Source organism: Euprymna scolopes, chromosome 5 (genome assembly GCF_053919585.1).
Source record: "Euprymna scolopes isolate OS-2025 chromosome 5, ASM5391958v1, whole genome shotgun sequence".
Taxonomy (NCBI): Eukaryota; Metazoa; Mollusca; class Cephalopoda; order Sepiida; family Sepiolidae; genus Euprymna; species Euprymna scolopes.
In genome coordinates, this window is record NC_136486.1 from 31744145 (window position 1) to 31816233 (window position 72089).

Sequence of the window (72089 nt, forward strand, 5' to 3'; positions counted from 1 at the left end):
AGCTTACTTATTTTGTCTAAATTGATTACAGTAATTAATTGATTCTGTCTACAGTCACTGTGCATGCAAGGCCACCGTTAAGCTAATAAAATCATCAACAATTGATTAACATCTAGGACAGAGCAAATAATACATTGAATCATTTACATCTTAATACAATGACCTTTCTTCTCAATAACAATCAACAATCAACCATCGAACTTATTCGATACATTGGTTTCAGTTTCTTCCCATTGCTCTGCCACAATTTCCCGTTCGCCATTGACTGTATAGTTTCAATCAGATCGCGAAACAATGGAACACCTACTTGAAAGCACCGTATGGAAATGAAAGGTTGCAAGAGTGAATGTTATTAAGACCAAAGTGGTGATCAGTGATTGTAATGTTTGAAAAGCTCCAAATAAATAAATAAATAAATAAAAGAGGAAACTCCCCTGCTCAGTTTGTAGAAAGGGAGTCAGGTGCAATTCAGTCTTTTGTATTATACTTGGAAGCATTGGGTGCACAAACAGAATTGCTGGTAAGTGTAGAGATGCTAACAAGTTTGTGTGAAACAAGTGTCAGACAATGGAGATGGATGTGAATTCAGATGTGAGCAAAGTATTCATATTCATTCATTATCCATGACTGGATAGAGGTTTTAAGTAATTTGTAATTCTATTTTTCGATTGCCCACACTGAGGATTGAACCGTGAACCTTGAACCTTCAGAAGAATATCACTTTACAATTGAATTTTTCTAATAATGATATGACGATTCCAATATTTTGCCTGATTCTGATACAATTACCGATTGCATATTAAATTTCCGATTCTGATACAATTACTGATTCCGATTTCGGTTCTTTATAAATGTCTAAATGTTTAACTGTAGGGTGGTTATTTTCCCCAATTATCGTAAAATGCATATTAAACGTATATATATTTTCTCAAATATAAAAACACACTATAGATTTTAGTTTACTGGTAGCTCTAGTCCAACACGTTACAACTGCTAAACTTCTGTCAGACCACTAATATGGATTTAAGCAAGCCCGTTCTACTGCAGATAAACTGTAATCTCTGAACGTTTATACCAACCACTGGATAAGACAGAGGAAGGGAGGCAGTAGCCCTTAATATATCAAAGGCTTTTGACAGGGTATGGCACGATGGTCTTCTGATGAAAATAAAATCCTATCGTATTACTCGACGAATGCTTAGCATAAGTAGATCCTTCTTATATGAGAGAAGAATCCAGGTTGTCCTCGATGGGCGTATGCCCAAAAAATTTGATATAAATGCGGGTGTGCCCCAGGGATCGATTCTTGGACCTTTGTTATTTCTGATATTCATAAATGACTTACCTGATAAAATCACGCTTTATAGCAGGCATGTGGGGAAAACTAATGAGCACATATCTAAGGTAATGGCAGAAGACCTTCAGTCTGTAGTGGAATGGGGTCAAAAATGGATGGTAACATTCAACGCTGCCAGGACAAATCTTGTTTCTTTTAATAATTACATGAAACCTTACCAACCACCAATAGCTATGGCTAGAGATACTTTTCCTGAGAGCATTTCGTTCAAGCTCCTTGGCTTAACGTTCACAGGAAACATGAGTTGGAATAGATACATCGAGATTATTGCTAAGGCTGCTGCAAAGGAAGTGGGCTCTCTCTATCGTGCTAGAAAGTTACTTATGCCTGAAAGTATCCTGTACCTCTACAAAGCCACCATTCGCCCATCTATGGAGTACTGCTGTCACATTTGGGCTGGTGCATTTGCTACTAGTCTCTCGCTCCTGGACAAGATCCAAAAGAGTCGTCAACCTAATAGGTTGCGAACTGTCATCTAAACTTTAACCCCTGTCCCACCGACGATTTGTTGCATCCCTCTGCCTGTTTTACAAGTATTTTAATGGTGGATGCTCTGACGAACACCCTTGTACCCTTGACGAAATTACCCCCGACAAACCTGACAAGCAGCGAAGTCCCACCTCTACACAGTTGAGATCCCTAGATGTAAGAAAGCCTTTTACTCTAATAGCTTCTTCCCCAGAACTGCAGGACTTTGGAATTCTCTTCCGGTTTCCCACTTCCCCAACTGTACTGATATGCAGAAGTTCAAGTGTAATGTGAACAGACATCTTGCTGCTAAACTCCCTACATAGTACTCCTGCAACATAGGTCCCTGATAGCACCCTCCTATGTGCCTTTTTGGGGGTGAAAATGTAATAAAAAAAAAATTTAATCCATAAATATTTAGTATTTTATTATTACTGCTAACAGTGGAAGATTTTCTCTTAAACAAAATCAAATAAAAATATAAAGGAATCGTTTTTGACATCAGTAAATAAGCAAAATTTTTTCCGATTCCCCCAAAATTCCAGTTATTCCGATTCCAATTAATCGACCCAACACTACTTTCCAAGTATTGTTAAAATTGTCTGCAAGGACCCTATGGATCCTTGCAGACAATTCTAGTATGAATTTTTGTTACGAATTTTAGACAATTTTAGTAGAATTTTAGACAATTCTAGTAGAATTTTAGACAATTCTAGTACGAATTTTGGAAGCCTTTAACCTATTTTATTTCTACATGACAATACTACTATTATTACTAAATATTATTGCATATATCATCCAGTCATGGCTGACAGAATAAGAACATGCTACCCCTGTGAAGTAAATAAAAGGTTGCGTTCGAATTTCGTACAGATTTCAGAGTTCAACAGAAACATTCCTGAGCTAAGGTATTGAAGTTGTTTATGATACAGGATGAAGCAGGTGCTAATGTGATTACAGGAGTTAGGAGTGAATGAACCAAATTCAGTTAACCTCTGCTATTACTAACCAGCAGAGCGTTACCAATATCAAAGAAAGAAAAGACAATATCTATGTAGTGTGATGACGTATGGAAATGAAACCTGGCCAGTGGGTGTTGAAGATATGCGCTGCATGGAGAGAAATTAGATGTGAGTAATCTTAATGGATGTGTTATGTGAGTCTTAGAGACAGGTTTAGCCATGATGAGTTCAGAAAAAGATTAAATCTTGATCATATAGATAGATGAAAGTTGGCTCCCTCTACCATGCTAGAAAATTATTCACACCTGAGAGTATCCACTATTCGCCCATGCATGAAATATTGTTGTAACAGTATGATAGTATGGGACCTATTAGATTTGACACTCTGTTTTTGACTTTGTCTTCTAGGGAGACAGACGTGGTAGATGTCGGGTGAGGATTCAATGCTGGATTTCCCTATAAGCTTAGGGCTACACTCTCAGGAGCATTTATAAATTTTTACTTAATTTTAATTTATTAATTCTATTAATTTATTATTATTATTATTATTAATTTATTAATATTTTTACTGATTGCATAAAGTATTCTATAATTTAAGAAATGATATGAGAATATTCTTTCTTACTTTCCAAGTGACTATAATATGGTCGTCTTCAAATCTAACGTAAACAAATTCTTGATGAGCCATCCCCTTAAGTAATCCAATTTCCACTGCTAACGATTGCTACGACATGTTTCCTTTAACCACTGTACACTCATTAACCCTTATCCTCGGGTGGCCTCCAGGCTTTGATAAGTGGTGATTCCTTTGAAAAAAAACTTATGCATGTGAAATGAATATCTAAAAGACAGGTTTAGATCTGATGACCTCAGAGAAAGATTACATTTTAGACAGTACAGAGAGATATGTGTAGAACAAGAAATTTCGTTGATATGGGCATGTTAAAATGGATGAGAATTCTTGCGTCAATTGTAGGGTCAATTTCTAAAAGCCGTCAAACACATGCCAGCGTGTGAAATGGATTAATATGATGATGAAAGAATTGATGGGAATTCTTTGGCTAATAAATGAAGAACAGTTGAGGTAGCAGGGTCAGTTTGTAGAAGAAGACCAAAGAAAACATGAGAGGAAGTGATAAGGATGGATTTGAGAGAAAGAAGCATAAAGACCTGGCCAGAGATAGGTTAGTTTAGGAATCAATTTATAAAAGCCATCCAATACATGCCAAAATTAGAAAATGTATGTTTAGCCACATATCATAATAATAAAAGAATGGATAAGAGTGCTGGGAGAACAGTTGAGGTAGCAAGGTCAGATGTAAGGAGACAGCCAAGGAAAAGGATGGGATGATGTACTTAAGAGAAAGAGAAATAAATCTTTCTTGATGTAGGTCAGTTTGAAAGTTAATTTATAAAATATATTCACCATGATGATGATGATGATGATGACGAGGACGAGGAGGAAAAACGAAAATCGTTTCCTATCTAAACAAATGGTCACATTTGAAAAAGATAAAAGAAAAAAAAAAAAACTCCATTCAACGTGACTGCCATTATTACGATTGTTCATTCCACTGGACTTTGATGAAAAATGGTTTGCACACATTAGACATTAAACAAAGAAATCGGATGAAATTGACTCCATAAAAGCAGACAGACTTATATAAACGCATAATCTAAAGCACTAGATAATGACTGTGTGTGGGGGGGGGGGGGGGGGTGCGCGCATGCGCGTGTGTGTATTTGTAAGCATTTGAATGTGTTGTTTGTACATCAAAGTATGTTTGGCTATATTTTATATCAGTATAGAATAATAATAAAAAAAGGGAACGCGTTCATACTTTTGTTGTCGTCTACCTGTGAAGTCATTCAAATGATGTTTTAGCATGGAACCAGGCTCCACTAAGCAGAACTTTTTTTCAAAACTCTTCAATAAACCAATAAACTTCTAACAAACAAACAACAAACACTTTAAACAATGCACAGGTTTTAACGTAAACACATAATGTATCATATAGTTATAGAAGATAACGTGGTATTGGAGAGTAGAAACTGATCCTTGCGTTTACTTTCGGCAGCCCCATAACTTTCGCTTTGTCCTTTAGTTCTCGCATTCCATGAGCGGTGCTTCTGACAAAGGGAAAAGAAATGCTGGTTTCTGGGGCAAAATTAAAAATTCTTATTGGAAACATCACTATACACGGTTTTAACCGATTTCCTCTAATCACTATTAGAGGTTACCTGAATTTGGTTCATTCACTCCTGACTCTTGTAATCACATTAGCACCTGCTCCATCCTGTATCATAAACAACTCCAATACCTTTGCTCAGGAATGTTTCTGTTGAACTCTGAAATCTGCACAAAATTCGAACGGAACCTTTTATTTACTTCACAGGGGTAGCATGTTCTCATTCTGTCAGCCATGACTGGATGATATATGCAATGATATAAACCATCACTATACGTGGGTTTAACCGATTTCCTCTAAAGGAAGAAGTTCGTTGGGAGCACGAAATTCACAAGCGATCCCCAGTTACATGTATATCCTCGTTAGGCAAGATGACGACATTAGGTTTTTGCAACTCTTGTTGCAGGGAAGTATCAACGTCTTCCTACATACAACGATTGGAATTCTCAAATTGGTCACTCATCTGGTACTAGCCAGGCTCAATGTTGCTTAACTTTGGTGATCTAACGAGAACCGCGGTGTCAATGTGATTATGCCGTACATACAGTTATTATTGGTTAGTGTTTGACTTCAGTATATTTCTCTTTACATAAAGTGGCTTCATACCTTGTCTGGAGTGACTTTGATAATGAAAGTGTATGTAAATATAAAACTAAGAAAAATAAAATAAAAATATTTGAGAAATAACTTAGTAAAATACTAATTTGAGATATTATAGATTTTAGATACCGCGTGGCTGTTTCCTAACCGACTACAACATGGTCTTTTTTGAAAATAAAACAGTTTTTAGGCTAATTGGTTCAGTAGGATTAGAATTATGGCAAATATAAATATACATAATCTGTACTTAAGGGAAATAGAAAGTACACTCATAACACTCGCTTAACTTATTTTGTTCTTTAATCCTCGCATTCCATGAGTAATGTTTTTGACAAATTATGAAAAAGTATCATTTTTCTGGGTTAGGATCTTTTCATATAACATTTATCGTTGGTCACTTTTTGACTTTGAAGTATTTTTTCTTTTTTTTTGCTAATTACTAGTGCTATGCCAAGAGAATATTCTTTTCATTATTTTGACTCTCCGGTATATATCAGTTAATATCTTATATGTTTTTAGATAGAGTGGTGTGGCTCTCGATTGATTACCTGTGTCGGATATACACTCGAGAGTGAAAACAATGAAAAGAATATGCTGTGGTCACAGCCCTATTAATTAAATCATGTGGCTTTACGCCTTGGTTGGAGTGATTTTCTACAAGCATTTATTTATGAAAATTAGACTTTTATAGTTATGGATGGCCCAAATTAATTGTAGGTTTTCTCCATCTCTTCTGAAAACGAACCCACTCTAATTATCTCTATGAATGTTGTATATCAAGAGCTCAATTGCTAAACAGATTCTAATACTTTCTGCACGGCCCACCCTATAAGGCCTTGTATGGATGGTATGGAAAGACCAAGAGATAAATGACCATGATTAACATGCGCCTGCTGCAAGGACACAGTGGCTGTCAGTGGGAATAAATCTAGTACTGTTTGATTTTGAGGTGATGTTCGTGATTAGCAAAGTAAGTGCCTTTAGCAGTCTAGAAGAACTGAATAAAGAATTGATATTTTTGCTTGTGGGAACAGAATTTTTTTGAATGCCATGTAATTTAAGTGTATCGTTGTCAACATTGTTTTGGATGAACATTTAGTCGAAGTCAAAGAAGTGCTGCTGCTGTTGCTGCTGCTGAAGAGAAAAAAAGAAGAAAATAATCCGGACCAGAAAAAAGGTGAATATACTTGGAGCTAGAAGTGTGTTTTTTCTACTCTAAATGCATGGAATAGTGTTGGCACATCTGGGTTGTTGCATCTACCACTAGTCTCTCCCTCTTGGACAGGATCCAAAAACGAGTTTCAAATCTAATAGATCCCGTATTATAAGCCAAGCTCCAACCTCTGTCGCATCACCATAATTCACATCTCTATGCCTGTTTTACAAGTACTTTAATGGTTAGTACTCTGATGAACTCATAGCACTTGTACCTCCTCGACCTATATACTCCCGACTAACCAGACTAGCAGCAAAATTCAACCCTTTAACTGTTGAGATCCCTAGATGCCGGAAAGCCTTCTACTCTAATAATTTTTTCCCCAGACAGCTGGAAATTCTGTCCTTGGTTTCTGCTTCCTTGACTGTACTGATATGCATAAGTTTAAATGCAATATGAACTAACATCTTCTTGCTCAACTCCCCACAATCTCTTTTTAGACACGATCCTAAATAGTAGTACCTTACCTTCCAAATAGCAATATGCCTTGTTTAGTGTAAAATAAAAAAAGATTATTAGTTTGATATTACAGTTGTTATTTTTGTAAATTTAGAAACATTTTTGTATAAGAACAAAAAAAAAGTAAATAAAAATTACTTGATTGAAATAAACAAGAAACAGCTGAAGCAGGTCGGATGTCACATGGGCTAAAAGATTGTAGAAATAACACTCAAGATAAGAACAGTAGTTCGAATAATCCAAATAATGCAAATTTGTGGTAACATCACATTTAAATTGAAACTTAAATGTCATCTTCAGCCTAAGTTCCCGGTTAATCCTGAGCATTATCTCCTTCATCATTACATCAGTAACACGGAAACACGTACTCCTTTTTTTGTAATACATGCAATCCTTTTTTTGTAATACTATTCCTTGTCATACTGTCCCAACCACTGAACATATAACAGAAAATTTCAATGCATGGCTCGATTAGAAAAGTTTAAGGAATACTTTAAGTTAGTTCTAAATTTTTGAGATGAAGATTGATTATGCATATCATTTGGATTCTTCGGACTACTGTTATCATCTTGCGTGTTATTTTCACAACGTTTCGATTGAGGTAGCCACCAACCCAAAAATACAATTGCAAAGTACTTAGAACTTCTACCATGCCATGGCTGACGGAACAAGTGTATGCTACTCCCGTGGATTAAATAAAGGGTTCTGTTTCAAATTCAAAGATTTCTGAATTCCAGAGTTTGACAGAAACATTCCCAAGTTCGACAAGATACACCTGAAGAAGGTCAGAGGTTACATCAACCGAAACATTGTGTAAATAACACTCAAGATGAGAAAAGTAGTCTGAAAAATCCAAATAATATGAATATGTTAGATTCTTAGCAATGAGATCTGCTTAGACAAGGTCGTATGCATGTCCTAGCCTGGTCCAATAATCAATCAAGTGCTAGCGAGTCTAAGCTAGAGTTTGCTCATAAGAGTTGCTTTGTTCTGGTTATAAGCTCTATAAAGAATACACATGCTGAAGCTTGCTCAGGCAGTTTACCAAACGAGACCACCATCTTATTCATTGTGCTGAAATAAATGCTCATGTTTTTTTTGGTCACAAAGTCCAAATTATTTCTAGGCAATATAACGTGCACGCTTTTTTATTTAGTTCTCTCCCATTGCAAGAATTTAGACACCAGGGTCAGAAAGTGGTATTGAGAAGTCAGCACCCCCAAGGAGGGACACTCTGACCTGCAAAAGTGTCTGGGCAGCCCCTTCGGCATTCCTCGATGAGGGCGCCTCAGGCCATTAGCAATAAACTAACCCCTTCTAAAAGAGAGAAGGCAAAGCTTGGGATCATAGACCTCCTAGAACTGCACAGAACTTTTACACCCATCGCAAAACCAACAGGAACTGAATAATTACAGGAACGGTCTGATCTCTGTTGATTTTGTGGGGCCCAGGATAAAAATCGCTAGCCGACAGCTGGATGTTCTTTTTTTTTATCACTCGCCATCCAAAACATATCAGAATGTAAGATGGGTACAAATCCAGAATTCAATCTAAGTAACAAAACAAAGTACAGAAAAAAAAATTTATGATTTACGTACACGTTATGAAAAGAAAATGTTATGTCTCCTCGCCCTCCCCAAAAATCCCTTAAATTGATCGAGTATATTTTTATATATTTTTTACGATTTTTCGAGTATATTTTTATATATTTTTTACGATTTCTAATGATTTTAATAGAAAATTGTAGCCATTACAAGGCTGAGTTTAATTTTGGTATTTCGAATTAAATTGGTGCTCTTTATTTATTAGACATTGCGGATCAAGACACAACGTTTCGCTTCCTCATGAAATTTGATTTTCTGATTAAAAAAATATGTAATAAATTTACGTGACTTTTGGAATATGACACATTTGTTCTGTGATGGGTACGTAGATCATTTTGATTTTATTTTTTGGACATTTTCCCCCACCCCAAAGCCAATGAAATAGTACAAACGACTTTTTATATATATTAATTTATTTATTGCAGACTAGTATTCTCATCTTTATTAGTTGTTGTTTCACGACGTTTTGGCTTCGTCAGGTGGTAACCGCGACGGATAGGAACTTTTACCCCCTGACGAAGGCCAGATAAATAGTTGGCCGAAACGTTGTGAATCAACAACTAAAAATTATGAAGATAATAGTCCGCAATAAATAAATTAATATAAATAATACTCGTCTCAATAATAATTCCGACTTTTTATGTAGTTCTACGTTTACCAATTTATTGTTTGCATAAAAAAATTGTATATATATAAAACTGGTTTGATTTGGGAATCTTAGGTAAGACGACCCCCGTTGTACTTCAGGTATTGTGGTGAATGAAAACTTTAGCTAGGATAGACTAGCAAAGATAAAGTGACGAGAATGACCATAGATACCACCTCCCCAATTTTTTAGTGACCTTGTGCCTACTATTTTTATTTATCAGTATTTTGTTCTTTTGTAACTCTTCAAAGTAAATAAAAAATGGTGCTTCTACATTATTGGGCGAGATTTTGTAATCGATTAATGGAGTTTTCAGGAAAAAAAAAACAATGGTTTCAACTGATTTTTTGTGTGAATTCTAATAAGTTACAATGGTAACTTCCAAATTATGCAGTCGAAATTACCTGAATATTTCTGAATTATTAAAAGAACAAACTTTAATCGTGTTTGCGGGTGAAAAATTGCGCCATCTTTGTTTAATTTGAAAGGAAAATTACCTCCCCGTTCATCTCTCCTGTGTTTTACGATCGTTTTCATCAAATTCTATTTTTTAATTTTCTTTAACAAAAATTTTTCTACATTATCGATTTTCATAATTTTTGGATATAATCATCTTAAAAATACATAGAATACGTAGATACTATTGTTTTCATGTGAAATTTAGTTTTACGATTTCCGAAAATTTCGCCCCAATTTTGTAGAATCGCCTAAACATATATAACTCAAACACTAGGATGAATTTTACAACGAGAGAGAGAGAGAGAGAGAGAGAGAGAGAGAGAGAGAGAGAGAGAGAGAGAGAGAGAGAGAGGGGGGAGAGTGCCTTTGTTAAAAGAACAACATACTGTCCACTAGTAGTAATAGTTAGTCCACCCTCCCAGGCTTTACCTTGTCTTCTTGATAAAGGATTAGTTTCTGGTTGACAACTTCAGAAATGCTTTTGAGTTTAAAGTGCACTGCATTTGTGAGCTGGCCTACTTAATTTCAAACGCTCTTATTCTACTGTTGATTTTATAAGTCCAATCACTCCCATGTACCAATTTTTTAATTTTGACCCCTAAGCAGCCCTTTTTATCCGGATGAAAACTGATTAAAGAGTGTTCAACATGTCTAAATACCCTTTATACCAACTTTCAAGTCTGCAGACAAAATATACCAACATGCCAAAAGATAGGCTCAAATTGAATCAGATTTTATAATTGGGATAAAAAAGGAATATCTGCCTTACTCACGACTAAAATGCTAGTTTTATTTTGGTGTCTTTAACTGTTCTCCCACCCCTATTTTTGCTGATGATGAGACTTTGTTTTTAAAGGACCAAACTTTTGTCAAATTATTGTCAATATTTATTGTCAATTTAAATAAAATGAACATTATTTCTGAAAAAATCGTACAATTTAGTTGATTTTGTTTGTTTTTCTTTTGAAACTGATTTTTAATTCAAAATTAGGAACCGTTTTACTCAATATTAATATAGCTCTAGGATACCTATACCTATTGAGCTTATTATATATCTACAGTACAATGGGCACAGTTTTCTTTTATTACATTAAAATAACCTCTGCTATTTAGACTCCAGGTCTGATTCCCTCTAAATATATATATATGTGTGTGTGTGTGTGTGTGTGTGTGTGTGTGTGTGTGTGTGTGTGTTATGAATAAGTTGCTGGAATCCATATTAAATAGAGAAATAGTCAACCACCTCAGCAGAAACAACCTTCTTAGTGACACCTAATATGGTTTCCGCTCTGCAAGATCTACCGCAGATGTGCTGACTGTTATATCTCACAGGATTAGTGAATCTCTTGACAAAGGCTTCCTTTCTAGGGCAATTGCTCTTGACATATCAAAGGCCTTCAACAAGCTATGGCATAAGGGTCTACTTCACAAGATTTCCAGCTACGGTATAACTGGAAATGTTTTCTCAATCATTAAATCATTTCTCTCCGATAGGCTCATAAGAGTAGTGGTCGATGGACAAAAATCAGAGGCCTGCAGTATTAATGCTGGAGTCCCTCAGGGGTCAATCCTCGGCCCAACTCTCTTCCTGATCTACATCAATGACCTCCCTAAACACATACTTAAATCATTCGTTGACATCTATGCTGATGACACGACCATCTACGGCAACACATCAAAGGCTGTAAATGACAAAGTTCTCTCTGATTCTCTCTCCTCTGATCTTGAGCGCGTGGTTCAGTGGGGGAAGACGTGGCTGGTTACCTTTAATGCATCTAAAACCAAACTCCTATCCTTACATCATCAACGCTCTGATCCCCATATGGCATCAATTGGGATGGATGGCTCTCGTCTAGGAGAGGCCCCGTGTTTTGACAAGCTTCTGGGGTTGTCCCTTACTCCTGATCTGAAATGGAACACGTACATCAAGTCTGTTGCCAAGGTCGCTGGAAAGATGGTGGGATCCTTCTACCGCTCCAGAAGATATCTCACTACTGATGCAATTCTCTATCTATATAAAAGCCAAGTACGTCCAAGGATGGAATACTGCTGCCATATCTGGGTAGTAGCTGCTAAAAACAGCCTATCCTGCCTTGACAGAGTACAAAATAGACTTCGTGGCTTAGTGGGGGATGCCCTTTTCTCTACCCTGCAACCTCTCTCCCACAGAAGAGATGTTGCGAGCCTATCCTTGTTTTATCGTTATTTCCATGGCAGGTGCTCGTCTGAACTCCAATCTCTGGTCCCCCCTTGCCAATCTTTCACGAAAAACACCCGTCTAGCTGAATCTACTGTGAAAAATTTCCCCCACTCTTTATCTGTGCCTAAATCAAAACGTGGATTCCATGAACAAAGCTTCTTTCTTAGAACTGCACGCCTGTGGAACTCTGTTCCGTCTGCCTGCTTCCCACCTGACTACAACTTGGATGTCTTCAAGTCCAACGCCAGCAAATTCCTAATGAACCGCCCCCTTAATTAAACAGTTCATCAAATCTCCACACTAACGTAATGTACTTGCAATAACCCTTATCCCTGAGTGGCTTCCGGGCCTTGATAAGTGGTGACCACTGTGTCAAAAAAAAAAAAAATATATATATATATATATATATATATATATATATACCAACGATGTGCAGACCATTTCGATTATTATTGATCTCATCAGGAAAGAACAAATTTGAAAAACTTCTTGTAATTTTGAGGAGGAAAAAACTAAATATTTTAACATGCTGAATAAAAGATAAACAATATCTTGGAATTTGAAATATAGACTTGTGTCGTTTATATATATATATATATATATATATATATATATATATATATACAAGTAAGAGAGAGAGAGAGAGAGAGAGAGAGAGAGAGAGATAATGCACCAGGATAAAATCCCAACATTATTAAATTCAAGATTAACAACGATTAGCATACGATCGTTTCCGAGTCGTTTGGGAATTGTTTTTATATACCTATTCTCATATGAATTCCAATACGTCACTTCTTCAGCACATCATTTGTCAGATATATGTGTGTGTGTGTGTGTGTGTGTTTGCGTGTCAGTGTGTGTTTGCGTGCGTGCTTGTGCGTGTGTGTGTGTTTGCATGTGTGTTTGCGCGCGCGCGGGTGTGTACCTTTAGGTGCTTTATAGACTACTTGAATTGTCTTTGTCTTCTTTTGAGACTTTTCATATCAATAACATATCTTATATTAATACTAGCAGGGCAGGGAGCGGGGGCGCCCGGCTTTGCCTGGTCGTAAAATACGCTTAAATATGATATTTTAATTTGTCCAGATTTCGTATGTGCTATTATTATAGAGTTGTGATTTCAAAAGCAAAAAAAAAAAAAAAAAGTATTTGGGTGCCCTCAGCTAGAATCGAAACCAAAAGCAAAACTGTAGCATTCAAAGCTAGTGATGGTACCACTGTACCAACGCAACACGCATATGAACTGATTAAAAATTAAAAATAAACTAAGATACAAAATGTATAACGATTTTTTCTGTTTTTACCCATTTTTGACCCCTTAAAAATTATTTTAACGGTTAAAAACCCATAAAATAATGGCGCGTAAAAAAATCCAATTATTTGGTGTCCCCTGCGCCGCTTTTCGACTTTTAGTTTCTGAAGAGATAGAGTTTGAAAATATGGAAACGGACAAACAGACAGGCAGACAGACATATAGCTTTCTATATATTAGATTTATATTTTGTATTATTTTATCTTTTTTACCTTTTTAAAAATAGGTACCTTTACTTTTACGACCCTTGTAGAAACTACTCCCTTAGTAATGAGTACTCTGCCTATTTTTGTCAATCACAATGTTTCTATTTGTCTACGAACAGGCAAACTCCCAATGCATTATGACCTTTAATAGTATATACATTGTTAAAGTGTGTTTGTTTAAGATTTAATGGACTGATTATTATTGTGCCATTTAAGGCTTCCATACATACATAAATAAAACGAATACATTTCTAATATACGAACATTTTCTGATCCAATCCAATGGTAAAACAAAGAGGTGTTCACAAAAATCTCTGCCTTCTTTTCATTTTATTGATTTTTGGAAGATTTTTCGAATCAGGTTAGTGATTATGGCTCTCAATGAAAGGAAGGTGTGTTTCTACCTTGAAGGCCGTTAGCAAACGAGCAGGCATTTGATTGGTGAGTTTTAAAAAGGATGCCTTTTTTGTTTGTTTGTTTGTTTGTTTGTTTTTCTGTTTTTGTTTTTGCTGTTTTGTTCTGAAATCCAGAGCGAAGTAGACATTTAGAGCCGGGTTGATTAAGTGCAAATATTAATGGGAAAAAGATAGATAAGAAAGAAAAAAAAAATCAAACAAACATGATTATCGAACCGTGTGTACTTATTGAACTAAAGACACTGATGTCTCTGCTTTGGCAAAAATAGAAAGTTGATTTTTATCCCGGGGATTCGCAGACATTTTTGTCAAAGTAACAATCTGGCATTGATTTACTGCTTCTGTATTCTATATTAATCTTTATTAGCGGGAGGAAATTCCACATCGGCATATTTCGTATGAAATATATTGCTGCTAGGCATTTTGTGGACGCTCAGCGTGAATGGAGACCCCGCGATATTATTTTAACGTTTTTATTAAAACTGTAAAAGTATTTATCCAAGTAATCTGGATAATGTAGTGTCAGAATACATCTGGTTTTACAGTTAATCCCCAATATCCTTATAGGAGTGTGTGACATATTGCCATTGGATCATAGCCAGGAGACCAAAAACGTATATTTTAGTTTCAACTATGGTTCAAAAGCGACATCATTTTTATTTTATTTTATTTTATTAATTAATTAATTTTTTTTGCATTGCGTCTTCGGTGATCGGAAGATCCTGTTTATTAAAAAGGAGGATAGAACGTGATAACTAGGATTGTGACAATAGAATATTCTTTTCATTTTTTTTATTCTCGGGTATATAATCGACACAGTTAGACACACTTAATCAACTGAGAACCACATCCGTCTTATATAAAAACATATAAGATATTAACGGATATATACTCAAGAGTCAAAACCATGAAAAGGATATGCTGTTGTCATAGCCCCAGTGATAACTGACTACGGATATCAAATCACATATCTTTATACTAATGTAATGCTCGTAGTATCCTAGTACTCCAATCTCTGGTCCCCTCCCTCGCCAATCTTTTACAAAAAACACCCGTCTAGCTGAATCCACTATCAAAAACTTTCCCCACTCTTTATCTATGCCTAAGTCAAAACGTAGATTCCATGAACAAAGCTTCTTTCTTAGAAGTGCACGCCTGTGGAACTCTGTTCCGTCTGCCTGCTTCCCCCCTGACTACAACTTGGATGTCTTCAAGTCCAACGTAAACAAATTTCTAATGAACCGCCCCCTTAAGTAGACACTGTAAAATATCCACACTAACGTACTGTACTTACAATAACCCTTATCCATGAGTGGCTTCCGGGCCTTGATAAGTGGTGACCACCTTGTAAAAAAAAAAAAATATCATATTTATCCTACTTTCTAATAGATAGGAACTTCTGATCGAATAATTTATAATCTGGAAACTGTGACACGTACGTACGTTAAAGGAACTACGGTATTATGATGTGAATGAGTGCTATAGGGAAGTGTGTGTGTGTGTGTGTGTGTGTGTGTGTGTGTGTGTGTGTGTGTGTGTGTGTGTGTGTGTGTGTGTGTGCAAGCATATATAGGAGCAACTGAAACCATAAAAAAGAATTACAAAACACTATCTGGTAAATATACCCGGTGAACCAAGTGGAAGAAAGATTCAAGCAGCTGCACTTAAAGGGATGCTCAGAAATCGCCATTAAAAATGCGTGATAAAAACTTGAATAATTCGACCTCCTATCTTTCGAAGCTTATAACTACTTGAAAAATGTAATTCAAACCCTAATTTTTTTTCAATTAAAGGAGCAAAGACTAAATTTAAAAAAAATAACGGGTTTAATAACAAATTATGCAATATTTTTTTAAAATCGGTTTTCTTTAAAAAAGATTTAAAGAAAATCAACGAATTTTAACTTACTTCGAATATAAAAATATATATAATTTCTAAAAAATCACTTACCTATAAAAAATACTATTCAATGGGTACTTCCATTCTTCATTGTTAAGAATTTATTTATATTTTATATTCCATGTCCTTTTTAAATAAAATACTTTTTTAAGCGAGTATTAAAAAATACAGCTACATGAGATGCTTCACAACTGGAATAAAGGTAGACAAACGCCGCCTTTTCTTCAAGTTGAGAACTTTGGTTGCCTTAAGCGCCAGAATTAATCTCCCTTTCTATTGCTGGCTGTAAACAAAAGTTAGTAAATATGGGCCACCGTATATGAAAAATGATCCCATTTCACTTATCATTTTTTGCCGTTAAAAAAACACACTACCGATTTTTGACTTTTTTTTATTCTCTTAAAGAAATACATGAGTTTTTGAATTAATATATTTGTCTTCTTTATCGAGTGAATTTTTTTTTTAATATCTAAAAATAAAAACATTGAATGAAATAGAAAAAATTCTCATAATTGTACGAAATTTTCTGAACAATATAACAAGATTATAAGGTTTCATTAAAAAAGAAATTCAACGTGGTTTTTAAAAAGGTATTAAACTTTGGGCTTTACATGTAAATTTGCAAATAAGTGTTCTTTTTTATTGTTTTAATTTAGCTTATTTTATTTATTGATCTTTTTTCTTCAATTTGTGATATATAAATTTGAGGTGAGAAAATTAATTATTTTCATTTTAATAAACATTTCAAAATGGGAGTTGGTGAATTAAATTTGTGTAGAATATTATATCGGTTTATTGGAAAGAGCAAATACTGTTAAGAACTTACTCAATATATATTACCGTGACATAGGTTGACATATATTCGGTGGGTTTTTAACAGTATGTTGTATAATTTTTAGTTTTAACTCATTTTCCCAAACTTAACGTGTTCAGCACAGAGTCAGCCGCCATTTGTATTTTACAAATATATTGGTAAACACTGTGTGTTTTCCGAGCTGAATAAACATTTTACATTAAATAAAAACACAAAAAAAAAATATATCCAGTTAGGTATAAAAGTAACTTATCTTGCCTTTGATAACATTTATTTGTTATATATTTGTTTTTTGACAAGTTTTTCGAATCTATGTGTATAGTAATACAAAGCCTAATTTCAATCGGATCAAAATACAAAATATCTTCATTAGATCGATGGTGTTGTAGATAAGCATTCGGCTTTAGTTTCAATATTTTATGTCATCATGGTTTTGAATCTCGTTTTAGGCATTTTTAAAAATTTTTAAATTTTTTATTTTCTATACCGTTCCAGTTATTATCTAGCCGATAACTATCGTCATAAACGTGAATATTTTTTTTTAATAAAAAGAAAACGCTTATTATTTGGAGTTTTTGAATTACTGTTCTGATTTTGAGAACTCTGCGGACCTGTAGCGCAATGATTAGACTTCTTGGAAAAATGAATTGTAAAAGTGATATCCCCTGAAGGTTGAAGGTTCAATTCTCAATATGGGCAACCGACCGAAAGAAAAAGAAAATTGTGAATTACTTAGGACATCTATCCAGTGATGACTGATTGAACAAGAGCATGCTACCATCGTGAAGTAAATAAAAGGTTTCTTTTGAAATTCATTCAAATTCCAGAGTTCGACAGAAGCATTCCCAAGTTCGACAAGATACACCTGAAGAAGGTCGAAGGTTACATGAACCGAAACGTTGAGAAAATCGCACTCAAGATGAAGACAGTCGTCCGATTAATCCAAATAGTATATATATATATATATATATATATATATATATATATATATATATATATATATATATATATATATACTCGTGAGCAAAAAAAAAATGGGCCAAACAAATTTTATACATTTTATTGCACTACAAGCTATATTGAACAAAGAACAATTGAACAAGGAAACTTAAACGAGGCTAATAACAAGACATTTACTTCAATAAATGCTTAGGATGGAATCGCATTCCCTTTTGATTTCTTTAAAAGATCAATCCTTTTAGACATGCTCTCAACCAAAGTGGAACACTGAAGAGGAGATGCTATTCCATTCGCTTTGCACAGCTTCCTACAGTTTGACATTCTTCTCAAAAGTTCTTCTGGTTAATACACGAGATATTATGGACCAAATATTCTCGATTGGGTTTAAATCAGGGCTTTGACATGACCAGAACATCATATCAATGGAATTATCAGAAAACCATTTTTGTGACTTTAGCAGTGTGTGCAGAGACATTATCATGTTGAAAAATAATCTTCTTGGATATTCCCAGCTTCTGGATACTTGATAACAGTCCTGTTTCTAATATTCGAATGTATTCCTTTGCATTGATTGACTTCTCACATCTAATAAGTTCCCCAACTACTGCTGCAGTAAAAGTTCCCCATACCATTATCCCTCCATTCATGTGGTTAACTGTTGTTTTTATGCAACTAGGCAAAAATCTGTCTCCAGTTCTTCGATTGCACCGTTCAGGAGCATCGGAAGCATCAATAACAAGACAAAATCTTTATTAATCTAACCAGAAAACATTCCTGAACTAATGTCTACCTTTCTTGCCATAATACGAGAAAAATCTCTTTCTATTATTTATGTTCTTCTTAGATAAAAATGGCTTCTTTGCACACCTTTTAGAGGAAAATCCCATTTCTTTCATTCGTCTAGACATTGCATATCTAGAAAGAGAATTTCCAGTCCCTGTTTTGAAATCTTTGCTACGGTCAACATATGTTTTCTTTCGATCCTTCGAAACAGTAAATTTAAGCCTGCGGTCGTCCTTCAAAGTGGATGCTCTAGGGCTACCAGATCCAGATTTTCCCTTTACGAAGCATTCTACTTCGAACCTTTGATCAATTCGCTTCACTACAAAAAGAGATGTTTTCCCGTTTTCTTTTCTTAAAATATCAAAAATCTGCTTGTAAGTCATTTTGGACTGCCTTAATCCTGCAATTCGGTTTTTTATATCCTCGCCAAAATGCGGTTTTATCATTTTTAGGATTAATTTTTACACTTATTATTATATGTTATAATAATAATGAACTGCAAAATAGAAATTTTAAGTTAAAATTAACAAAAATTCATGGCAAAATATTGAAAAATCGATTTCTTCCTTCTTTTACTCTTGGCACATTTTCTTTGCTCATGAGTGTGTGTATATATATATATATATATATATATATATATATATATATATATATATATATATATCTATAATATAAAGCTGAATGCCTTTGTGTGTGTGTGTGTGTGTGTGTGTGTGTGTGGTCACGAATAGGTTCCTATATGGTTGACTATTTAAAAAAAAAAAACTGATAGCATATAATGATAGAAGTTGTATCGGGACACAGTAATGGGTATGTTTGAGCTGGCAGAACGGTAGTGTATTAAAATTGCGGGGTCTTGCGTTCGCGCCTGGACCACAAAGTATGGAAATAAAAAATTAAAAAATTAAAAAAAAACGTTTACAAGAGTTTTTGATATGTACATAAGAATACTTTGGTAAGTATGTTTTAACTTAAGTAGTGATGGTATAATAAAATTGTGGGTTCTGCGTTCGCGCCTGGCCTCCATAGAATGGATTGGGCACAAACTTTAATAAAGACTTTTTATATCTATCTGCGAGTATACTTTGATAATTATGTTTCAGTTTGAAGAAATATGGTATAATAATATTATGGGGTGTTCGTTCGCGCCTGACCTCCATGAATGGAAATATGTCACAAAGTTTAACAAGGTTTTTTAATATAGATCCACAGAATATTGTGATAAGTGTTTCAGTGTGAACAGGTATGGTATAATAAATTATGGGGTTTATCTATTTTATTTTTACTTTCATCATATTTTGCTTTGGTTTTGATACCCCCAAATTCGAAGCTACCTCTCTACAACCCTTCCTTTTGATAACCTATCATACTTTCATAAATGAGTCCATTTTCTGTAGGCTGTTGCTGTTTTTGAACAAAGTCAACGACGGGTACTTTTGCTAGTATATATATATATATATATATATATATATATATATAAATATGTATATATAATTATATATATATATAAATATATATATATTTATACATATATATTTATATATATATATTTATATATATATTTATATATATTTGTATATATATATATATATATATATATATATATATATATATATATATATATATAGAGAGAGAGAGAGAGAGAGAGAGAGAGAGAGATGGTTTTATTTGTTTTTTTGTTAGCGATACTCGTTGAACGAATTCAATTATTTATACGAAAATGCATTTTTACCTAAATGCGAGTTGGGAATAATTTTCCCTTTGACCGATTTGGTACCCCCTAAATGGGGAGCGGCATATGTATATTATTTTTAAAATATAATTATCCACTGATACGTGTTTCGTCGTCTACGTCTAAATTCAGCCACTCTGATGAGTCGTAGATGACGAAACACGTGTAAGTGGATAATTATAATTTAAATATATATATATATATATATATATATATATATATATATATATATATATATATATATCGTATACTCTGTTTTAGAAAAACTCAAACTTTGTTGAATATATATGTATATAAATAGATGGATGTTTAGATATAGATAGGTATACATGTATTATATATAAATTAATATATATATTAATAAGGTCGGATGTTACATCGACCGAAATATTGTGAAAATCACACACAGGATGAGAACAGTTGTTCGAATAATTCAAATAATTCGAATAACTAATCCTCATTCGAAAAAATCCAGAAACGTAAGAAGAAAATGGATGCAAAGTATTTAATAGAGTTAATAGATTGTTTAACTTCTGATCTTGGCGAGAAAATTCAAGAAAAGTCGAGAAACCTGGTATAGTCGTCGGCTGCCGGAGATAGTCTACATATAAGATGATAACCAAAATTCTGTTTTGCAATGCCATTTAATGCTCTTTAAATATCCTTGTCAGCGAATAAATTATTGTTCAAAGGTATTGGTAGACAATCCAGACAATCTGATGAGATATGTATAAACTTTGAGTATAAATGCTAATATGGCTTTGAAGTGAAATAAAGTTAGTCCATTTATCGAACCTTTAAGATGAGCATCATTTATTTATTTGGCGTGTGAAAGCTTTGATGTTTGGTCTCTTGTGATACTTAATACTCTTATCTCTATAAATCCTGAATCTCTTCAGATGTACTGTCGCAGAATCCGATTAGGTTTCCCGCGTGTTGTGGGGCTGACTTGGGATCTTGACCTAATCGCTGGATCTTTTTCTTTCCGTTTTCTTTCTTTTATGGAAGCCGCTTCAGACAAAATATGAAGCCACTGAATGTAAACAGCGAAAAAAAAATACTGTTACAATCTCTCTCTCTCCCTCTCTCTCTCTCTCTCTCTCTCTCTCTCTATATATATATATATATATATATATATATATATATATATATATATATATAGTGGAGATGGTAATTAATAAAAACTGAAGAAAGTTCTCAATACTGTTGTAGAGCAAATATGCGTTTTATTTTATTTTTTATTACCGTATCTTTCCTGTTTTTCTGTAAAAGTCTGAGGACGCTACAGACGGCAAAAAAAAAACGGCCGTGTAGCCGAAACAATAATGTAACTTAACAGAAAGATACGGTAATAAAAAATAAAACGTATATATATATATATATATATATATATATATATATATATATATATATATATATAATACTGTTTTAATCTATATATATCTAAAATAAAAGTTAGAATGCGTGTTTGTGTGTGTGTGTGTGTGTGTGTGTGTGTGTGTGGACACTTCTCAGCTGATATAGTGAACGATTTTTTGATCAACGGGCTTGAAATTTGATATATAAATTACTGAAAAACGGTAGAAAAATAATTATTCATGAAAAACAGTACCGATAAAGTTATCTGTTGGGGCGAATATATTGTGTCACGTGACGTAAGTGAAAGGACAGTAATTCAGTTGAAATTGAATGTGTAGCAGACAGAATTTATTAAGAAAACAAAAATAAGCATAGCATATATACATAATTTGTGATTAAAAAAAACATTTTTAACTGTTTGAATTTTTAATTCTTTTTATAAAAATAATAACTGGATGAATTTCTGAGAAATAAAAATTTTATTAACTCTCCAATTCAAATCGGTAATTTTTGTTAACCAAATCCCTAGATTTTGCAGCCGTCTTCTTTCATTAATAATTATCTTTCTGTGTTATTGTTTTCCATAATTTTTGGATATGTTAGTATTTGCGACCTGACAATTACAGGGGTACGATGTGTTTTACTTGAAATTCTATATATTTTTTCGTTATGATCATACAGAAGTGCCGTTTTTCGACACAAAGTCGATTTTTAATATAGCGAAAGATTTATTTTTTGGGGATTCTTGAAACCTAACTGATTCTTCTTTGATCCAATCCAGAGTACGCTTTTATGGGGAACTGGATTTTCCTCACATTAAAAACCTACCTTTTGTCTAACTTTGCTCTCGTGGGGAGACAAGTACATCGGAAGAGTTCACACTTGTACTAAGATCCCAGTCTTTCAAAACACCCCCCTAACCTTAACCCCCTGGCTTTTTGGTATTTGACTCGTCAAGTCTGTTGCGGACCAGGATATAAATATCCCAACTCGCTACAAAAGAAAATAATAAAACGAATGGAATGAAGGAAACAAAAACTCAATTGCTGGATAAAATAAACATGCCATTTATTTTCTGTCAAAAATAAAATGGTTTAGGTGTAACACGTGTTCATTCAGGCGTTGACGACTACATGCGTGGAAAAGAAAGGAATGAAGTTGACGACGAGAAATGGTCGTCCCGCACGTAGAAAGGAAAATAGAAAGGGAGTGTTGGCCTCAGCAAAACCGTGCGTTCATGATAGCAGTCGTTCACATGGAAAAGTCTTCAAGCCAAGAGCTGTGGACGCCGAACTTGCCTGGTTGACGAACCCAGGCAAAAGGGAAGAAAGAGGCAAGTTGAATAGTGTTGTTGACTTTTATATCGGGGTCAGTGTTCTGACTGCGCATGTCTGGAATTCCTTTCAGGGGAAGTGACGTTTCCCATGTGTGCGTACATGTGCGCGTGAATGTGAGTGTATGTATGAGGATGTGTATATGCGTGTGTGTGTGCGTATGTGCGTGCGTACATGTGGGTGTGTGTATGTGAGGAAAAACATGTTCGAACAAGTCTGTGATCATTTCTCAATGCCCGTATCACCATTCAACATTTCTGTGACGGCACCTGAGGGTCCTGCAGCCTTACTCTTTCTTCATCTTACGCACAGCTTCCCATACCATTTCTTTATCAGTTTCTATGGCTGCGCTAAATACTGCTTCTGCGACTTCTAGATGTCCACAGTCCTGTGAACTTTCTATTCTCTCATGATAACATTTCCGAGCAAGCAATATCCATATTTGTCTTTGCCATCTGTTTACCTATCGTAAATACTGCACTCACTGGTCATAACTTTTAAAATAAAGAAAGGAGAGAGAGAAAGAAAGAGAAAGAGAGGAGGAAAGGGGGGTAAATGTTTTTATGATTCAATAACCCAAAGGAGAAAGGAATGAGCCGAACATGAAATAGATAAAAGAACAAGAAATGAAGTGAAAGGAGAGAGAGAGAGAGAGAGAGAGAGAGAGAGAGAGAGAGAGAGAGAGAGATCTGTAGTTTATCTGAGAGGAGTAAGCAGTGAAAGAAAGACCATATTGAGGGAGAAAGAAAAAGAGAGAGGAAGTCCATGTGCGAAAAAAAGGAAAGGTGTATATAAGAGAAAAAGTAAATGAAGGCAAGAATAAGGGAAGAGGAAGAGAAAAAGAGGAAATAGTAAGAAGTTTTAGTGAAGAAAGAGACAAGCAAACCCCAAAATGAAAAAAAAATAAAAAAAATGAACGCAAAGATAAACAAAAAATTAAAAAGAATGAAATGTTAATAGCTAAAAGAAGGTAAAATCTATCCATCTATCTTCTATATATATAAAAGGCAAAATGTGTGTGACCGTTTATGTCTTCAAAAGGCTTTTCTCGCACACGCTCCCGGGGTGGTTACTATCGCTTAAAACTGTGTATATCGGTCCTAGATAATAATATGTAGGATTTGGGAACGCATGTAGCTTATAGATTTATTTACGTCGACTTTTACAAAATTATTGCTATTTTGGCTTCTCGCGTGTTGATTGGGCTTTTTAGTATAAATATGTGAAACTAAACTCAAACGACGTCTTCTCGACATTGCGCCGGGAAAAACGTCCAGAAGCAATCAGCTTTGATCAATCTTGTATACCAGTCTGGACAATTGGGAGCTGCTTTCCCCTCCCCCCCAACATCTGTTGGGGGAAAGAAACAGTCAAATTTGGATTTGCGTGACTTCTATTTGACCTTCTTAATTAGGTCAAATGGAAGCAGCAGAGTTAACTTTTATTGCGCACGCCTGTTTTTATAGTTCAATAAATAAATTCAAACTTGTGTATGTTGCATGTATGTCGCGGTGGCCTAATGGGTAACGTCGCCCAGTTTTTTTTTCACACATTAATTTCCAACTCAAGAGTGCGGGTTCGATTCTCATACTCACCTACCAAAACATTTTTTTATTATTTAGCGCCCCCCCCCCGGAGTTTTGATTTACTTCAAGACACCCGGGCATCGCCGGGTACCCCCCCCCCCCCGCTAGTATATCTATAAAAGTGAAAGTGTCTGTCTGTCTGTCTGTGTGTCTGTCTGTCTGTCTGTGTACATTTCCCTACGCAATAACTCTGTCAATTTTATGTCTACAGACTCGAAATTTGATATAAAGGGTACTGAAAAATCTTTGCAATCCATTTTCGGCCAGAAATTTGGCTGTTAAGGGGTTAAAGTTCAACGATTTGACCTTTGAGAACTCTGCCAAACACCTCCGCCAATTTTGGGTATAAACATTTGAAATTTTAGATATCGATTCCTTGGACATGGATCTAACTTAATAACTTGATTTGAGCCCACAACAATAAATTTTAAGGTGTCATAATAGGGGTCAAAGTTTTTAAAAAATTGACATCTGTGGTCTCTACCAAATTACTCAGACAATTTTACATAAAGGATATTCAGAGATAGGACAAGCTTTTTAATCGGGTTAAGTCGAAAATTTGAGCAACCAATATATAAATGTATGTATGTATGTTTGTATGTCTGCCTAAAACTTTCGACAGAGGCGACAGATTTTCACAAGACCAGTATCGTTTTGAAGCTCGACCCTTCAGACGACAAATACCGAAAATTTTTCCAAAAACATTAATTTCTTCACCCTCAACTGGGCACTTTTCTACAGGGGTCGCTTTTTTCGCCAATATTTTCGAAAGTCATCCCCTCTTTTCGATTGTCTAGCCTTAATTTAAATCTACTTCACTTCCGGTTTGGCGGTGGTCGTAACAGCAAAGACCCCACATTTTTTTCTCGTTCTTTTCCTCTTTCGCGGTACGGGTTCGAGCCTGCTTTCCTACTACCACTTTTTTTTTTTTTTTGCTCAACATACATCTCCAAACACCCGCGCAACGCCGGGCTGAAATGCTAGTATAGTAGAAAGAGAGAAATGTGAGACAGAAAGAGGGAGAGAGAGAGAGAGAGAGAGAGAGAGAGAGAGAGAGAGAGAGAGAGAGTATATAAATTTCACAATGCAAAAATGAAAGTGTGAGGAAATCAATGGAAGAGTTGAAGGGGAGGAGGAGTAAAGGAGGCGGTTTGTATAGCAATTTTACAACTGTACAAAGAGAGAAAAAGAGAGAAAATCGAACAAATTATTGGGTCAAAGGTGAAAGAGGATCGAAGTGAGATAGATAGATGGATAGATAGATAGATAGATAGATAGATAGATAGATAGATAAAAGAGAGAGAGAAAGACATAAGAATGAATAAGGAAAGGGAGAAAAAAGAAAGTTGACAAATTAATAATTGAAAGAAAAGAAGATAGAAAAGAAATTGAATTAAGAAATCCAAAAGATCGAGAAAGAGCAAAAATGAGTGTCAGAGAGAGTGAGAGAGAGAGAGAGAGAGAGAGGGGGAGAGGGGGGGGGGTAGGATTAGTAGAGGAGAAAGTTTCATGAATACTCACTGGTGTTAATCGTGACACCCTGCACTGAAGATTCCCAAAAGGATGAAATACTAGTGTCTGTAGGTATTTAATTATTAGAGTAAATAATTATGACAACCCCTTTAAGAAACCCGTTTCTTATCGTTGAGCATTTTCAGTTGAATTAAGTTGGTCAATTTAGCTCTTATGCATAGATCATTGTATTAGATCACTGTCTGACTGACGTAAAGAGCATTTAAAATCAAAATGTTTAAATTCAACGTTATTTCACGCGGTTGATGGTAGCCGAATGGATACGATCTTTGCTAATCAAGCCAGAGATGGTTTATGTTGCGGAGTTCGAATCTATCGACTAGTGTTAATCGTGACACGCTGCACTGAAAATTTCCGAAAGGATGAAACACAAGTGTCTGTCGGTATTTAATTATTATAGTATATATATATATATATATATATATATATATATATATATATATATATATATATATATATCTTTGGACCTGTGAGGTGTGTGAGCGGGCTCCGTTGTTTAACTACATGAAAGAGCACGATGATACAGGTTTCTTTGCTGTTAGTTCCATCCAAACCAATGAACGTCTTCAGTGTTATGTCTGTTTGAGAGTGTACTGTCACTTTTGGGCACATGGACATTCAGTGACTGAGGGAGCGGCACTCGCCTGACAAGATGTTGCAATCATTATATATATATATATATATATATATATATATATATATATATATATATATATATAAACTGTGTCACTCGCTTTATTGCTGATTAGTAAAATATCAATATTTGCCTAAATATACGTCACAAAAAAAATGAAAATTGTTGCTTTAAGTTTAGTTATTTCCCAAATTTCATGTTATATTCACAAAGTTATAGCATTTTATTTTTTATCAAAGAAATTTTACTGTTCATCGTATTATTGCAGATCTCTTACAATGCCAAAAAATCAGGCGAATAAATGTTATCGAAAAGCAAAGGATAGTTGCTGGACTCGCGTAAGGGTTGTCCATCAAAAATTTAGCCACGGAGCTGGAATGGGATCCAAAAACCTTGGCTACATTCTTGAACAACCTGAACACCAAATCCAGAAAAATAAGGGCATCAGGAGAAACCTTTTCGATCGTGATATTCAGAAAATTCGTGGGGAAGTCAACCGAAACACAAACAACACCAGTGCTTTCGTTTTTGTAAAAGCTGGAATCGCTCCAAAATCCAGGCATGCCCAATACAATGTGTTGAATGAGATTGCATTGAACATCACACCTCTTCCAATGCCTCCATTGAGCAAACAACATAGGGGAAAACTAATCGCTTGGACATAGAATTACATGAAAATGGATTTCCAACAGGTTCTATTTAGGGATGAGGCCTACGCTACTCTTGACGGTTCGGATGGATGAACCAAAGTTTGAAACTCAAACGGAACTCCGACCTGTTACAGAGTTCATCGCCAACAAGGAGATGGAGGCATCATTTTTTTTTGCCAGGAATCATTGGGGATAAGTTGGACCATTCCGAGCGCCAGAGGGTGTAAAGCTTACCAGCAATTCGTACACGGCCTTTTTTAAATAATCATTTGTCGACATGGCCTGATGGCCTACCATTGTCACGTCGCTTTCAGATGATTTTTATACATGACAATGTACCATCCAATTCTGCTTGGGGCGAATGCATCCTTTCTTGAATCTATGGAATTCGTTGGGAAAACTCATGATCTGACCACCGTGTTCTCCAGATCAATATTCAATATGAATATTGAATATCTCTGGTCAATATTAAAAAGAGGAGTTTATGAGAGAGGAGAACAATTTACTTCAAAGGATTTCTTATGGAGGAACATAGTTTATGTTGCTAGAACCATAACTCCTTTTAAGATGAAAATTTACATGATAAGTTGCGAGATAAATAACACTATCTGATCTTTGCTCACCCATGAGACGGATCTGCAGCTACAAGATTAGGCTGTCTGAAGATAATGCCTACTGACCTAAAATGCACCAAACATTCAGGCTAGTGTTTATCCTCTCATTTTGTAACACCCAATCTGTTACATACGGCATATCAACAAGTGTTACATACGGCATATCAACAATTGTTACATACGAATATATATAGTCATAAAATATAAACATACGCGTGGTCGTTATGTAGTATATGTACAGATACCAATGCGTGTCTTTAAATATATGTGTAATATTCTCGCGACACCGACATGTTATATAGCCGTCACATGTTGTGTTCTTCATCGTGGGTGTATAAAATAACTGAGTATTATCACCATGTGCATATATAATCGTCTATTGATTTATGTATAATATCAATGCGTGTTTACACACATGTAAACGGTTTCATAAAACGACGAATAAACATATAGTCTGCGTAGCGTGTAGACGAAGGGGGGGCATACCTCTTTACGTCTTTAAAGTTTCTGTTTACTTTCATTGGCCTTTTGGCCAAGAGCAAAGTGTAGTATCTGTTCCGGCAGATACTGCAAGCTATGACTAGCTATGACTAGCAAAGACCAGATGTGGGGGCAACCCCACATGCCTGACCTTTAACCAGCTCCCATTTCCCACCTCTCGGGAGCTGGTCCCCTTTTTCCCTTCCCCCTCCCTTCACTCCTCACATTAAAAATCGGCCTTGTGCCTAATTTGCTCGGTGGGGGAGCAAATAAATACCATCTGTTCCGGCAGATACTGCACTTAAGATAATTTGTACCAGTCAATGGAGGGGAAACCCTCTATACTGGGACAATTATTATTTTTGGTAACCAGAGTGACCCCTTTTAGGGGAGCTGGTTTTTACCTCACATTAAAAACGGCCTTGTGCCTAATTTGCTCAGTGGGGGAGCAAATAAATACCATCTGTTCTTCAGATGCTGCAGTTCATTTTCTTGTTCTCTTTCGGTGAAGGAGAAATCCTTCACGACTGAGACAATTTTTATTTTTGTACCTTTTCTCCACGTTAAAAAACGACCCTGGTATCTAATTCTGTCCCGTGGGGAGGCATAGTAAATAGGTACTTTCATTCGCCGGCCATTGACATGCTACTCGAACGCTGCAATAAAGATCTTCCTTGCGAAGCAACACCAGGACAAATTCTGGTTATACTACAAACATAGCTTTATTTTCAGCTCCATACAGATGAACCTTGAGTCGGACGGAGTCGCCTGCCAAGTTTTTACTAGTTCTTTATAACTATGCTGTAAAGCTATCTAAGCTTCCTAGGCCGTAAGTTGACGATCTTTTGCCGTCCGATTCTATAGGTCACTAAATCTCCCCTCCCCCTTCGATCCGGTTGCCAACCTAATATCTATCAAAACATCTCCTTTGTTTTCAGAACCTGATTACGTCATCTCTCATGTTTGCAAAAAGTCTAAATATTTAACTTTCTATTTTGCGTTTTAACTATTTAACGTCAAATATTTCCTTTCTATTTTGGCTCAGTAACGCAAACTGTATACCTAAACTAGTTAACTTATTCTACTTTTCCAACCACAGGGCGTCAATCTGTAACAGAACATGATAAAACCCTAAAGAAAAACAACAATTTTTCTCTACAAAACAGCCAAACCAGACAGCGTGAATAAATATTTGAAGATATAAACACTTGAAATATAAAAACTTTTACCAAAATCACTAGATTCGGCATTACAAAACCAAAAAGGTGTTGATATGACATAAAATAAAACAAACCAAATAGCATAAATAAATATTCGAAGTATGAAAAAATTAAAGTGTGAAATCTTTTATCCAAACGACTATTGTTGAATAATTAACATTGTTAAAAGTTAACTAGTTATTACCGATCTATCTATCTATTTATCTACCTATTCATTGATATTCTTAAAATAATTTATATTGGGAGTTATTTATTCTTTATAGAATAAAGTGTAGCAATGGGTTTTAGCTGAGGATGTTATATGAATTAGCTAGGTTAAATATACACAAACTAACCCTGGGTAGGCAGACGTGGAAAGGTCGCACGTAAGGTATACGTGTGCTTTTTGAATGATGACGTAACGGAACAGAAGTCAGGAGGACGGGAAGTTTAGTCAGTTGAAGAGAGTCGAGAGTTAGTCACAAGAGTGAACAGACGGTCAGGAAGCGTGGCTGGGTAGAAAAAAAAACATATAGAAAAGAAAAGCGAAGACCATTTGAGACAACTGAAATAAATTTATATTTTAAAAATACAAAGTGGTGTTCTGTGGTTTTCAAAAAAGAAGAAAGAACAGAGGTCTCAATTGGTTATGGTGTTGGTCATTTCATGTTTCATCATGGAGCTCAACACTGAAGAAGAACTCTTAAAGAAAGAAAGGTATGAAGCTTATATTATTCTTCTTGTATATGAACTGAAATATATGCCCGTGTGATAACTCTCTGATACAACATGACTCAGTTTATGCGTCAATATCATATCCTCTGGCTAAACAAACATACATACAATTTATACGTTTATATCTGATCCAGTTATAAGAAAATATATCTCCCTCCACCTCACTATGTAATATGACTGTTTTGAGTGCCGATCACCCTCGTTATATAACACTATGTTCGGCATTAAATAACTCGAAAATAATCGATATGCCATAAAACAAAACGACCAAACAGCATGGATAAATATTTTAAAATATAAAGAACTTGAAGTACAAAGCTCTTACCACTTGGCCTTGGTCCTGGATATGACCTTATACTATATCCGATGGTGAGGGCCCCAGCTTGCAGGCCTTAGGGCGTGTGGAGCCACCCTTTAATTGCCATTGCTCCCAGGTCCACTCTGACCCGGAGTGGTAGCACCTGTTAGGGTCCCAACTATGGGTTAAATAGAATACGACTTAAAAAACAAATATACTATATTAAAAAATCGTTCTTCAAAATCACCAGATTCGGTATTAAATAACATGAAAAGGGTTGATATGCCGTAAAACAAAACAACCAACCAACCACTTGGCCTTGATAATGTGGTGATGCCTGTGTAAAAAAAAAAAAAAAAAAAAAAAGACTGGATTCGACAATAAATAAATTGAAGATGGTTGATATGACGGAAAACAAAACAACCAAATAAAAATATTTATTTATTTATTTTTTTTTTTCAGACTTAAAAAGTTGAAATTTTCTTTTTGGCAAATCTCTTTTGAGGTTTAATTGACCAAACATTGCGATTGATTCCGTGTTATTGCTCACATGTCGAAATTGCTTGAATATAGAATCAGCAGTTAGCCGTCGTCGTAAGTTTCTCGAATGACGTGCCTAACCAGCACGAACAGCGAGGCAGTAGGAACAGTTATCGTACATAGTCGTAGATTTTTTCGTGCCTAAATCGGTCATGTATAAATAATAAAATCTCAGCATGAATAAATATTTGAAAATAAAAAGAACTTGAAGCATAAAACCTTTTACCAAAATGCCATGATTCAGTGTTAAATAAATGAAAAAAAGGTTGATATGCCGTAAAACAAAACTAGCAAACCTAACACAATGAACAAAATATTTTCAGATATAAAAGAACTTAAAGCATGACAAAGCTTTCACAAAAATGGACGAATAAATATTTGAAAAAATTATAATGGAAATATAAAAAATTTACTAAAATAACCGGGTTCGACATTAACTAACCCGAAGGGTTGATATTAGTGTTGGGACGATTCTCAGAATCAGAATCGAGAATCGGAAAATTTTGTACCGATTTCCCGATGCCAAAGCAATTCTTTTAACTATCTTTTTTTTATCTGATTTTGTTTAAAGCTAAATCTTCTGTTGCTGGTAATAATGATGAAATGATAAATATTCATTGATTTGAAACCATTAGTGAAACTAAAAAATCGACAGCTCGTCCCCCACAAGTATATTTTCATATGTTAGGAAAATATTTGCACATTTAAAATGTGTATTTTTACGGCAATCAGAGAAAAAATACAACTATATAGTTAAATATTTAGAGGTTTATAAAGAATCGGAATCGGTAAGTGTATCGGAATCGGGAGTTTAGTACAGAATCAGTAACTGTATCGGAATCGGGGAAAATATTGGAATCGTCCCATCACTAGTCGATATGCCGTAAAAAACAACAACAAACAACCAACAAAAAGACAAGCATGAATTCATCTCTGATAATCTACCCAATAACCTTTCAGCTCTACAATATCCAACGACGATAGTGTGAGATCTATAAGAATGACTTATGAAAAATTTATGCAAATCTGTCGTTCGAGTTGGACAAGGTTCTTTTTATTTTTGAAAAGGAAAAAAAAAAAGGAAGAAAAACATCTTTATTTTTCGAGAAAAAAAGAAATGTTTTTTTTATGAACAAGGCGTTGTTTCCCTTTGTAATGTATTCTTCTGTTTAGCAACGAATGACATTAAAAACAGTTTCAATTCGGTATAACATATTCGGCACAAGTGCACTTTAACTAGCCGGAAGTATTTTCTTTTTTTTTTTTTTTTCATTTTCAGGAGAGTTATGCTAGCGGAAAAGGAAGACAATTCAAATTATTGCTTGTTTCCAAACAATCAAATTCATTACATTTCAAAATATTTTTAAATGATTGTTATAATTGTTAAGACTTATTTTATTAAAGAACTTTGTCTTTTTTGAAAAAAAAAATCTAATGTACTACCGCTCCAGAAGATATCTCACTACTGATGCAATTCTCTATCTATATAAAAGCCAAGTACGTCCAAGGATGGAATACTGCTGCCATATCTGGGCAGGAGCTGCTAGAAACAGCCTATCTTGCCTTGACAGAATACAAAATAGACTTCGTGGCTTAGTGGGGGATGCCCTTTTTTCTACCCTGCAGCCTCTCTCCCATAGAAGAGACATCGCGAGCCTATCCTTGTTTTATCGTTATTTCCATGGCAGGTGCTCGTCTGAACTCCAAGCTCTGGTTCCCCCCCCCCTCGCCAATCTTTCACGAAAAACACCCGTCTAGCTGAATCCACTGTCAAAAATTTTCCCCACTCTTTATCTGTGCGTAAATCGAAACGTATATTCCATGAACAAAGCTTCTTTCTTAGAACTGCACGCCTGTGGAACTCTGTTCCGTCTGCCTGCTTCCCACCTGACTACAATCTGGATGTCTTCAAGTCCAACGTAAACAAATTCCTAATGAACCGCCCCCTTAAGTAAACACTTCATTAAATCTCCACACTAACGTACTGTACTTGCAATAATCGTTATCCCTGAGTGGCTTCCGGGCCTTGATAAGTGGTGACCACCGTATAAAAAAAAAATAAAAATAAAAAAAATAAAAGGCAAAATGGGTGTCTGTGTATGTGTGCGTTTGTATGTCTACCAAAAACTTTCGACAGACGTGTCGAAACCCGACCAAACTGGTATCGTTTTCAAGCTCAACCTTTCGGATTATAAATATCGAAAAATTAGCCCAAAACATTAATTCCTTCACCCTCAACTGGCCAGTTTTTTTTACAAGGAGGAGTAAGTTTTTGCGTCGTCATTTTTGCAAGTCATCGTTTCCTTTTCGATTGACTACGTTTAATTTCGACGTTCGCGGCTTCCGGTTACGCGATGGAGACATCGGCTAAGACGTCAGAGTCCTCCCCCCCTCTTTCGCGTTACGAATTCGAGCCTTTCTGTCTACTACCGCGTTTTTTTAAACACCCCTCTCCACTCTGTTGTTTTGATTTTTTTCATTCGACACACCCGGGCAACGCCGGATACCCCCGCTAGTATATATATAAAATACATTCCAAGCATTCCATAATATTCAAAACTGAATGTTATATTTTATTTGTCGTACAAAAAAAAAACATTTATTTTAAAAATAATTATTTTGAAATGTAAAATGTTGCATTTTATTAATAAATCATAAATATAATCTTTCTTCTATATATATAAAAGGCAAAATGTGTGTGAACATTTCGTGTATGTCTTCAAAAGGCTTTTCTCGCACACGGTTCCGAGGTCGTTATGATCGTTTACAACTGTTTATATGGGTCCTAAATAATAATATGTACGATTTGGGAAAGTGCGTCGCATCTAGATTTATTTACGTCGAATTTTTACAAAATTATTGCTATTTTGGCTTCTCGCGTGTTGATGAGGCTTTTTCGTATAAAAAGCGAAACTAATTCAAAGTTAACCAGTCTTCGGCATTGCGCCGGGAAATGTCCAGAAGCAATCAGCTTTGATCAATGTTGTACATCAGACAATTGTTATTCAATCTGGACAATTGGGAGCTGGTTCCCCTCCCCCCAACAGATGTTGGAGGAAAAAACAAAAACAGTTCAAACTTGGGTAAACAACTGCGTGACTTCTATTTGACCTACTTAATTAGGTCAAATGGAAGCAGCAGAGTTAACTTTTATTACGCACGCCTGTTTTTATAGTTTAATAAATAAATTCAAACCTGACCTAATGGGTAATGTCGCCCGGTTTTTTTTTTTTTTTTTTTTTTTTTTTCACACACTAATTTCCAACTCAAGGGTACGGGTTCGATTCTTATACTTACCTACCAAAACATTTTTTTATTTAACCCCCCCCCCCGGAGTTTTGATTTACCTCAAGACACCCGGGCATCGCCGGGTACCCCCCGCTAATTTATTATAAAATATTGTTGCTAAATTTTTAACAATTTCAATTAAATTCAATAAGTACTTCGTCGTTTAACGTCTTCTGTTGCGATACTTCATTACTTTATTGTACAGGTTAAGCTCCCATTCCTTTAGGTTAAAATAAGGCGACCCCACCCCCACCCCCCGAAAAAAATAAATGTTTGTATGCATTTACACCGGTAGTAGTGGAGGTTAGGCATCTTTTTTTTTTTTTGTTTTTTTGTTTTTTTTTTAATAAGGGCTAATCGAGCTCAGTAAGGCTTTCTGCTTGTTTGAGCGATTCTTTTAGCGAGCCAGTGTGAAAAGTATTTGGGTAAAATCCATTGAAAGCGGTCGGTGGTTCTATGAGAAAATACAGCTGTGTACGCATTATAAATGTTTCTTTTCTGTGTCTTACGTTATACATTAGTACATTAGGGGTCATTTCGAGTTAAAAGTTTATTTACTGCACCCATCTGAACTAGAGAAAATCATGATTTAAATGTGTATGTCTCGTCTAAATAAATACCGATAATTATCTGATATGGCCGACCAGACGGGTGATCAAAAAGTCAGATCGAGCGTTCCGCGTACCGGAAAACGAAATGAGACTAATGAAATGAGCCAAATCGAAATTGAATTTTATTTACGTTTGAATAAAAAACAGTCGAGTTATTTTTTTTATTATTATTCAAGAACCCCCCCCCCCAAAAAAAAACGGGCAAAAAAAAAAAAAAAAATCACGGCCAAAAGAAAAATTATCCACCAAGAAAATAAAACATAACAAATTAATCTGAAAAGCGCAAAGTTCAAGCAAAAAAAAAAAAAAAAAAAAGAAAAAAAAAGGCCAATTGTCAATTTGATCTCATTTCGTTTTCCGGTACGCTCGATCTGACTTTTTGATCACCCGTCTGGTCGGCCATATCAGAGAATTATCGTTAGTTATTTAGACGAGACATACACATTTAAATCATGATTTTCTATAGTCCAGATGAGTGCAGTAAATAAACTTTTAACTCGAAATGACCCCTAATGTACTAATATATAACGTAAGACACAGAAAAGAAACATTTATAATGCGTACACAGCTTTATTATCTCATAGAACCACCGACCGCTTTCAATGGATTTTACCAGTATTTGTGAAGCAAGAGACAAGGAATATAATATTTAACTGTTTGTATATCCTCTCTCTTTTTTTCATCAAGATTTATAACCCTATGTATATCAATTTCGTTATTTTTTTTTTCTCAATAAAGAATGATTTTTAAAATAATAATAATGTCATTATGTAAGCATGTTCCATACTCATCTGCGTAAGCTCTAATAATAGTCAACTTTTTTTCACAATAAAAAAAAAGTTATAATGGCAAATTGGGGAAAACATAAACAAACAAAATCAAAACAAAATCACCGGTACTTTCATAAATTTTGGCAAACTAGAAAAGTACCCGATTCAAAGTTAGGAGCAAACGGTGTTTCAGTCCCTAATATTAAACTTTATCAATAATATAACTTCCGGTGAAAGTATCAATTTCCGATTCCAAGTTTACGTTTTATTAAATGGTTAGGTGAAAGTATAGAAAGGTCTTGGCCTTTTTTTCCTGCGTTGACTGTAAAATGCTCAGAAAAACGGGATAACCTTTACGGAGATGGTCCCAACGTCCGCCTCATTCTGAGCTCGGGGAGAGGCCGTCTGACGTAGGCGGTGTCGAGGCAGAAAATTACCCCTTCAATAAAGTGCCCAGTTGCTAACTTAAGGAGAAAAAAACCCGTTCCAATAATTAGAATTTTTATTTTTTATTTTAAACCGTTCAAATAATTAGAATTTAAAAAATAAACAGTTCAAATAATTAGAATTTTAGAAAATAAACAGTTCAAATAATTAGAATTTTACAAAATAAAAACTTCAAATAATTAGAATTTTACAAAATAAACAGTTCAAATAATTAGAATTTAAAAACAAAAAACAGTCCACATGATTAGAATAGTTCCACGTGGTTAGTTAACCCTGTAAAATTCTGTGGTTTGTTTCACAATATTTGTAAAAGCATATGTCTGTGACATATCGCATATTTTAGGGTTAGGGTAATTTTTTGCCTCGACACCGCCTACGTCAGACGGCCTCTCCCCGAACTCACAACGAGGCGGACGTCGGGACCATCTCCGTAAAGGATAACCGAAAAACGATTGAATGTCCTCTGTTTTTTTTTTGGGGGGGGGGGGGTCATCCTGTATATATGCTTTTTGACTGAATTCAATTATTAATATGAAAGTGCACTTTTATCCATATGCGAGCTGGGAATAATTTTCCCTTTTATCAATTTGGTACCCCCAAATGGGGAGTGGCATATATGTTGTTTAAATATAATTACACAGTATATTCACATTCCAAGGTCCAAAACAGCTCCTCTAGCCTTTACATTTCAGTATATTCTTCCAGATGCGTTTCGTTATGCAGAAACAAACCGTTGATATTATGTCAATACCGTCTCTTTTTGTGTACATACTCTTCAGAAAAATTAGAAATTCTTTAGTTTCTATCTATAAATATTTGTTTCTGCATAACGAAACGGATGTGCAAAAAATTTATCGAAATTTAAACATGTTGGAGAAGCTGTGCTGCATGATAAATAAATATTTGGATCTTGGAATGTAATTATATTGTCAGTCTTTTATATATGCTGTGTCGTTATATTTAACATACATTGACCTTCTAAACAAACCGTGTAGAAATGCACAAATAGTAAAATATAATTTAAAAAAACATATTTTACCACAACAACAACAACAACACACACACACACACACACACACACACACACACACACACACATATATATATATATATATATATATATATATATATATATATATAGTCTTGGAAGTTTTTAACCTTTAAAACTATACAAAAAAAAATATTTTTTATCATTCGTTAGAAAATTATTTAGTTAGTAAGTCATTCAATCACCTGCAATCACTGCATCAACTTGCTCTTTTGAATTCACTATAGTACCAGTAATAATTTATTTTTGAAGGGATCATCAGTTGTTTACCATGAAACACTGTTTCATGGTAAACAGTATATATAGATTGGTTGGTTGTTTTTGTTTTACGGCATATCAACCTTTTTCAGGTTATTTAATGCCGAATCTAGTTATTTTGAGGAACGATTTTTAATGGAGTATATTTTTTTTTTAGGTCAGATTCTATTTAACCCATAGTTGAGACCCTAACAGGTACTACCACTCCGGGTCAGAGTGGACCTGGGAGCAATGGCAATTAAAGGGTGGCTCCACACTCCCTAAGGCCCGCAAGGTGGGGCCTCACCATCGGATATAGTTTTAGGTCATATCCAGGACCCCCATTGAGGGACTTTTACTCTCTGCAGGGGGGAAGACGGCGTATTCTGATGCCCCACCAACAGGGCGACAATATATATAGAAAAGGAATTAAAACTTTTGTAAATCATGATTCACAACATTTATTGTTCGCACACAAGTAATACAAGATAAAGATAATTATTTCCTTATTCCATGGAGTTTAAAAAATTTGGCTTTTTCTTCAGAGAAAAAACAGTTAGAAACACAAATTTTATGTAGACTAGCTATAATTCTGCTGGTTAGCACAAAAATTATAAGCTTCGAAGTTTGAAAGATTAAGAAGAAGAGATATACAGATACTAAGTATTTTAATGGGATGTTTTCTGATGAACTCATCGTACTTGTGCTCCCTCGCTGTATATTCCCCTGACAAACTTGTTTAGAGGTTCTTAAATGATGGAAAGCTTTCTACTCTAATACTTTCTTTCCTCTCTCTCTCTCTCTCTCTGTTTCCTGCATCCATAATTGTACAAACATATTGAAATATGAGTGTAATGTGAACAGACATCTCGCTGCTCAACTCCCTACATAGTTTCCCTGTAGACATGGTCCCGAATAGTAACCCCTTACATTAGTGATAATATGTCTAGTTTGGGGTGAATAAGATTAAAAAAAAAAACGAAAACTATGTATGAATTCAATGTTTAATAATCTATCTATCTATCTATCTATCTATACTCCTCTAAAATCGATTTTCTTTTGTGTGTATCGATATTAGTATTAAACACCCTCTGTTCTATTTTTTTTAAAAAGAAAATACAATTTTCTTATATTTTGGTAGTGGAATTGCATTCACTAGCAAAAGATCTAGCTAATTTGCATATTCTTTTAAACATTCATTTTAATTAATTCCCTATTAGTTGCTTCGGTTTTTTAATGGGATAATCATCTTTAGTTAACTATTACCTATAATTATATTTATGCAGATATTCTACATGATTTATACTTGCATAATATTTGCGAAAAGGGTTTATAGTAAACACAAAATTGTTTCCATATATATTTATGTGTACGTATATATTTTTGTTAAACAAATCTATCTATCTATCTATCTACCTACCTATAAAAGCGAAAGTGTCTGTTTGTCTGTGTATCTGTGTATCTGTGTGTGTATTTCCCTACGCAATAACTCTGTCAATTTTTAGTCTACAGACTCGAAATTTGATATACCGAGTACGGAGATTTGGGAAAATCGACGTGATGGGTTTTCGGCTAGTAATTTGGCTGTTAAGGGGTCAAAGCTCAACGATTTGACCTTTGAGAACTCTACAAAACTCCTCCGACAATTTTCGGTCTAAACACTGGAAATTTAAGATATAGGTTCTTTGGACATGGATCTAACTTAATAACTTAATTTGAACTCAAAAGAATAAATTTTAAGGTGGCATAATAGGGATCAAAATTTTAAAAATTGATCACTTTTTTTTTTTTTGCTCAACATACATCTCCAAATACCCGAGCAACGCCTGGCACCCATGCTAGTATATCTATAAAAGTGAAGGTGTCTGTGTATCTGTCTGTCTGTGTGTGTACATTTCCCTACGCAATAACTCTGTCAATTTTATCCCTACAGGCTCGAAATTTGATATACAGGGTACTGAGATTTAGGAAAATCTATGTGATTCGTTTTCGGCCAGAAATTTCGCTGTTAAGGGGTCAAAGTTCAACGATTTGACCTTTGAGAACTCTACCAAACTCCTACGACAATTTTGGGTCTAAACACTTGAAATTTTATATATAGATTCGTTGGACATGGATCTAACTTAATAACTTGATTTGAGCCCAAAACAATGAATTTTAAGGGATCATAGTAGGGGTCAAAGTTAAAAAAAATCAACCGCTTTTTTTTTTTTTTTTACTCAACATACACCTCCAAATAGCCGGGCAACGCCGAGCACCCATGCTAGTATATCTATAAAATTGAACGTGTCTGTGTATCTGTCTGTGTATCTGTCTGGGTACATTTCCCTACGCAATAACTCTGTCAATTTTTAGTCTACATACTCGAAATTTGATATGCAGGGAACTAAGATTTGGGAAAATCTATGTGATGGGTGTTCGGCCAGAAATTTGGCTGTTAAGGAATCAAAGTTCAACGATTTGACTTTTGACAACTCTACCAAACTCCTCCGACAATTTTCGGTCTACACACTTGAAATTTCAGATATAGGTTTCTTGGACATGGATTTAACTTAATAACTTGATTAGAGCCATAAACAATAAATATTAAGGGGTCATAATAGGGGTCAAAGTTTAAAAAATTGACCGTTTTCTTTTTTTTTTTCTTTTTTTTTTTTTTTTGCTCAGAAATATTGCAAGTGGGTTTGGCCAATGTTTGAATTCTAGGTTTTTACTAATATGTGTATATGTTCGGTGATTCTTTTCTGGGACGCCAGGACGCCAGCTCGCCAAAAAGTACGCCACGGGCCAAATTTCATTCCGTCATAAAAACAACTTTATACAGAAAAAAACCCTTATTTTTACACTTTTATCTCGCGAATAAACATGAAATTATATATTAAAAACCGCGTTTATTATTTTTAATATCCAACAACGGAGTTGAAGTCAATAATTCCGATTTTAAAACAAAACTAATTTTTTTGATAAATCTCTGTTTGGCGTACTCATGAATTATTTTTTCTAAAGAATAAAAATTGAATAAAGTTTATTTTTACAAGAATGGTCAGACATTTACCTAGCAAATAAGTATAAAATTATATAGGAAAAACCGTGTTTATTATTTAAAAAAAAATCAAATTATACATCAGTATGAAGTTGACTTCCTTTTTTTTTCTTAAACGAAAGTGACTTTGTTTGATAAAATTGTATTTGGCGTACTCATGAATTATTTGTTCTAAAGAATAAAAATTGAATAAAGTTTACTTTTACAAGAATGGTCAGACATATACCTAGCAAATAAGCATAAAATTATATAGGAAAAACCGCGTTTATTATTTTTTAAAAATCCAAATTATACATCGGGTTTGAAGTTGACTTCTTTTTTTTTCTTCTTAAACGAAAGTGACTTTTTTTTTACACGGTGGTCACCACTTATCAAGGCCTGGAAGCCACTCAGAGATAAGGGTTATTGCAAGTACAGTACGTTAGTGTGGAGATTTAATGAAGTGTTTACTTAAGGGGGCGGTTCATTAGGAATTTGTTAACGTTGGACTTGAAGACATACAAGCTGTAGTAAGGTGGGACGCAGGCAGACGAAACAGAGTTCCACAGGCGTGCAGTTCTAAGAAAGAAGCTTTGTATATGGAATCCACGTTTCGATTTAGGCACAGATATAGAGTGGGGAAAATTTTTGACAGTGAATTCAGCTAGACGGGTGTTTTTCGTGAAAGATTAGCGAGGGGGGACCAGAGCTTGGAGTTCAGACGAGCACCTGCCATGGAAATAACGATAAAACAAGGATAGACTACCAACGTCTCTTCTGTGGGAGAGAGGTTGCAGGGTAGAGAAAGGGCATCCCCCACCAAGCCACAAAGTCTATTTTGTACTCTGTCAAGGCAGGATAAGCTGTTTTTAGTAGCTCCTGCCCAGATATGGCAGCAGTATTCCATCCTTGGATGTACTTGGCTTTTATATAGATAGAGAATTGCATCAGTAGTGAGATATCTTCTGGAGCGGTAGAAGGATCCCACCATCTTTCCAGCGATCTTGGCAACAGACTTGATGTATGTGTTCCATTTCAGATCAGGAGTAAAGGAAGCTTGTCAAAACACGGGGCTTCTCCCAGACGAGAGCCATCCATTTCAATTGACGCCAGATGGGGATCAGAGCGTTGGTGATGTAAGGATAGGAGTTTGGTTTTAGATGCATTAAAGGTAACCAGCCACATCTTCCCCCACTGAACCACGCGCTCAAGATCAGAGGAGAGAGAATCAGAGAGAACTTTGTCATTTACAGCCTTTGATGTGTTGCCGTAGATGGTCGTGTCATCAGCATAGATGTCAACGAATGATTTAAGTATGTGTTTAGGGAGGTCATTGATGTAGATCAGGAAGAGAGTTGGGCCGAGGATTGACCCTTGAGGGACTCCAGCATTAATACTGCAGGCCTCTGATTTTTGTCCATCGACCACTGCTCTTATGAGCCTATCGGAGAGAAATGATTTAATGATTGAGAAAACATTTCCAGTTATACCGTAGCTGGAAATCTTGTGAAGTAGACCCTTATGCCATAGCTTCTCGAAGGCCTTTGATATGTCAAGAGCAATCGCCCTAGAAAGAAAGCCTTTGTCACGAGATTCACTAATCCTGTGAGACATAACCGTTATCACATCTGCTGTAGATCTTGCAGAACGGAAACCATATTGTGTGTCACTAAGAAGGTTGTTTCTGCTGAGGTGGTTGACTATTTCTCTATTTAATATGGATTCCAGCAACTTACTCATGACACACAGGAAACTTATTGATCTGTACTGAGAGGAAGATGACTTATCACCTGAATTCTTAAATACAGGGCAAACTGATGAGGTTTTCCAGGGAGTCGGAAAGCACTTCTCCTTAAGGCAATGCTTAAACAGTTTCGTAAGTATGGGCGCAAGTTCTGGTTGAAGCTTTTTTAACACTATAATTGGGATGCCGTCAGGGCCAGTTGCTTTACTGGAATCAAGGTTCTTGATTAGCTTGGCGATCTCATGCACAGATATTTGTATGTTACCTAGCGTGTTCTGTGTTTTAGGAGGAAATATGGGGAGTTGATGGCCTTCGTCGCATAGGGTAGAATTAGCTGCAAAGTTCTTTGCAATTAGTTTGGCCTTGTCTGATGCTGACGAGATGACCTCGGGTCCATTGATAATGGTTGGGATAGAATGCACACTTCTGTTCAGGATCCTATTTGTTATTTGCCAAAACTGGTGGGAATCAAGCCGCTGATCAGCTACCTTGGATTTAACAGACTGGGCATATAGCTCTCTTGCATTTTTTATTACTCTTTTACAGTGGTTGCTGGCGTTCCTGTTTTGTTTGATAAAACTGTGTTTGGCGTACTCGTGAATTATTTTTTCTAAAGAATAAAATTAAATAAAGTTTAATTTTACAAGAATGGTCAGACATTTACCTAGCAAGTAAGCATAAAATTATATAGGAAAACCCGCGTTTATTATTTTTAAAAAATCCAAATTATACATCGGGTCTGAAGTTGACTTCTTTTTTTTTCTGAAACGAAAGTGACTTTGTTTGATAAAATTGTGTTTGGCGTACTCGTGAATTATTTTTTTAAAGAATGTTTAGACATTTACCTAGCGAATAAATATAAAATACATATGAAAAACCGCGTTTATTATTTAAAAAAAATCAAAATTATACACTGCGTATGAAGTCAGTTTCGTTTAAGAAAAAAAACAAAAAACAAAAAAAAAACAACTTCATACCCGATGTATAATTTGGATTTTTTAAAAATAATAAACACGGTTTTTCCTATATAATTTTATGCTTATTTGCTAGGTATACGTCTGACCATTCTTGTAAAAATAAACTTTATTCAATTTTTATTCTTTAGAAAAAATAATTCATGAGTACGCCAAACACAATTTTATCAAACCAAGTCACTTTCGTTTAAGAAAAAAAAAGGAAGTCAACTTTATACCCGATGTATAATTTAGATTTTTTTAAAATAATAAACGCGGGTTTTCCTATATAATTTTATACTTATTTGCTAGGTAAATGTCTGACCATTCTTGTAAACATAAACTTTCTCCAATTTTATTCTTTAAAAAAGATAATTCATGAGTACGCCAAACAGAAATTTATCAAAAAAATTAGTTTTGTTTTAAAATCGGAATTATTGACTTCAACTCCGTTGTTGGATATTAAAAATAATAAACGCGGTTTTCAATATATAATTTCATGTTTATTCGCGAGATAAAAGTGTAAAAATAAGGGTTTTTTTTCTGTATAAAGTTGTTTTTATGACGGAATGAAATTTGGCCCGTGGCGTACTTTTTGGCGAGCTGGCGTCCTGGCGTCGCAGAAAAGAATCAGCCGTATATGTTTATATGTTTGGCCCCACACTATTTACTTCTAAACTAATTAACAGATTATTATGAATGATTCTCTGGCTGTACTGACATGCAGAAGTTTAAATATAATGTAAACTGACATTTTGCTCAACTCCTTACAAAACTCACCGGGGGGAGGGGAATGTTATTTCACGTCCGTTGCTTTGGTCTCTCTTTTAAGGGGAAGTATTCCACCGGTATACTCGGTAATAGGTGTTGTTTTCTTTTAACCCCTACACAGGAATGGTCTCTGCTGATTTTGGAGCCGAATTTAATTGCACGCTTTTAACGATCTACCACGAAAAAAAAAGTTTGCACTTTTCTTTTTTACATTTGAAAAAAATGTGAAAAAAAAAATGCAAACATTTTTTCTTTTACTGTTTGTCCTTCACCGAATTTACTGCCTCAAGTTTGATTAAAGATTAACCAAAATATTTCTTTCTACACAATTTTCAAGCCGAAATAACACGTTTCTGCTTCTGTTTATTTTTTCTTTTTCTTTTCAATTTAACGTAATCGACCCCGCGACCACCACCACCAACACGCTCAGCACCATAATTCCATGCGAGTATTAGAGAACGAAAATAAATAAAAAATTAATGTCTTAAGCCGACTATTCAGCCTAATCTTCACGCACGTGATATTGATTTGGGTTTATAAGATTTGATTTTTTTTTTTTTTTGGCTTGCATTGTTGTAAAATTTTCTAAGATGGTTGCAAAAATTGTCTAAACAATTTTCTTCTTTAAAATCATATGCAAAAATGAAGAAATAAAACACAAAGAAACGTGTATGGTGTCACGATAGTGCAAGAATGGAAACATTATATTTAAATATTTGCTTTTTTGTGAGGTTTTGTTTAATTCCTGAAGTTCTAATCAAGCAGCACTCTGAGAATGGCACGGAATTTTGTAACAAAGAAAGACTTTTTGCTAGAATATCAAACTGAAATTCTTAAAATATACACAATAAAAGTGTTGAGGCCATTTTCTTCTAATTGCTTGGATTTCCTATCATGTGACTGGAGCGATCAACCATTGGTTGATTTAGCCACGTGATCACCAATATAAAAAGAATGATTCACAAGCCCACTTCCTCTTCTTCCCCCTTTTTCCCTCAATCCCAGAGTCCAGGTCATTGTGGAGACGGCTCGTTCCCTGTTGACAGAGGTATGTCACTGGTCTTGTGCAATTCTAGGAGGTCCATCCTCTCAGGCCTATACTCTCGCTTTTGGAACTTTCTGGCCTATTAAGAATTGTCTGGACAGCTCTGTAAATATTTTCTTGGCTGAGGCGTCTTATGCTGTAAACAATAAACTTACTCCACCTCAAAGTGGAGAGGAAAGGCATTCATAAGTGTTGTGGCCTTACGAGCTGGTAATGATTATGAAAAATAGTAGTACAATTAACAAAAGAGTATTAACAAAAATTTTACAGAAGTATGCATCATGGTTCTGGGACCATAACTGTCACCAATAATGATATTTACATCCTTTCCACCGCAGGAAGATGTGACACAAATTTTAAAGGTGGAAAGTCAACGCTTCCAAAAGAAGAACACTGGCCTATTAAAAATTGCCTGGTCAGCCCTGTCGACATTCTCTCTGTTGGCGCACCTCAGGTGGTAAGCAAGAAATTTAATCCACTACAAAAAGAGGAGGAAAGATCTGAGAAGATGGACCACCTAGGATTGCCCAGAATGATTTCTGATTGTTGAAATCAAATCTACAAATGACATGTGCTACAAATGTATGCCACCAAGAGCTTCCATGACGTTTGGTCGTAACTTTATTGAGTCTTTATGAATTCATTCATTCTCGAAATAGATTAGCTTACTTCATAACAAGTAGTAAAACAAAAAAAAAGATTATAATTTATCTGATAGAAAGATGCATTTAGGCAATTTCCAACCACAAAAAAATCTTCTCAATCACTGATTGCTATTGTTACGTTGCGGGAGGGGGGTCATATTGGAACAGTGTATATTGTCGTTGACACAAGACATTCATAACAAGGGGTACATATATAATGGGAAACGCAGATCAGATATTGATAATGGCATTTATATACGTTACACACACGACGACGACTGTGACAATTCTTGGGGACTTGATATTATTATTAATGCGAAGCTGGGACATTTACGCAACAGTTCTTGTTGACACTGAGAGAGGGGGAAGAGACATATTGATGATGATGGCAGGAACATTACTTGGAAAGGGGGTTATACAAAAAATTCGTTTACAAGATGATGATAGACAAAACACATTTGCCTCTCAATTGTAATGACGACACGAAGACAAACAGTTACAAAATATTGATGGTGATTTTTTATTCATCAGCCGGCCGATTGATGACTCAGGAATTCAAGCTTGTATGGCTACATGGTCTCCTCTCCCCATTTCGCCTCTGGGGGCATTAGCTTCACTAAGTCGCTGTCCGACTCTCGTCTCTAACTGACTTTATCACTGTGTGTGATTGTCTGGTTGTCTCTAACTTCGAACACTCTCTCAATATATTGGGAATCTCCTTTCTTTATGACGTCAGAGGTGTGGTCAACCAACGTGACTTTATCCCGCTTTAATTTACGCGTGCCCTTTGCACAAAAGAAATCCATAAATTAAATTTTATCATTTAACCTATTTGTTCACATAACATTTTCAACTTTGCCTCTAAGCACATCAGCTTCCTAAGTCGCTGTCCGACTCTCGTCGCTAACTGACTCTATCACTGTGTCTGTGATTTTCTGATTGTCTCTTACTTCGTAACCTATCTCAATATGACATAAATAATATTTAGTTATTTGCGAGAACAATGCCAACCGCTCTGCATTCCTAGAATTTCAATATCTATTATCTTTTAACACTTGCCTACTGGGTTCGATTCTAGCCTTTTCCTAATAATATCATTTTCAAACTTGTCTAAATTTGTTTTCTTACTCACTGGGGTCTGTCTCTTTTCATAACACTATAAGTGAATGATAACATTTAATGCTACTAAGACTAAGCTTCTTTCCTTTAACAATTACAAAAACCTTCTCAACCAATAGTTGCCATGACAAATAACATCCTACCTTATCACTCAAACCCCTTGGCCTAACATTCACAGGCGACATGAATTGGAACAAATACATTGAGGGCATTGCCAAGGCTGCTGCAAAGAAGGTTGGCTCCGTATTCTATATCTTTACAAAGCCACAATTCAGTCATGTATGTATGTGTTGTTGCCACATCTGAGCTGGTGCATCTGCCACTAGTTTCCCTCGCTTAGCAAAGGGTAAAAACAAAAGAGAGTCTCAAATCTGATAGGTCCTGCACTATCAAACTCCAGCATCTGTCCCATCATTGCAGTGTTGCATCCTCGTGTCCGTTTTACAAATACTTGCATGGAAGGTGCTCTTATGAACTCATTAAAATATCATATTTAAGCGTATTTTACCACCTGGCAAAGCCGCCCCCACCCCCACCCTGCTAGTGAGTTCCTAAGAGCACCTTCCATGTAAGTACTTGTAAAACAGACACGAGGATGCAATACTGCAATGATGGGACAGATGCTGGAGTTTGATAGTGCACGTTTGATAGTGTCACGTTGGTACAGTGGTGACGTCACCAGCTTTGAATGCTGCACTTTTGCTTTCGGTTTCGATTCTAGTTGATGACACCCAAGTATTTTTTTTTACTTTTGAAATCACGACTGTATAATAATATATATGCAATCTGGACAAATTAAAATATCATATTTAAACGTATTTTACCACCTGGCAAAGCCCCCCCCCCGCCCTGCTAGTTTTTCCAGATTTCATATATATTATTATACAGTCGTGATTTCAAAAGTAAAAAAAGAGTATTTGGGTACGATCAGCTAGAATCAAAACCGAAAGCAAAACTGTAGCATTCAAAGCTGGTGACGTTACCACTGTACCAACGTGACACACGTATGAACTGATTAAAAATTAAAAATAAATTAAGATGAATGTACAAAATGTATAACAATGTTTTTCAATTTTGACCCATTTTTGACCCCCTTAAAAACTATTTTAACCGGCTAAAGACCCATAAAAACATCCCATAAAACATCCAATCATTTGAAGTCCATAGCGCCGCTCTGCAGCTTTTAGTTTCGGAAGGGATACAGTTTGAAAATATGGAGACAGACAGATAGACATATAGCCTTTTATGTATTAGATAGCATTGTGTTCCCTGACATACATACTTCTGACTTACCAAACAAGCAACAAAATCGTACCCCTTCACTGTCAAGTTGCGTAGATGCCGGAATGCCTTCTTCTTTAATAGCTTCTTTTTTTGAACAGCTAGATTTTTGAATTCCCTCACTGTTTTCTGTTTTCCTGACTGTACTAATTTGCAGAAGTTTAAATGTACTATGAACAGACATCTCGCTGCTTAACTCCCCACAGTCTTCTGTCAAACATGATCCTAAATATTAGCCCCTTAAGTCCAAGATTTTATATGCTAGGTTTGAAGTGAAAAGGAGTAAAATAAAAATCTTATTTTAGTCACGTATATTATTTTATGTTGAAAAGAAAATATCACTCGAGCCGGATTATTTTTTTAATTTCTCCCATGATGAAGACGTTTACAGTAGCTGTCTCTCCCCTCCCCCCTTCCCCCAAAAAATCACATGCAAGCGAAGTGGTATTCAAAAACCAAAACACTTCCTGTGGAGCAAAAAATTTCTACTTGGATTTCCAACAGCACTTGATTTGCATAATCTCCTTAGTCTTGTATCTAAAGAGTTATGGGTTTGCATGCTTCTTTCTTCTTACAGCTGACACATGCTAATCATGGTCGTTCATGTCTATGTTTTTCCATACCGTTATCACATTAACGTACATTGTTCGTAATGATTTTTAACAAGAAATTAATTCTCTTGGTATTATATAGGTACTTCGGATGACTGTTCTCATCTTAATTGTTATTTTCACAATGTTTTGGCCAGTGTAACATTCAACCTTCTTAAGGTGTATCTTGTCAAACTCGGGAATCTTTCAGTCAAACTCGGTTTTACGGTGTAGTGGATGAAGTATTTGGTAAAAAAAAAAAAAAAAATCCCCCACTCTTTATTTGTGCCTAAATCAAAACCTGGATTCCATGAACAAAGCTTCTTTCTTAGAACTGCACGCCTGTGGAACTCTGTTCCGTCTCCCTGCTTCCCACCTGACTACAACTTGGTTGTCTTCAAGTCCAACGTTAACAAATTCCTAATGAACCGCCCCTTTAAGTAAACACTTCATCAAATCTCCACACTAACGTACTGTACTTACAATAACCCTTATCCCTGAGTGGCTTCCGGGCCTTGATAAGTGGTGACCATCGTGTAAAAAAAAAATAAATTAAAAAAAAAATAAATAAATAAAGTTGTAAAAGTTACATTCTTCTGAAGGTTGAAGGTTCAATCTTCAGCAGGGGTCGACACTCAAAAAACAATTGCGAATTACTTGGGACTTTTACCCAGTTTTGGCTGACTGAACGAGAGCATGCTGCACCCATGGATAGAATAAAGTTTGGAAGAAAGATTCCCGCGTCCAACAGAAAGATTCTTGAATTTGACTAAATATACCTGAAGAAGGTTGGAAGTTATATCGACCGAAACGTGAAAATAACACTCAAGATGAGAACAGTAGCCCAAATTATCCAACCAATACAAATAATCAATCCCTTATCTCAAAAATTCAGAGAGGTAATATTTTATTTACATTTCTTTAGTAATTGTCTGTATTTTTTTTGATGAGGTGTTTTCATTGATTGAGATTGTCAGACTGACTTCCTCATCTTGGTTGTTATAGTCACGACGTTTCGGCCGTTTTGCCCTCCTTGGGTTCGAGACTCCTAACAAACGGTTCCCCAGTTCGATACAAAACACCTGATGAAGGCCGGAGGGCAAAACGGGCGAAACGTTGTGACTATAACAACCAAGATGAGGAAGTCAGTCCGACAATCTCAATCAATTACATTTCTTTGTTTTAAAGTTTATCCTCAAGTGGACTTTGGCCTTGATAATGGTGGCTCATAAGTAAAACAGTTATATTTATATAACTTGAAAAGTCAATCTGATTTGAGAAACTGTTTATTTTTAGCAAAAATTAAAATCGATTCCTGTATTCTTCATGAATTTCTATCCTATTAATTGCATTAATTAAACAATCTTATTTTTCTTTCATCTTATGTTCTTGACAGGTGCTCTCCACTTTGGCACACCTAAGGATGGTGATGGCATCTCTTTCTGAATACCTCAGAGCAAAGAAGCCTCATCTCATATTTCCTCTGAGGCGTTGATCAAAATTGTGATAAAATAATTGAATGTCAAATAGACTCAGAATCAGATTGTTCAATCAGTTGTTGTCTGAGAACGTTTTGATCAAAACAATAATAAAAAAAATCCCACAACATTCGATTTATTTTGCTGGGCACGTCGTCATTTGCAAAAGTTTTGTTGAATAACTAGCAGACCGCCCGGCGTTGCCCTGTCGTAAAATATGCATAAATCTTTTTTTTTTTTTTTTTTTATTTGCCTCCACCATTGATATGTATGCTTTTATTAACCTGCCACTAACACCCTCAAACACTACTCAGGAAATATAACGGTCATCAGATCGGTAGCATGTAGAGATTTTCCCCATAGGTTTTCATTTGATGGGATAGAGCCGAATGGAGTATTTTTGCTGGTCCACTCCCTTACCCACATCTGTGATTTCTGAGTGAAGATGTAATAAAGTTTTGATTGAACCACATTGTATGAATCCGAAGATTCTATGGTTTGCATTAGTTTCCTTGGTATTTTTCTAGTCAGAATTTTTTTCTAGAAAGACTTTTGGTAGTTATGGGAGGGAACAATGTAAAGGTTGCCACAAATTACTGTGACAGTAATTTTTTTTAAGGTTTGCTATATTTTTTTTATTTTAGATGGTTTTTGCGTCCTGGCTCGTGTTTTTTCGTTCACACCATTGGTTAGCATTAATATTAAAATATTCAAATACATATCAATTTTATAATTTCTACTTCTATATCATAATATAAAGTTGAGGTGCCTCCAATAAGTTTTCAGAATTTTTTCATATAGGCACTTTTATTGATAGTACAGACATGAAACTCTTGTTCCCTTTGAAGTAATCTCCTCCTGCTGCAATGCACTTGTTGTACCGTTCCAACAACTTCTGGAATGCCCCCCAAGGAGGTCCTCTTGTGTGAAAGTGTGAATGACCCTTGTCACAGCCTCTTTCATCTCCTCAATTATCTCATAATGACAGCCTCTGATGTTTTCCTTGAGCTTAGGGAATAACCAAAAGTCACAAGAAGCAAGGTCTAGACTATAGGGAGAGTGAGGAACTGTTTTGATATCCATTTTCGTCAAATACTCTGTGACAAGGATGGAGCACCCTTGAGACAAACTTTGTGCTAATCTTCAGTTCCTTGCGAATAATTGTGTGTACATTTCCCACACTGACATGAAACTGTGCACTTATTATTTCTATAGACATACGACAGTCCTTATCCATGAAATTCTTTATTTGGCCAATCAACTCTGGTGTTCTCTGACTTCCTTACACTCCTCCCACACCTCTCATCATCCCTCACAGACTCCCTGCTTTCCCTGAATCTCTTATGCCACTCAAATACTGATGCTCGATTCATGCAAGATGATCTAAAAGCAGCCTGAAGCATTCGATACGTTTCTGTGCCATTTTTTTTTTCAAGTTTAAAACAGAATTTTATTGCATATCGTTCTTCTAAATTGTTCTCACGTACAGATTGCATTTTTGAAATTTACCAACAGTGAGAGTCAGGCTTTAGTAGGGTGTATTCCAATTCCTGCTGTAGTTGTCTATGTTAGAAAATTGAAATAGCTTCAATCTTCAGGAAATTTTAGCAATAAGTATTAAACAGCACTGTCAACAAAGCTCAAATCACTGCCCCATCGCTGCAATGGTGGATTCCTGTGCTTATTTTACAAATAGTTTAATGTAATGTATACACAGCATAATCACGCTGACACACACATTCGCATTAGATCAGCTAAAAGTTGAACAAAGTTGAGCATGGTCAATATTTAAATGAGTGACCATTTGGGAGTTCCAGGTGCTGTATGTGCTCTCCGCTAATCTCAGCATTGTTTCCAGCCGTCCTGGACTTCTCCTTGCCACAGGAATCAGTAGCGTCATTTCAGGAGAGGAGTGGGTGGGGGATTGTGCAACTTTTTCTTCACAATTACATGCGCAGCTACACTTATAGGGTGCATCCATTGTCTTTTTAGACTGGACAGAAGCATTGATTGATTGATTAAATTGAACGTGTAGCGTTAGTGTTCCTTCAATGTAAATATTCACAATTCATAATGTTTTTTGGTTTTTTTTTTACTAATGTTCACTCCTTACAAAGCATATCGCCACTTGGACGTAAGGGGCTACTATTTGGGACCATGCCTAGGAAAGATTAATAATATTTGTTTGTGTTACATTTAAACTTCTGCATATCAGTACAGCAAGGAAAGCAGGCAGCAGGAAGAGAATTCCAAAGTCGAGGGAAGAAACTATCAGAATAAAAAGCTTTCTGGCATTTAAGGACATCAACAGTGAAAGGGTGAGATCTTATTGCTAAGCAGGTTTGTCAGGGATATGTATGTCGAATGCGTACAAGTGAAACGAGTTCAATCAGAACACATCCCATTAAAATAATTGTAAAACAGGCACAGTGATGCAACATTGGAGTGATGGGACAGGGGCTGGAGCTTAGTTAATGATGTGGGACCGATTAGATTGAAAACTCTTTTTTTGGACCCTATCTAAGAGGGAGAGGCTCGTGATAGATGCACCAGACCAGATGTGGCAACAATATTTCATGCAAGTGTGAGTAGTCTTCCAGCTCGATAGAGAGAATCCATCTTCTTTGCAGCAGCCTTTGCAATGTTCTCTATGTATTTGTTCCAGTTCATATTGCCCACAAATGTTAGGCCGAGGAGTTTGAAGGTAGAATTATTAGGTAGGGTGCTATTTTTCATGGATATAATGGTTGGAGAGGCGTCTTGTAATTGTTAAAGGAGAGCAGCTTAGTTTTACTAGCATTAAATGTTGCCGTTCATTTGCTGCAACATTCCATTATAGTTTGGAGATCATTTTGTAACGATTCTGCCATTCTCTTAGATTCGTGTACATCTGCTCTTCCCTCATGCATATTATAGAGCATTGTATCATCAGCAAATATACTCATCTCAGACACAATATTATCAGGGAGGTCGTTTATGAATATCAGGAATAATAATGTAACCCCAACCCTAACCCAGGACTGAGCAAAATTCCACGCCTTCACTGTAGAGGTCACAATATGCTGGAGAGTCATCTCTGAAAGTTCCTTCCTCTGAACTTATAAACTTTTGACGTTTCCTGCTTACCCGACAGTACTAACATGCAGGAATGTAAATGTAAACTGAACAGACATCTCACTGCTCAACTCCCTGCTTAGAATGAATCTGTAAGCATGGTTCCTTATTCACAGTGACCTCTTATGTCTCAATAGAAATATGCCTTGATTGGGGTGAATGTGAGTAAAAGAAAATTCGACTTCAACCTCATCTTGGCTCTCATAAACAAATGCATAGAGCAAAAGCCAACTAAATATAACCCACTTTACCCACCCTTGCGTATGATAGTTGTGCTCCAAAATTCATAATTATCGGTTCATTAGGTCAGGTAAAAATCTGGTACTGGGATTTCAATTTCTCTCAAGTATTTTCAAGGAGGACATAATAATCTCTCATTTGAATATTAAAATATTTCAGATTTGCATTGATTTGAGCCATAATCATTACACACACAATTCCTTTAATTACAGTTTTTGTTTATTTTTTTATTTATTTATTTTATTTATTTATTTATTTTTTTTTTTGCCGCTTAAGCTTAAGTCTTACCTTTTGGACATTTTCTAGAACCAAATTGATATAATGTTTAGTAGTATTATATTTTGATTTGAACCATCGTGAGGTGTTCTCCGCATTCCATTCAAAATCTTCTCAACTCACTTCTTTATTCGCTCATTCCTTTGTTGTTGGCAAAGTAGTTTGGATCATTCTACCGCTCCAGTAGATATCACACTGCTAATGCATTTCTTTACCTGTATAAGTGTAGCACAAGCAATGCCAGATAACCTTGCTAGCTTAGAATAAATTGGTTGTTTGAACTGAAATTCTAGTTGAAATAAATGTAAACTAGAAAGATAATATTTAGAGAATAAACAAAATGGGTTCTGCAACGATTAACTTAATAGCAATCATTTAAAAATAGGTTTGACCTCTAGCAGTATGACGTAAAGGTCACTTAAGATGGCGTGGATCTTGGAATGAGACTTGGAGATTGAGTTAGTTAGTTGAGTTGGGATTTTGGAGCTAACAAATGACAAAGGAAGTTGGGTTTCTCCGAATGACCAGGAAGCGGGTCGAATCTAACACTGGAAATGTGAATTGCAATTTCGAGAAGAAAGGGACTACCGGAAATAAAGAAATGTAACTATTATTTTATCTCCGTGTTGGTCTTTTTCTTTGGAGAAGTTGAAGATCTTTATTCCAGGCCGGATTGTCCAAACAAGTGACCCAAGATCCAGCTGGATGCAACCTATCAGATGAGAAGGTATTGTCCCCGTCAATGTTTTTCAATCTGCATATGTCTTGTGAAAAGTTCCTAAAATGTTATACATACGTTGACATAATCACTAGACAATCAGTATGCAAATATATATAGTTGTGTATGCACACACAAACCCAAATATATCTACTGACGTTTCAAACCCCTGTATATAACATAAGATCCAAGTACAGCCTAGGATGGAACATTTTTGTCACATCTGGGCAGAAGCTGCCCGAAACTTCTTATCCTGCCTCAACAGAGTTCAAAACTGAGTTTGTAGCCTAGTAGGGGATGTCCTTTTCTCTTCCCTGCAATCTCTTTCCCACAGAAGAGATGTTGTGAGCCTGTCCCTCTTCTGTCTTTATCTTCATGGTAAGTCCTCATTTGAGCTCCACTCTATGGTCCTCACACGCTAAACTTTCCCAAAAACCACTTGCCTAGCTGAAATCACTATCAATAATTTTCGCCACTCTCTATCTGTGCCTAAACCTAAACGTAGATTCCATTAACAAAGCTTCTTTCTAAGAAGTGCATGCATGTGAAACTCTCTTCTATTTTCCTGCGTTCCAGCTACAACATGATCATCTTCAAATCCAATGTGAACAAGTTTTTGATGGGCCTTCCACTCAAGTAATCCAATTTACCAAATTTCCACTACTAATGATTACTACGATATTGCCCCAATGACCACCGTACACTCATTAACCTTTATACTTGAGTGGCATCTGGGCCTTGATAACACAGGGAGAGTCTAATCTGATGATTTTTACAAAGGCTCCAAGTTTCGTACTATTTTTACGTACCTATTCTTGGATATGTATCCCATCTTATGAATGGCACCAATCTTCTGGCCTGTTGGTTAAAGCTATTGACTATCAGCTGGATGGTTGTTGGTTTGCTCCTGGGCTTGGGATAGGCGCTAGTTTAGCCGCATGAACAGCTATGATACAGCGAAACAGTCTGTCTATAGGTGACTGTATGAAAATCGTCTTCTCATTAACGGATTGAGCATTCTTGGTAATGATATCGTCTGCTACTACTTTAGCATAATGCAGCACTCATTGTAAATAAAAACAAATGCAGTGCTGTGGTCAATGTTTGTATAAAGCATTGTAAGCCTGCCTCTTCTTTATCGTTATTTTCATGGCAAGTGCTCGTCTGAGCTCCAATTTATGGTATCCCCAAACCAAACTTTCACAAAAACACACATCTAGCTGAAACTACTATAAATAATTTCTCCCACTCTTTATCTGTGCTTAAATCTAAATGTAGATTCCATGACCAAATCTTCTTTCTTAGAAGTGCATGCCTATGGAACTCTGTGCCGTTTGCTTGCTTTCCAGCTGACTACAATATGGTCGTCTTCAAGTCCAATGTACACAAGCTATTGATGAGCTATCCTCTTAAGTAATCCAATTTACCAAAGTTCTTCTACTAACGATTATTACGATATTATCCCATTGACTACTGTACACCCATTAAACCTTATCCTCGTGGCCTCCGGGCCTTGATAAGTGGTGACTTCTATGTAAAAAGAAAAAAAAAAAGATATAATTGCCACCAATACCTGGTCTGTTATTTGGAGCTACTGACTATTGAATCGATTGTTGTGGGTTCGATCCCGGGCTTGTAATAGGTGTTGGTCTAGTCACACTGAAGAGATGTGATACAGCAAAACAGTCTGTGGATGAATATATAAACGCCTCTGAATTCATGGGTTGAGCACTCTAGGTAATGATATCATCTGGTACTACTTTAGCATAATACAAAGCTCTTCATAAATAAACAAATAGAGCGCTATGGGAGTGGCGGTCAATGTTTGTATAAAGCATTGTCAGATATTATTCCAACGACCCCCCTCCTGTGGCTTCTTAATTGAAGCTACTGACTATTGTTGGTTTGATCCCAGGCTTGGAACTGGTGCTGGTCTAGTTACACTGGTGAGCTGTTATACAGCGAAACAGTCTGTCTGTGGATGGCTTTATATATATACGGACTATGTACTCCCTTTCTTGGTTAAAGCTCTCCTAAGGAAATCGCTATTTGGCATTAGCTAAAGACATTGTTCATTGGATTAAAAATAAATGAGCTCTTGAGCACTTGACAATGTTTACGCATGTGAATTCAGAGGCTTTTATATAGTCATCCGCAGATTGTTTTGCTATATCACAGCTCTTCAGTGTTGCTAGACCAGCACCTATCGCAAGCCCGGGACTGAGCCAACAATAAATACACATACACGTTTCCCATTAGACTTTTACAACAAAGGTATATTTTTAACATGCTGAACATCGTATTTGGGTAAAAAGACTTCCAAAGCCATGCTTCCTCATTGCCACCATCTTTTTGTGTTATGTGAAAATAGTTTTCCGTTTTAATCCGTAGTTTCGTATTTTATTTTTTATTTATTTTTAATTTATTTATTAATTTGTTTTAATCCCCCTTTTTATTCCTCTCTATTTGTTTTTTCCAATTATCTTATAATTTTATTTCTACATTTATGTGTGTTTTTTTAATATTCCCTTTTTTTGCTTCTGACCCCTCTGTTTAATATATATATATATATATATATATATATATATATATATATATATATATATATATATATTGAGTAAAAAAGATTAATTGTAAATTATAAATCAGTTTCAAAAGGAAAGACAAATAAAATCAACTTGATTTTGTTTTACTCAATATTAATATAGCTTTAGGATACATATATAGATTCACAATTCATATTTTTATTTATTCTTATTTAGCTTATTATATATCTACAGTACTATGGCCACTGTTTTCTTTTAATAGTATTAATACATTTACTAATACATTAAAATAAATTCTACTCTTTAGACTCTAGTCTAATTCCCTCTATAAAATATAATATATATATATATATATATATATATATATATATATATATATATATATATATATATATATATATATATATATATATACAGACGGCCAAAAAAACGGCCAGGTAGCTGAAACAATAATGTAACTTAATGGTAATAAAATATAAAACGCATATTTTCTCTACAACAGTATTGAGCACTTTCTTCAATTTTTATTAATTACCATTTCTACTATATATATATATATATATATATATATATATATATATATATACGAGCAAACAGTTAATAAAACATGTTAAAAACACTTTGAAAAGAGTTAAAAACATATTTAATCTGAAAAGGAAACACTAGATAAGTGGATAGTCCTTAATCCGCGGAGTTTCGAAGAAATACTTTCCTTCTCATCAGAGGGTAGGAATTAGCAAAATGCAGGATCGGATTTTGCATGCAAAAGTATTTGATGAAACAACAAGTAAGTCAAAGATCTTACTTGAAAACAAAAAAAGTGAAGCAGAGGGAATATGGTGAAGAAAAAGGTGATTACACATGAATGGATAGTTTGGTGGAAGATAAATAATCCAGTGACGGTAAACTCCAAATATATAATTTCAAGAAAGTTAATTGAATTTTCATTTGCACAAGTAAAATTCAAAAATCCCGTAATTGGAAGAAGATGGTCCATAATAATCCAAAGGCAGAAATCCATGGAAAAATTCACAAAAATGTGTACAAGGAAAAAAGGAAAATATTCCAATAATATTAATAAAAGAAAAATAAGATATGCTTTTCATTCTACTGCCGAGATATAAATATAAATAAGATCATGGAAGAAAAAGAGGAGAAAAAATGGTGAGAGAGTTAAATACAAATAGAGAAACAAATGTCAAAATGACCCAGACAGGAAATGTTAAAGGCGCGAAAAAATATATAGGGCAAAATAATATAGGTCAACTGAAATGTACAGGTCATCCCTTAAAAAAAGGTCAGTAAGAGTTGTTAGAAGAAACTAAATGGAAAATAAATAAATGAATCAATAAATGAATAGAAAATGAGTAATAAACAATAAATAAATAAATTAAATAAAAAATAAAATATAAAATAAAAAAAATAAAAATTATTTAGGGGGAAGATGGCCGGTATATGCAAATTGAGAAAAAAGCAAGAAAAAAAGAAAAGAAAAGAAGTAAAAGCATATAGTAAAATATAACTAAGTATACATACAAGATATGAAAGTGTGGGTAGATTGATATATTAGATAGATAGGAAAGTTTAAAGAATAAAGCAGAAAATGCAGATAAAAAACCGGCCATGCAAAGAAGAGATAAAGAATTAAAATAAAGGAATATTAAATTATAAAGTATTAAGAAGTAAGTAGAAAGAATTAAGAAGTAATTAAGTTTTTATTATATATATATATATATATATATATATATATATATATATATATATATATATATATATATATATATACATACTAGCTGTACCCTGCCACGCGTTGCAGTAGCTCAATTTGGTGTAATGGAAAAATTTAATAAAAGAGAAAATGCATGTTTCTTATATTAGTACAGCAATCCACTGCAAAAAGTGAAAAAGAAGGCGAAACTGAAAAAAATGGTGCTCTTGCAGAATTTGATCTGGATCCTCGAGAGTTTCTGTCAATCATTCATGTTTTGGACTTGACCAACAATCAGTGGATGAAGCCGAACGTAGCAAAAATGTTGAAACGCTAAATGCTTTTTTTTTGTTGTTGTTTTAAAAAATGTGATTTAGTAATTAATATTTGGTTGATGGTGGGGGGAGGGGGGTTACTATACACAGATTCGAAAAAGTCGTCCAAAAACAAATAAATGAAAGCAAAGGTAAGGTAATTTACGTTTCTACCTAATTGGATAATTGTTTAGTGTTTTTACGTAATGTAAAATGTTTAATTGGCTCAAAAAACAGAAATGGTCGCGAATTCTGTTGAATACGTTAAGTTTGGGAAAGTAAGTTGAAAACTAAAAACTATACAAAACAGTGTCTGAAACTCACCGAACATATGTTACCATGACATAGGCTGGCATAATGGATAGGTTTCTGACAGTATTTTGTATAGTTTTTTTAGTTTTAACTCACTTTCTCTAACTTAAAGTAATCAACAGTGTCCACCACCATTTGTAGCTTTCAAATACACCAATAAACACTGTTTTTCGAGCTGACTAAACGTTATATTAAATGAAAAGGGTTTATATTACTGAACACAGATACAAAGAAGTTGTCAAAAAATAAATATATAACAAATAAATGTTATCAAAGGCAAGAAAAGTAAGTGTTCTACCTAACTGGATAAGATTTTAGTGTTTTTATGTAATGTATAATCGGTTCAAAAACATTCAATGTTTATCGGTATATCTGAAAAATACAAATGGCGGCAGACTGTATCGAACATGTTAAGTTTGGGGAAATTTTGGGAAAATGAGTTTAAACTAAAAATACTGTTAGGAACTCACTCAATATATGTTACCATGATGTAGGCTGGCATATAATCGGTGGTTTTAAACTTTTGCTCGATACAGGTGACGACTTTTAAAAATCCCTTTTAGTGATTACCTGGTGTGAGGATATTTGTACAACTAAACGGCAAATCTGCTCAGAAAAATCCGGTATTATTTTACTTTAAGGCCCGTTTCACGTTCATATATAACGAAATATTTTATTGTAGATTTCGGTGTGCTAAAAACGAATCTGCAAACCGTTTACGTAGCAAAAAAAAAGTTTTCATGATATTCATGAAATTACTTTTTCGAAAAGTGGGTGATCACTTTTCAATGTAAATTTAACTTAGAATGAGCACCCACTTTCTGGCCACCTGAGAGAGGGGCATTTTTCTGTTTCTTGGCTAAAAAGTTTTTTGTTTGATTTCTTTTGCATGGTAATAACCCCTGAACTCTGGGACTATTTTCCATTTAACAGCCGTAGCCTTCGTTTACGCTATGCGTAAGCATAAACGAAAGCTGTTTAGCCAATAAACATGGGAAAAAATCCCCCCTCTATCAGGTGGCTAGAAAGTGGGTGCTCATTTTAAGTTAAATTTACATGGAAAAGTGATCGCCACTTTTTCGAAAAAGTAATTTCTTCATATCATAAAAACTATTTTTTTGTGACGGAAACGGTTTGCAGATTCGTTTTTAGCACACCAAAATCTACAAAAAAAATGTTGTTATTTACGAACGTGAGACGCACAGCCCTTAATGGAAAATTATATCAAAAATCCGGGGGAAAATAGTTTTCAATAAAAACAGCAAATGAATTCGATAGAAAAAAAATGGATGCTATTTTTTTTTTTCTTTCTGTGTGTTTCTTGGCTTAAAAGTCTTTTTGTTTGATTTCTTTTGCATGGTATTAACCCCTGAACTCTGGGACTATTTTCCATTTCACAGACGTAGCCTTTGTTTATGCTATGCGTGAGCATAAACGAAAACTGTTAAATATGCATTCGCGTACCAAACTGCCTTGTAAAAAAAACCTTTAAGCCAATAAACACGAAAATAAATGCCCCTTCCTCAGGTGGCCAGAAAGTGGGTGCTCATTTTAAGTTAAATTTAGATGGAAAAGTGATCACCCACTTTTCAGAAAAAAAAATTTCTTCAGATCATGAAAACTATTTTGATACTCCTCGGGCGTTGAGTTCCATGGCGACCCGCAGAATTATTTAATGGTCGTTCCCTTAGTACCCCCCTAGTCAAGGCTAACGCATGCGCACGTAACATTTTTTATTTATTTACTTACGTGGTGGAGTTTCTATACTGATAGGTTTTTTGAAATTTTTTCACTGGATTATTATTGATTGAACACTAACCAGATTATGAAAAAAAATTGAAAAAAAAAAAATCATTTCAACATTTGAAAGGGATACTCACTTTTTAGTTACCACGTTCTGGTAAATCGGTCACTTTTTATTTATTTATTTATTTTTTTTTTCTAAATACGGAAGTGTCTTCGGGAGATATAAAATGGTCGCATGTTGACGAAGCAATGTATCGGGAGGCGTACGGGATTAAAAATTATTGGTAAATTTTTAGATTAGGTCCACCTCCTCAATTTTCTTTTAAATGACGATTTGAAATGGTTTTCGACTATGCTGAATACGAAAATCGCATCGAAATTTTGCAGAAATAAGTAGTTATCAAGATATAAAAAGTTGTATTATGCATTGTAATCTTTGGCAGCCATCTTTTTTACGTGTGTGTATTTGTTTATGGCGCGTGTGCACGTAAAAAGATGGCCGCCGAAGAATACAATGCATAATACAACTATTTATTTCCGCAAAATTTCAATGCAATTTGCGTGTTCAGCATACTCGGAAACCTATACATGTCGTCATTGAAAGGAAAATTGTGGAGGTGGACCTAATCTAAAAAAATACCAAATTATTAAACATTTCTCCAGCATGTTAGTGAAATTTATAATACTTTAAAAAAATTAAAAAGAAACAAAACAAAAGTTTTGAAAAAAAACTCACCTTTCACAAAAACAATTTAAAAAAAAAACACAAACTGACTAAATAAGTAAAAAAAAAAAAAATAATTAAAAATCTCGAAACTTTATTTTCATGAAAACAATAAAAAAAAGTCCTGTTCTCTCTATTTTTTTTTTCTTTGAGAAACAAATATATTTCTGACTTACAAATGCGGTAGAGACTCATTATTTTTACTTTCTATGGTTTTGATATACCGCGTTTTTATTGCTTACAAAATGGGTGACTGATTTATCAGAACGTTGTAACTAAAAAGTGAGCACCACTTTCAAATGTCGAAATAATGATTTCTTTTTTACATTTTTTTTTTTTAATAATCTGTTTAATTAGTGTCCAATCAATAATAATCCAGTGAAAAAAAATTCCAAAAACCTATAAGTATAGAAATTAAGCATGGGAGTAATGTTTGTACAACAACGTAACGTCGCCTTTCGCACTTTTACAAACATTTTTTTAAAAAAGTAACTAAACCATTTATTGATAATTTGTCACGTGTACAAACATTTATTTATTTACGTAGGCTTAACTCCTTTCATGAATAAGAAAAGTTTTACTCTTTAAGAATAATAAAAGGAAAAAGTTACTGAACATTTATAAAAGGATTTCTTTTCATGAAGGCCAGAGGAATAGTTGGCCGAAAATTCGTGAAACAACAACAATAAATAAAAATGGTGCTAATGCAGAGAGCCGCGCTATTTTTTAAATCATATTTCCACGTTTAAATAACGTTTTACGATATGTTTTTTATTTTTTTATTTATTCCATTGTAAGGTTAAAGTACAGAATAGGTACAAAACATCCTTACCTCCCCATGTTAAGAATGACTTTTTAAATAATTACATTATTTCAGCACGGATCACTCTCTGCATGAGTAATCTTATATAGAAAAAAAAAACAAACTCAAAAGCAAGCAACAAACTTTTTTTTTTGGCCTTATATAATAAAGGAAAGATGTGTAAATTAAAAAATTTGGAAGATAAACAAATGAAATATGTTTTTTTTTGTTTTTTTTTTTTACTTATCGAGTTAACAGAAAATTAAACCTTTCGTCAATTCGTGGCTGTGAAATGAATCGAACCGGAAGTTCAGTTTTATCAACAGAACAGATTCGCAGAAACGATAAATAAATATATTTATTTTATTTAATATTTTAATTTTAATTAGGTAAATTTATTTTAATAACATAAAAACATACCTCGACTCTAAAAATGGGTTGTCTGAAAATTGCAAATAAATTGGTAACGTATAAACATGGTTTTATTTCTTTAGAACGAACCAACTTTACATTTTTATATATATAGATATATATAGATATATAATGTGTACACGATGGGCGTTCCAAAAGTAATATCTCCTATTGTTTATTGCACCCGAATAGATTAGAGGAGATTGCAAGTTGCATTGTTCTGAACTTATGCATTCATGACCTGAAAGTTTCATCAGTCTTTTGCAGATATTGATGGTATGATGTTCTAAAAGAGCAACCCTTTTCACGGACCTGCATCAGAAGTAAAGATACCTCACTGAATTCCTCGCAAAAGGGTATTAATAAAGGTGGAAACTATGTAGAAAATCAAAAGGTTGCTCATTTTAATGGTATTACTCCTGCCTTCATAACTCTACAACTCTTTCAGTTATAAAATAGGAGGCCTTACTTTTGGGGACGACCCTAGTATGACAAAGTAACCTCGGAATGCCCATGCACAGACATCGTTCATCGTTTACAAAATTGCACTGAGAATGGTGGTGACTATGTAGAAACATATATTCTAGAGATGGTACCACTCCTGTCTTCATATCTCTTCAACTTTTTAAGTTAAAAAAAAAAGAAGAAAACTTTGCTCTTGGACTACCCTCGTGTATATATATATATATATATATATATATATATATATATATATATATATATATATATATATATATCTACCTACCTGTACCTGTAGTGGCATTCACGGGATAGGTCGAGTCAGTCCTAATGGTGTTAACCGCATCTTGCATCAAAGCCATCCACTGTGTCAGTCAACAGCAGAGTGTATATATATGTATATATATACATATATATGTATATAAATATATATATGTATATATATGTATATATATATGTATATATATGCATATATATACGTATATATATGTATATATATCTATGTGTATATACGCATGTACATATATATGTGTATATATGTATATGTATATATGTGTATATATGTATATTATATATGTGTATATATATGTATATGTATATATGTATATGTATATATATATGTGTATATATATGTATATGTATACAGTCCTGGTTAAAATCATAAGACCACTTAAGAAAGTAAGCGATTACGCATATTATCGAATTTTTAATCAAACAAATGGTTGAAACCATTGCCAAAAGGGAAAATATGATGGAAAAAAATGAAATTCATTCGAAACCTTAACCCTGATCAAATAATTATTTAAAAAAAAAAAAAACATTTTCACCTGGTCAAAATGATAAGACTGTATATGTGTATATATATATATATATATATATATATATATATATATATATATATATATATATATATATATACTAGCTGTACCCGGCCACGCGTTGCTCTGGCTCAGTTTGTTAAAATGGAACACATGTGAAAGTAGAGAAAAGTTTGATTCTTTTTTTCAAGAGAATGTACAAATTATTTATTTTTTTTAACAGATGTTAAGAAAATAAACAGAAAAATACCCCCATCATTAATTATGCAAAAAAATAAATAAAATGTTGATTTAGTGTTTCAATATGCTTATAAATTACGATAAAACTTGCTGAGTATGCACTGTTTTACGGTTGTTTTAAAAATGGAACGGAAACTTAAATTTCGCTTCATTTTAATCTTTCTTAATTTTTTAATTGTTCCCCCCAAACGAATATAATCGAAACAGTAACATTCAACAATTGTACTTTATGTATATAAAACACAAAATGGGTGTTTGTATTACTGTACACATAGATTCGAAAAAGTTGTCAAAAAACAAATATATAACAAATAAATGTTATCAAAGGCAAGATAAGTTACTTTTCTGCCAAACTGGATATATTTTTTGTGTTTTTATTCAATGTAACAGATTTATTCAGCTCGAAAAACATACAGTGTTTACCGATGTATTCGAAAATTCAAGATGGCGTCTCACACCCTCTTTAACACCGTAAGTATGGAAAAAGGTGTTATAAATAAAAAACTATACAAAATACTATTAAAAACCCGCCGAATATATGTCAACCTATGTCACGGTAACATATATTGAGCGAGTTTTTAACAGTATTTTATCCGGTTTTTTATTTATAACACCTTTTCCCACACTTACCGTGTTAAAGAGAGAATCAGACGCCATCTTGAATGTTCCAATACATCGGTAAACACTGTATGGTTTTCGAGCTGAATAAACATGTTACATTGAATAAAAACACGAAAAATATATCCAATTTGGTAGAAAAGTAACTTATCTTGCCTTTGATAACATTTATTTGTTATATATTTCTTTTTGGACAACTTTTTCGAATCTATGTGTACAGTAATACAAACCCCACAAAATATTTATTAAAAAAAAAATTTAAAAAAAAAAAGTTAATAATGAAAGGGAAATAATTCCATTTTTAAACGAAAAAGTCAGTTTACCTAACTTACTGTATTAATGCTATTTTTTTTAAGCAAGAAAAAAAAAGAAAAAGGTAAATATCCAGATACGCTACTACAGAACACCGACCACTCTAATTTGTTTTTTTTATAGGTAATTGAGGTCGCTGACAACGAATCTGATAGTCAAACTTGGGGCAAATTTACCGTTTGCATGGTATTTACCCCTGAACCCACGAACTTCTTTCCACCATTTTGCAGCATCCGTTTATGCTACGCGCATGCACGCTGTAGCATAAACGACGGCTTCACCAAGCAAACTATGTTGAGGGAGGGGATTTCTTTTTCCAGGACATAGAATTTTCTAATTTTCAAAAATACATTATAGCGCTTTTTGGGTGGAAAATTTTTAAATTAGCTGAAAAATAAATAAAATAAAAGGAAAGCACACCAAGTTGGAGTAGGGAGGGTAATTTATCTGTTTTTTTTTGTTTTTTTTACCTGGAACATTGAATTTTCAAATTTTCCGTAAGTAACGCACCGACATTTACCAATTAGAACACCATTTAACATTTTCCGAAGATTTTACTTTGTACATTGGGGGGGGGCGGATGTGATGTTGGCGCGCGCGCGCCCCAACATCACCCCCCCCCCCAAACAAATTAGAGTGGTCGGTGTTCTGTAGTAGTGTATCTGGATATTTACCAAAAAAAAAAATATTTAGGTTTGGCTATAAATTCCTAAACTCATTTCACCTTAAATAATTTAGGTGACTGAAATAGGAATCTAATTGAATCTTTAATTTCCTGAATAGTATCCGATAATTCATTTTTCTTCGAGTTATATCGAATACATTAATACGGACTTTAGGGGCTTTTTTCGTAATGTTACTGTAAAAATTATTTTTTATTGTTACAAATTACGATGCTTTAAAAAAAGCAAAAATAAATTCTTGCGTTTTTTATTTACTACTGAAAACCATAACTTTAGTAAAGGTATTTTTTGTTTAAACAAAATAAAACATTTTCACCAAGAGTTAAGTAAAAATAATTAGTTCATTATATTCTGCGATCATTATTTGAAAAATACTGCAATTTTCATTAAAATTCGTGAATTTCCTGATTTTTGGTGAATTTTTAAGTAAAGGGAGGAATCAAAATGTGTATACACTTTGAGCGTCGGCATTAATTTTTCGACCACGTGTGGTTAATTTAAATTAAAGTTCAATCACATGGTTACATTATCAATAAACCCATTGAAAATTTACCGATATTGTAAACACATTCTGTTTACATTAAGCCTGTGGTGTTTTTTTAGTGATGCAATGTTGTCAACTGAGATTTAAAAAAAACCCGCGAGATCAGGAGAAAGAAATGTCCAGAAAATCGCTAGCCAGTTTGGCAGAAAAGTAACTTATCTTGCCTTTGATAACATTTATTTGTTATATATTTGTTTTTTGACAACTTTTTCGAATCTATGTGTACAGTAATACAAACCCGTGTACAGTAATACAAACCCCTTCGGGGAGATTGGAATGCCCCACCCCACCTAAAATGTACTTTGAAAAATCGATTTTATAGTGAGATTTAAGAATGGTTTGTCGAAAAAAAGGTGAAAAACAAAACAAATAATCAATAAATAATTGTTACCAAAGGCAATAAATGCTTCTTTTTTACTTACATGAATGAGTTTATTTTATGTTTTAAAGTATTTTCAAGCAATCTAATGCGAGTGTCTGGGTGCCAAATACCTCCAGATTTTCTAGAATTTCCCGCTATATTGTAAACGAAATCTCCAGATCTAGCAGGAAAACCGCTAAATTGTAACACTAGTCACGTGACAGGAAGCGGTAATAAATAATTGTCTCTAAATAAAAAAAATGGCCTCTCGGTAAAAAGAAATCCGCCTATTTATCATAGAAAAATTAAGTATAATGTTATAATTAAAAAGAAATATATAAAAACACACATGGATATAGTAAACATATTATACCAAAACGTGGAAGCCATCCGTCCAGTGGTTTTTTAGACAATTAACTCCGAACGAACCAACATTAACATTTATATATATATATATATATTTATATATATATATATATATATATATATATATATATATATATTTATGTATATATATATGTATATATATTTGCATATATATACGTATATATATGTATGTGTATACATATGTATTTATATATATATATATATATATATATATATATATTTGTGTGTGCAATATTTTCACAAAATCAAAACAATAAAAATTAAAAATAAGAGTATCATATTGTGTATTTTCATATTCGTTACAATTGTTTCGTAACCATGTAGATGATGCATTATTTTTAGTTAATTCAAACGGTCGAATTACAGAAAATTAATGAACTTAAGTTACAAATAATACTAGACTGCAATTGTAAAATAGTGAATTTTTTAGTTGTAAATCTTAACGCTAATATTTATGAACCTTATCACAAAACGAACCCAACATTATTCCGTATAGATTATAAATCGAATCATCGTAATTGTATTAAACAAGCTATTATCCCTAATATATCAAAAAGAATATCCGGGTTATCTGAAAATGAGAATAAGGATTATTTATAATGAAGCTTTAATTAGATCAGGATATCATGGAAAAATCAAATGCATAAACGAGGTGAATGATAAAAATAGCAGAACAAACTTGTAATGAAAGGAAGAGGAAATGCTAAGAATAAAAAGCATATAATGGTGATAAAGAATTTTACAAAATAATTGATAAGAACTTCGCCCCAGAGAATAAATTAAGTAAAATGATAAATAAGAACGTAGTTAAACTTCATTCTGAACCGCTGCTAATCTAAGCAATACTATAGTAGGTTTTAATAATGGTAAAATAAACAAAACAATGAATGATAATAGGATTGAATCAGGTGAACTTAATTTGTGGAGAAAATGTAACTGTAGAATACCTAACGAATGTACACTGGAGGGCAATTGCTTAATTTATGAAATTGTGTACAAATGTAAAGTTAAGGCGGATAATTGTAAAAAGATATACCCGGGGGGGGTGTAGTGTTTCTTTAAAGATAGATACAGAAACCATGTTGCATCATTTAGAATTGAACCTGAGAATGAACCAAATAGGGATGTGGATAATGACAGAAATAAGGATAGAATAAAAATAATTATTAAAAATAAGAAGAGAAACACAATTGCATTAGGTGATTGGGTTAGGGAACTACGTAAAAATAAAAAAGAGTTTGAATTAAAATGGTCAATAGTTGATAAATCAAAAAGATGTAATCTGTGCTTACTTGAAGCATACCACATAGTGAATTCTAAAGAGGAAATCGTAAATAAAAAGTTAGACACTATACAAAGCTGTCTTCATAGAAGGAAATTCCTGTTATCATGCCTAAAGCCTGATTGAAATAAATTTATAAAGGAAAAATTTACAGAATATATTGAGGGTGAAATGTAAGTGTGTAAATAGAATTCGCAAGTTTAATATAAAAATTTTAAAATGGTGCAAAAAAACAAATAATTTAGTAAATCTTCAACTTAGAAAATAAAATAATTATAACCTAAATCTGAGAAATAGAAGTAGTTTTTGGATCTAATAAGTGTTATGGATAATAAAATTACACCCGAGTAATTTCAACAGCACAAGAATGGGAAAAAATGTCTAACATTAAATAACTGCAAGATATTATGATAGGCAGGCTAAGATGGAGTAAAATAAATTTAATCAAAATATAAAGTTGAAAATAAACGAGAAATTAAACTGAGATTGGCATAAATAAGTTATTGTTAGAATTATAAGTTTAAATTTAAATGAGGATGATTAATAAATACTAAAGTCAAAATATTAAAATATGAATGCCTAAAACTTAGAGAAATTGGTAAATTGATAAAAAATAAATAAACATAGTTATCATCCTTACAACTTGAAAAATTTCAGAATGTTATTGAAGATAAACACAAAAGAAATTAAACTAGAATACTATGATAAAATGATAAACATTGAAAAGATAAATTTAAAACTTTTTTTTTTACACAGTGATCACCTTAACTTACTGACGTAACAAGTATGGAATGAAGATAAATTTTAATTAACAATTTTTTAAATTAACCTTGTAATTAAAATTCAGAAATATTAAGCAAAATCAATTCTGAGATCGTAGGTGTAAACAAAACTAATACGAAACTATCATATATTGAAAAGAATATAATTAGAACATATAAAATTAAACTAGAATTTGAGGGTGTAGTTTAGTATTTAGAAAATAAATCAATTAAATAAATAATTTGGAGAAGAAAAATACTTACTTAAATAATAAACACACAGCGGATTAATGTAATATTACGATAGGTAATTGATTGTAAGATAATTTTAAAAGTAGAAATACTAAAATGGGTCGATTTATAAATTCCGTGGCTTACGGAAAATAATAAACAAAAAACTTAGAATAGTGGGGTGAGGTAGGTTTAAGTGCTTTCTCTCTGTGTTCATATATGTATAAATAGTGTATTACATCATCTGAAAAGAGGCTGTTTTGGAATATTTTTGAATGACATAATAAAATGATATAATGACATAATGTTTGCAATTGTCCGAATGGTCACGAAACAATTGTAATGAATATGACAATACACAATATGATACTCTCATTTTTCATTTTTATTGTCTGTATTTTGTGAAAATATTATATTAAAGTTCGATTATAAAAACCGATAATCATGAAGCTTAATAATTTAGTCAATTTATTTTTACCTTAATTTTTATTGGTATATGTACATGACCGAATTTTAATATATTTTTATATACTAATATTTTTGATTAAACATATTAATGATGTATGTATATATATATATATATATATATATATATATATATGTGTGTGTGTGTGTGTGTGTGTGTGTGTTTTGTTTATATTGTAAGCTTAATTATACAGTTCGAATTATCTCCATCTACAAAGGGAAGTCTTTTCTTTCTTCTCTCTTATGTGACAACTCCCACATGAAATAAAACCATGCTTTATTGTCTGGTTGAGCCTCCGCTGTCACGAACTAGAACAAGGGGCATGTTTCAGAAACTTTGACCAACACATGACCAGACAGACAACATAGATAAGCTTTCTGTAACGAACTGTCCAGCTTCCCTCCTTCTTTTGTTGCTGTTCATGTGACTCGCATAAAATAAGAAATCGTGTTTTAAATTTGTTACAGGTCTATCATTATCTCCAAAACCTCTTAAAATGTATATTTCTTTCTTTTATGTACTTTTGCACAAATGTCTTAATATATAACTATATAACTACCTACCACCATGTCTCATACAGGAGAAACTGCCATGGAATGTTTGTATGTCGTTGTTGACATATATATATGTATGTATGTGTGTGTGTGTGTGTGTGTGTGTGTGTGTGTGTGTGTGGAGAACTCTCAACCTATAGACTTAATGAATTTTTTATTTACAGACTTTAAATTTGGTATATAGGGTATTCAGACATGTGGAAAACTTTGTAATTAGTTTTTCTAAAGGGTAAACAATTTCTAAAAGGTACGTGGGAGTCATCAAATTTTCATCTGTTTGTCAACTGTTTCATAACTGCGCATGCACGAATCGTCCACATGACAGCTATCCTATGTTAAGAATAAGTAAGTTTGAAACACTTTTTAAAGATTGTGACAAGCTGGCCGAATGTTTATCGTACTTGACCCACTGTCTTTAGGTTTTGGTTTCGATCTCAGCTCAGTTTTTTCTTTTTTATCTATAAAAGTGAACTGTTTGGGAAAAATATAATACTTGCATGCACATGTCTCAATTTCTTTCGGGTTTTTTTTTTTTTTTTTTTTTTACTATATTGAGTAGAATATAACAATCAGTAGAGGATTATCTCTAATAATAAATGCGAAATATGCATAAATTAAAAATCATGTTTATGCATATTTTGCGGTATTTACACACACACACACACACACACACACACACACACACACACACACACACACGCACCAATAAATTTTAAGTCAGTATAAAGCGACTTAATTTGTAAGCTTCAAGATTATCAGTTTTTGTAATCGAGCATTCATATATCGTTTTAACAAAATCAAGACACCAAACAAAGATCGAATTGATAGCAACAAGTAGTGTATTTTCATTGTCCATTACAATTGTTTCGCGACCATTCAAACAATTTCAAACCTTATATCGTTTGAAAATATGTACAAGAACGACCTTTCACCAGACGTTCAGAAAAATATTTTTTTTTAATGAACAATATGGAATCCATTTCCCTTTTAATGAAAACTATGCGATAAAAGTTTTACCTACATTTCTTTCTTCAGAGGTTTTTCCGTTTTCTGTTTGTTAAGGGTTTTTTTTATATCTACCTATTTTCGCATCTCCATTTTTAAATGTTTCAATCGATTATTCATTTATCATACCAACCAAATACCTATGTTCACTTAATTTAGGTTATT